This window comes from Nicotiana tabacum, chromosome 12 (assembly GCF_000715075.1).
Source record: "Nicotiana tabacum cultivar K326 chromosome 12, ASM71507v2, whole genome shotgun sequence".
NCBI classification, from domain to species: domain Eukaryota; kingdom Viridiplantae; phylum Streptophyta; class Magnoliopsida; order Solanales; family Solanaceae; genus Nicotiana; species Nicotiana tabacum.
The window spans coordinates 118,018,353-118,090,441 of NC_134091.1; the positions used below are offsets into that span (position 1 = coordinate 118,018,353).

Genomic DNA, 72,089 nt, shown 5'->3' on the forward strand with positions numbered 1-72,089 from the left:
TAAAGTGAGGCCTAGAGATTGGCTAAAAGCTAGAGAAAAAGGAATAGAAGAGTCGCATAGGCGCACATACAAGGACAAAGTCGTACAGGCTGCATAATAGAATGTCGTAATAATTACGATATTGGAAGGATTCCGACCACAAGTCGTGGTGTGAGAAAGAGGCCTAAAAGGGGGAATGCCCTGGCATATGGATTTATTCATAGAATAATTGCCTAGATGGAAAGGCCAACAATAAAGTATTTATAAGAGCTATAGGTTATGAGACTGATAAGTGCACCAGTCAACATTCGAGGACGAATGTTCCAAAGGGGGGAATGATGTTACAACCTATGTTTTCGTGCGTACGAGTACGTCGTAAGTCAATTGATGTAAGATCAGAAATGAAATCATATTTGAAAAGTTTACAAAGTAATTTAATCATGTTACCTTTGAGGTTACAAATATTGAAGATCATGAACAACAAGTACAAAGAGAGTTGGAAGTTTCAGAAGCTAAAGAAATTGAAGAAATTAATGTTTCGTCGAAAGTCGACAAGTTGGGACTTGGAAATGTTATAGCATATACTTTTAGGGTGATAACACGGTGTTTAACATGATAAGGAGGTTATGTTATGAGTTATGTTAGTTGCTTGTTATTTTTTGAAGTCAAGCTAGTGGTGGAACAAAAGTCGATGGAAGTCATCACAAGTTACGTTCATAAGATTTATTGAAACTTTAGGTCAAATGTAATTGCCATTTTATCCTAATATACTTAGAGTTATGGGGTATTCTACACATAAAATTAAATATATATGAGTCTATTTTCTAACGCATTAAACCGTTTGTCAATACGATATCGGAGTACAGAGATATGGGCATTTTTGCGATACTGCGCAGACTGTCACCTACTTGCTTAAACGAGAATCCAAAATTGGGCCAGATCAGGTCGTCCAAATAGAAATTTTTAAAGGCCTATCCCCTTCATATATTAAACTGATAATAGGGCAGAATAACCAGACATAATCTCTGCAAAAATCCTCCCAAAAATTGCTCACAAACCCTAATTGATTTTCTCTTCCTTTCAAGTTCTAATTGGAGGTAAAGCCTAGAGTTTGAAGAACCAAGATAGGAGCTGAGTTATCCAACAAATAAGGTAAGTTTACTGCTCATTTTCATCCATTTTTTTCTGCTGTAGATTCATAGTAAGTCGTTCTATATTTGTAAGAACTCACGGGACTGTGATCGGAAGCCGCGAGTTCGAGTTATTCACTTGTAGCGGACTGTTTTGTAAAAAGTTTTGTGGTGCTGTTGGGCTGTGTATTTTACTACTATTTTGTGGAGTTTTGGAGGAGGAATGGTGTGGAGAAACACCACATAAATACAGGGTGGTGGGCTGGTCGTTCGTCGTAACATTTTCAGATTGTTTGACACTACTACGGTGGTCGTTTTGCGTATGAAGAGATTGGGGTGTGTTGGACTGTTTTATAGTATTTTGTGGTGTATATAAGGTTGGAAATCAATGTATACATGTTGATATATTGTATTCTTGTGTTGTTGGTGTTATCTTGAATTTGGAGGAAGTAAGGATTATAGGGGAGATGATGCCCATTTTAATACAAAATAAGCTTGTCGTTCATTGTGCGATAGTTCTACCTTTCGTAACTTAATGATAGTATTATTATCGTTGTTGTAGATTAAGGTACGAAGAGGCGAGTTCAACTTGGTGATTGGAAAGATTGTGATAAGGTATGTTAAGGATAAACCTTTATTCATTTTGGCATGATCCCGTAAGTACATGAGTTTGATAACGAGGCATAAAGAGAAGTTCGTATTCCTCAACTTATGTACATTATTCTAGTCTCATAAGTTACAGTATTCTCCCTTATCGGGACTTCATATTCAGTTTAGTTTTGTCTTCTTTTAGTGAAGAGAATAGATAGTCTATATATATATATATAGTATTACAATATTTTCACCACCATCGAGCTATAATCGGTGGGCAGGCCCCTATTGGGCAACCTCTGATCAGATGGTAAGTTATATACCGAGCCTACTGTGGTTGAGAGCCTATAAGCGAGCCCAGAATGGCCGAGATACAGAGCCTAATATGGTCGAGCGCCTATGAGCGAGCCTACTACGGCAGGGCAGTTACACATACCGAGCATTATAGGGTCGGACAGCTATTTTACATACTATATGGAGAGAGTTGAGTCAGTATCAACATGTAAGCATATCTTCAGATTATGTTTGACTCCCAGTTACATTCAGTTATTATATCATAAGTTCAGTTTCAGCTTTTAATTATTCTGTTACCTTACATACTCAGTACATTATTTTGTACTGACGTCCCTTTGCTGGGGACGCTGCATTTCATGCCTGCAGGTCCTGATAGACAGATGGATAGACCTTCCCAGTAGACAGAGCCAAATATCAGCTTGGTTGGTAAGCTCCACTTCCCCGAAGTTACCAGGTCTAGACCTTGGAGTCTGTTTTATATATACAGGTTTGATGGGTAGGTCGAGGCCCTGTCCCGACCATGATACAATTCAACTATCTCTAGAGGCTTGTAGACAAGTCCTGTATAGTTTGTATATCAGTAGATGTTCATGGCGGCCTCGTCAGCCTGCACATTTATATATATTTAAGTGTATAATTTATATATAGATATATATTTAAATATATATGAGTTTTTGGGTATGTTTACCCCTCAGATGAGAGAGACGATATTTTTAGATGATTCAGAATATGGCCTCATCGGCCTAGGTTGAGGGTTACTCCTCTAGAGCTCACAGTTACAGAGTGGTACGCTTGGGCCGAGTATGGTGTCGGGTGCCGGTACCTCCTCTTCAGGTTTCGGGCGTTACAACAGTCAAAGTTGGTCCCGATGGCCAGGTTGATCGACTTAAGGCTTGTCTTGTTGCCAAAGGATATACTCAGATATTTGAGCTCGATTACAGTGATACCTTCTCTCCCATGGCTAAAGTTGTATCAGTCCGCCTTTTTCTATCCATGGTTGTGGTTCGTCATTGGCCTCTCTATCAACTGGACATTAAGAATGCCTTTCCTCACGGTGATCTTGATGATGCGGTTTATATGGAGCAACCACCTGGTTTTGTTGCTCAGGAGGAGTCTCGTGACTTTGTATGTCGCTTGCGTCAGTCACGTTATGACCTAAAGCAGTCTCCTCAAGCCTAGTTTGGTAAGTTCAGAACAGTTATTCAGGAGTTTGGCATGACTCGTAGTGAAGCTGATCACTCTGTGTTTTATCGGCACTCTGCTTCAAGTCTTTGTATTTATTTAGTAGTCTATGTTGATGCAATTGTTATTACTGTCAATGATCAGGATGGTATTACCAATCTGAAGCAGCATCTTATCCAGCACTTCCAGACTAAGGATCTAGGCAGATTGAAGTACTTTCTAGGTATTGAGGTTGCTCAGTCTAGCTCAGGTATTGTTATTTCTCAAAGAAAATATGCTTTAGACATTCTTGAGGAGACAAGGATGATACGTTGCAGACCAGTTGACACTCCGATGGATCCGAATTCTAAACTTTTGCCAGGACAGGGAGAGTCGCTTAGCGATCCTACAAGCTATAGGCGGCTAGTTGGTAAATTAAATTATCTCACAGTGACTAGACCCGACATTTCTTATCATGTGAGTGTTGATAGTCATTGGGATATAGTTGTCCACATTATTCGATATATAAAATCGGCTCCAGGCAAAGGGTTACTATTTGAGGATCGAGGTCATGACCAAATCGTTGGATACTCATATGCTGATTGGGCAGGATCACCTTCTGATAGACGTTTTATGTCTGGATATTGTGTTTTAGTTAGAGGAAATTTGGTATCTTGGAAGAGCAAGAAATAGAATGTAGTTGCTCGGTCTAGTGCAGAAGCGGAATATCGATCAATGGCTATGACAACATGTGAGCTAGTCTGGACCAAACAATTGCTCAAGGAGTTGAAATTTGATGAAATCAGTCGGATGGAACTTGTGTGCGATAATCAAGCTGCCCTTCATATTGCATCAAATCCGGTGTTCCATGAGAGAACTAAACACATTGAGATTGATTGTCACTTCGTCAGAGAAAAGATACTTTCAGGAGAGATTGCTGCAAAGTTTGTGAGGTCGAATGATCAGCTTGCAGATATTTTTACCAAGTCCCTCATTGGTCCATGTATAGGTTATATATGTAACAAGCTCGGTACATATAATTTGTATGCAACGACTTGAGGGAGAGTGTTAGTTTATAAATATATACATAATGTAGTCTTGTCCCACATTGAAATAGTAATAACATGTCCTTGTAGAGTATATCTATAAATAAGGATCTCTTGTATTATATTGAGTATATAATATCAATAATATATTTTTTCTCGTGCTTTCTCACAATATCCTTTATGAATTTTACTGTACCCTAAAAACACACAGAGTTTAGATCGAGGTGAAAATTTGTCCTTCGTGTAAGGACGAAGCCAGGGGAAACATAGGTAACCAAAAATACGCAATAGAGAATAGTCGAGATCCTTTTGAAAAGGTACGTAAAATGGTGATCGATTTTTCAACCGTGGTGTGGGTAATCTATTAATAGTATATACTACAGTCTCAAATGCATTTGTCCAAAAATGAGAAGGGATATTGGCATAATGTAATAATGCTCTACCAGTTTCGACAATATGCGTATGTTTACGTTCTGCACAACCATTTTGTTCAAGAGTGTAAGGTCAAGAAACGCGCCGTATAATTCCATTATCACGTAAATAATTGGTCAATACTCGAAACCCCCCCCCCCCTCCAGCTTGAAAACATTTAATTGGGCGACCAAAGTATTTTTCAACAAGAGTGCGAAACTGAATAAAAACTGAAAGAACTTCAGATTTAAAGCGAATAAAATAAATCCAAGTGTATTTACTGAAATGATAAGAAAAATATCACATAATAATGATAACCATCTTAGAAACAACTGGGGCAGGGCCCCAAACATCGGGACAAATTAATTCAAGAGGGCCAGATGCTTGAAAACTAGACTCACTAAAAGAAATCTTATGACTTTTGCTAACAACACAACTAGTGCATAAATTGAGAGGTTTACTAGACTGAAAAATAGTAGATGGTAATGCTTGACGAACTGTAGGATAAGATGCATGAGCCAGATGAGCATGCCAAACACCAAGAGAAGCTGCAAAGGAAGCTGAAGATGGTAGTATTGTCATAGGAAGCGAATATTATCCTCTACTATTCCGCGCTGTGTGCAGTGGTGTCCTCGTTGCCAAATCCTTAATAAAAATGGTTAAGAAAGAATCCAACGAAAACAGTATTAGATTTAGTAAAGGAACTAATATAAATCAAATTTTGAGTAGCAGTAGGGACATGAAGAATATCTTCAAGATTGAATTTTTTGTCAGAAGCAATAATAGAACTTGCATCTATATGTGAGATTGGCAATTTAGAGACATTACCTAGAGTTACTTCCTCGGGACCTTGATATTTAGAGTGAATGTCAAGGTTATCCAGATCATATGTCAGATGATGCGTGGTGCCTCCATAGACCAATTTTGGGTAGTAAGATTTTGGGTGTTTGCTAGGTTAGAGATAGGTCGTCCAGAAACACGAGTGCCTTTAGATGTCCTGGGTGATGGGAAAAATCGTGCGATATGGCCTTTTCCTGCAAAATTGTGACAAATAGTTATTGACATATCTGAGGTTGAAGACAAAATATTGGAGGATTAAGTGGTGTCCTGGAAACCACGTTGTTGGTCATCGAAAGAAAACCATAATTTTGAGAGCGTCCACAACCTTTATTACCTCTACCTCTACCACGATCACGAGTGGGGGCAACAAAACTTTGAGTAAATTGTGATTTGGGTGCTATGACATTAAGAGTCTCATCTCTCTTTAATTGTCGTTCTTCATTCAACAATAATTCATATAAAGCATCAAACGAGATATCCTCTTGACGCGATTCAAGCGATCTTGTAAAGGGACGATTGGCTGATCCCAGTCTAGCAAGAACAAATTTGACTAAGTTATCATTAGGAACTTGATGCTGCAATGCAGCTAACTTGTCCGCAATTTCTTTTGCCTTTTGCACATAAGAATCAATGCTAGAATTGTCTCTTTGCAATGTGTGTGGTTGTGTTTTGAACTCACGAATCTGGGGATTCGAACCTGAGGCATAGGCAGTAACCAGTTTGTTCCAAGCTGTTTGGGCCGTCTCAGCACCAACCAGTTGGGGCAGTATTTATTCCGACACAAAATCAACAATCCAACTTAACACAAGTTGATCTTCTCTTACACAAATATGATTATCTGGGTTAGGTTGATTACCAGTCAGAAACTAATCTGGAATCACCTTACTACCATCAATATGGTGACCAAGTCCACAACCTCGAACCATCGGAAGAAACTGTGTATTACACAGCAAAAAACTTTACGATGTAAGTTTAACCGGTAACTGATGTGCAAGATTAAGAGATGGTAGAGTGGCGAACATGAAGGTCTATGTTCCAGCAGCTGTTCCGGAGGAACCGGATGAGATGTTGTCATCCACCATTGAAGTTGTTTCGAAGCTTATGTGATTTTTATTTGGGTTGCTTTAACCTCTTAAGTCTCTTGATACCATGAAAGATTTTTTAATATATTGTATTGAAAATACTTTGCCATATTTATACCTACAGATCACGTAAGAGTCCTAGAATAAGTCATGTACATAGGATAGTTATCCTACGCAAACTAGGACACAAGTAGACAAAACCAATTGATAATATTCTACAACTGAACGTTATCCTTCTTCAATACATATATTATACATCTACCTTGTAGATTACGTATAAGCGGTTGAGTGAGCAGCTATTTAGGTTAATTCTTCTATGAAGTTTCTAGCATATTTAAATAGTGGGCATTTCCCCCTAAAATTAATGACAAAATTACGTAAAAGTTTTGTGTAAAGCACTGTAATTGTTCAATATATTATGTTGCTACTACATGCTAAGAATTCAACAAAAAAGTTATGCAGCTTACTAAAAGATGTCGTATTTAAATCATAATAAGATGTCAGTACTGGATATGGATGACATGATAGGTGAAATTTCAGTTACCATGGCTGAGGTAACTAATTTTCAGCAATGTGTAATTTTGTATGGACTGATAGAGCTTCCCCAAAAGGAAGTAGATACACATGAAGTGATAGACAATGAAGCAACGTGGTATATTAAAGATTGATTGGTTTTTTTTTTTATCAATAATGACTGGTTGGATGTGTTGTGCTATTTGATTCTGTTATCTTATTTTTTTGCCATTGTTACTATTTGCTTATTGTGTCCTTTTCACTATTCTTGAGTCGAGGGTCTATCGAAAATAACCTATCTTCCTTCATAAGATAGGGATAAGATCTGCGTACAAATTACTCTCCCCAGACCCCATGCGTCGGATTGCACTGAGTTTGTTGTTGTTGTTGACTGGTTGAATGCCATGCCTGACTTAATAGTTATCTTCCAACATGAGGGAATCAATGACCAATACCTAATGAAGATAGAACATGTTCATGTAACAAAGAAACCAATCAGACCTTTTAAGTATTACAATGTATGGTCATGCCATCCAAAAATTGTGTCTAGAGTTGAAACAGTTTGGCAAACACCTGTTGAGGGATGCCTTATGCTACAAGTAGTGAAGAAATTAAAACTCCTAAAACAAACACTGAAGGAGTTAAACAGGAAACATTTCGGAAATATAATAACTGAAGTTGCAGAGGATAAAGGTGAGTTAACAAAGGCTCAACTAGCATTGCAAATGGATCCAATGGACCAGGCATTACAAGAGAAGGAAAAAGCTAAATTTCAAAAGTTTAGGAGATCCTTATATCTAGCAGAAGTGTTTCTTCAATAAAGAAGTAAAGCAACTTGAATACAATTGGGTGATGACAATACAAAATACTTCTATGTTGTCATTAAGCATAAGAAGCTTCAACAAGCAATAGTACAAATGAAGGATAATGAAGGAGTAGTGCAGACTGATCCTGAGGCTTTCAATAGTTATTGGGAAGGAAAGAAATTCACAGACTAAAAGCTTTTAATTTTTTCCTAAAGAATGGGCATACCCTCATAGTGGATCAACAACTAAAACTAGTAAGAGATTACACTGGGGGAGATGTGAAAAAAGCCATGTTTAGTATTGATGTAAACAAGAGCTAAGGTCCAGATGGTTATGGAAGTGGTTTTGTAAGAAAAGCTTGGAATATTGTGGGGGAGGAGGTGACCAATGTTGTGTTGCAGTTTCTCATAAATGGAAAGCTACTTAGTCACATAAACTCAACTCTTATTGCTTTGATTTCTAAAGTACCAACATCTCATACTGCAAGTCAGTCCAGGCCAATTTCTTGCTGCAATGTATTGTATAAATGTATCTCAAAGTTGTTATGTATTAGGCTGAAGAAATCACTTAAGCATTTGATCACAGACACACAAGCTGTTTTATGGAGGGAATATCACTGGTCCATAATGAACTGATTTGCCAAGACTTACTGAGACACTATAAACGATATGGTTAGTTGGGACTTCATAAAAGAAGCCTTAGTTGGTGAATGTAATGATTCAATCGATCGTTTTGCCTTCTAGAATCCCGTTTCCTTAAATAAGACTCCCCATATATACTTTTACTATTTTATGACTTGCGGGGGTGGTTAGTTCAGGATTTTGAAGGGTTCAGGTCAAAATCGGAACACTTGGCCCCTTAGTTTGGCTTTAAAAGGGTAAGTTTGACTTTTGTCAATGTTTTGAGTAAACGACCCCGGAATCGGGATTTGACAGTTCCAATAGGTCCATATGATGATTTTGGACTTGGACGTATATTCGAATCGGTTTTTGGACAACCCGAGAGCGTTTCGGCGCTTAACAGTGAGAGCTCACTATTTGAAGGTTTTAAAGTTATTTAAATTTGGTTTGGAGTATGTTTTGGAGTAATTGAGGTCCATTCAGAATTTCGGGCCTGAGAATAGTTCGTATGGTGATTCAATACTTGCACGCAAAATTTGGTGTCATTCCGAGTAGTTTAAGTATGTTTTGGCGCGTTCAGAGTAAGTTTGAAGAATTTGAAATTTCTAAGTCGAACAGATTTGGTTTGGGGTATGATTCTTCATTTTGATGTTGTTTTATGCGTTCCGAGAGTTCGAGCGAGCCCGTTTTATGATTTTAAACTTGTTGGTATATTTGGACGGCCCCCCGGAGACCTCGGGAGTTAATCGGACGAGGGTCGGACCAAGTTTGGACTTAGGAGCAGCAATTGAAGCTTCCAGCTTCTGCTGCAATCGCATCTGCGCTTGGCCAGCCACATGTGCGAGCTCGCATAAGCGGCCAAAAGGGGGCTGCTAGACCGTAGAATAAGCGTGGTGTGCGCATAAGCAACCACGCTTCTGCGATGAAGAGCCGCAAAAGCGAGACCGCAAAGGCGAAAAAACGCCCGCAGAAGCGGCCAGCGCTGGCCCTGTGCATCACCGCAGATGTGGCCCTCCGCCCGCAGAAGTGGAACCGCAGGTGCGGCCCTCTGCTCGCAGATGCGAAAATTGCAGAAGGCAAAACCTTCATTTAAGTCGGGGTTTGAGTATTTTTGACTCATTTTCTCTATTTTTGGGCGATTTTTGGAGCTTCTTGAGAGGGGTATTCACCTAGCAAATTGGAGGTAAGTTAATTCTACCTACTGTGAGTTAAATACATAGATTATGGATAGATTATAACATGTAAATTGTGAAAATCAAGGGTTTAGATGAAAAACCTAGGTTTTGATAAAAATGAGATTTTTAACCACGAAAATAGTTATGGAATGAGATGAAAATTGTATATTTGAGTTCTTGAGGTCATGGGTGATGATTTCCTCCAAAAATTTTCGGAATCCCGGCATGTGAGCCCGGGGTAAATTTTAAGAATTTTACCAATTTGGGTTGGGTAATTACTCTAATAGATAAATTATGAAATTTTGAGTATTTATTGATTAAACTTTGTATAACATTTGGCTAGTTTCGTATTTTCGGCACCAATTGAGGCTTTAACGCGAAATTGTGATCGGGAAGTGAACTTTGAGACGAGGTAAGCCTCTTGTCTAACCTTGTAAGGGGGAATTTACCTCATAGGTTTTATAAATAAATATTTGTTTCAAATTGTGGGGGGCTACGTACGTACGAGGTAACGAGAGTTTGTGCGTAGCTACTATTATGCTATTGTTCGGGTAGTTTTAGGACCCAATTCATGAACTATTTGGAATTTTGCACTATACTTGTTAAATTAAAATGCCTAAATTATATTAGAACTTGTTAGAGAAATTTTGAGAGGTAGTTAATGAAATTTGCATTATCTTGGATATAAATTATTAATAATGTTTAAGTCAAATGCTTATAAAATATCCTTCTCTTCTTGTGGAGCGGGCCGAATGCCTCGGCAGTAGATAAATGCATCTGGATCGTGCCGCACGTCCCTCGGCAATGTACACGTTACTCTGGATCGGGTCGTACGACCTCGGCATAAATCATGCCTAATAATAACAATCACACAATGCTTTGACATTTTATTGCAGCTTGTGAACATAAATGATTTATTGGAAATTATTAAATTATGAGAGAATTATTTATTTCTGCTTGTTAAGGAAATTATTATTATTCACATAAAATCGTGTTTATTTAAAAATCTTTATCTTAATATTATCGACCCATAGTGAGTGTCAAAGTCGACCTCTCGTCACTACTTCTTCGAGATTAGACTTGATACTTACTGGGTATACGTTGTTTACGTACTCATACCACTCTTGCTGCACTTTTGTGCAGGATCTGAGACAGGTGCATCGGGCGGTCCTACCGATGCGCATCCCCGTTATCCCGGGGCCTAGTGGTGAGCTGCCTTCCTTGAGCTGTTTTGTAACACCTAGTGTCTCTCCTTGTATTTGTATTCTATCTATTATGTTCAGACAATACTTGAAATTTTGTATAATCTACTAGATGCTCATACACTTGTGACACTAGGTCTTTACACATACACTAGTAGAATTGTGGTCTTGAAATTAATATTTTGGTTTTTATTTATTTAGACTTTCTATTTTTCTTAAATATTGCAAGTAAGGAAAGTTTAATTACTCGAAAATTTATTAAAATAGGAAATATATGTTTAATTCACTAGTTGGCTTGCCTAGCGGCGATGTTGGGCGCCATCACGACCTATAGGTGAATTTGGGTCGTGATAGTTATGGTTTCCCAAGCTCATTTGTTAATATGATTATGGCTTGTATTACCTCTACTAAATTCTCAATAAGTATGAATAGGGAAAGCTATAAGTACTTTGAAGGAGGAGAGGGCTTAGACAAGAGGACTCAATATCACCATTATTATTTGTTTTAGTGTTGGAGTATCTATCCAGAACCTTGAAGAGAATGGGTGAACTGCCATATTTTAAGTTCCATCCAATGTGCAAGAGTCTGAAGCTTACTCATTTGATCTTTGCAGATGTTCTCATGATCTTTTGTAAGAGTGACAAGAAGTCAATACAGAGAGTAATGGAAGTATTAGGGAATTTTAACATAGTCACAGGATTGGTGGCAAATATTGAAAAGTCAAACATTCAGAGATCACAAAAGAAGAACATGGAGAGATAATTGCTATGATAGAATTTATCCAGGATACTTTACCCATGAGATATCTTGGTCTACCCCTCTCATCCAAGAAATGGAGCAAAATGGAATGCAACCAGCTGCTAGACACGATAAGACATAAGATTACCAAAGCATACTCAAAACAATTATCCTATGCAGGAAGATTGTAGATTCTTAATGTTGGGGGCTATTTTTATACTCCCCTAGAGTATTTTTAAGGAGGTGGATAAGATATGTAGGGATTACTTCTGGGGCACCTCTGAAGAACAAAAGAAAGTCTCATTGGTTGCATGGGAGAAAATGTGCAGGCCTAATAAATATGGGGGTCTAAATATAAAAGGGTGTAGGAGCTGGAATGTGGCTTTAGTTAGGAAGTTATTATGGCAGCTAAATGAGAAAAAAGATCTCTTATAGGTGATATGGGTGCATGGAGTATATATAAAGCAAGATGGAAATATATGGGATCATAACCCTCCAATTGATAGTAGTTGGTATTGGAGGAAACTAAATGCCCTTAAGAGTGGGATGGTGCAATGGTACCAGAACAATAGATATTAACTTACAACTAATGGTGAGTACACAGTGGCTAATAGTTACAATGCAATGCTAACATGGTTAGAGAGATTAAAGGAGGCTAACTTAATATGGACCAAAGCATTGTAGCAAAGCACATGTTCTTCGTTTGGTGAGCCAATCAGAAAAAGTTTCTCATAAAAGAGAGGCTCCAGATATAAGTGGAAGACACCACATATTGTCTGTGTAATGAAGGAAAACAGAAACTCCACAACACCTATTTGCAGAGAGTGCATGGATAACTAAAGTTAGGTATGGTCTTAGTAATTGGTCTGGAATAATATAGCTAATAGGGGAGTCACACATCAGTTGCAGTGGATGAAGAATAGGAGATGAAAGCATATGAAAAAAGAAGTGGCGGCAGCCATATCGGGAGCAATGGGATACCATACATGGCAAGTAAGGAATTAGAGGATTTTTAGAGGCACCAATGTGAATACACAATTTGCAATTGCATATATACATAAAGAAAACAAAATTAGATAGAAAAGTATACAAACATCAAGGAAAGCACAGAGTTGTCAAAGTCTGTTCCAACAGTTATGTAATTAGCTAATTATGATTTCTTTGTTATTGTTTCTATTTGCTTGATTAAAATAGGAGGATGGGCAAGGACATCGTGAAAAGTTAATTAATTATTTTATTTTTAGTTGATTGGAGACTTGTAGCACGCACCAGGTCTGATTTGAAATTCAAAAATGAGTAGAGCGAGGGGCTTTAGAGGGAGGGGGCTTTTAGTTGAAGTAGGGGCGGAGCTCCTCTCCTTATAGTCAAGCGACTTTCACTCCTCATAAAGAGTTAGAAAGTGCCAGTTCTCATACCAAGGCTTAGGCCGACGGGGTAGGCCCCTCCCCCTCCTTGTTGATGGAGGTTGCAAACCTAGGCGCTCATGAGTTGTACAAAAGTTGGTTGTTAGTAGTAATATTTTCACATTTATTACTAATTTTTTTTCCACAAAATAATTTAAAACTCTGAATAGTATAGAACAAATCGTCTAATAATGGTCAATCTACTCCTCTTTATTATTATACGAAATTAAGTTGAGTTGCTTTTCAAATGCGATTCCATCATAATTCAAGGTATTAGAAATAAAGAAAATACTCATCTATGCTTTAAGGAACCGAGTCTCGCCAATTTGACATTCTTGAGTGATATCCTCAAGGGCTGATTGGACTACTCAAATGGTTGTTAAGCTCCTCATTCGAGTTATTGAATTCTATGACAACTCATTAGCCTTTGGTACTGGATGCTCAAAAATGTCGAACACTTGACATAAGTGATGATTATACTCCATATATTTGGGAAGGATAAAAACCTCTTTACCAACTGAATAGTTGAGTTGCCTCTCCTCACTTGACATAAGTGATGATTATACTCCATATATTTGGGAAGGATAAAAACCTCTTTACCAACTGAATAGTTGAGTTGCCTCTCCTCACTTGACATAAGTGATGATTATACTCCATATATTTGGGAAGGATAAAAACCTCTTTACCAACTGAATAGTTGAGTTGCCTCTCCTTGAGCTTCATGTGTTGACTTGTGAGCACAACATGGTTCACTTGCAAGCAAGATCGTTGGCATAAACATATAATAATGGGACGACACTACACTTTGGGGACATAATTATGTTTGTGAGAAAAATATTTGCAAATGCCACAAAATGCTTGCGCACACTTTACGGATGCACGTGACATAAGCCAAGGAATAGGAGTTGCCTTAATCGAGCAAGGCAATGCCGCATTTGTCATGGGTAGGCACACAACAAGTATTACAATGAGAATTGGATTGTACACCAACGAGTGATGTTCAGTGCCCAGGTGAGGGACAAGCATGTCGCCAACCTCGAGTGTGCACTTAGACGAGACACAACATATGAGAAGCGCACCATGAGTAAGATATCTAATTAAGTTTTAAGTTCCAACATATAAGAGGTGGCACAATTGAAAGCCAAGCCTTTGTGTCACTTGGAATAAGAAAAGGCTCGTTTTTTATTGAGCAAGAGCGAGAGAAGTTGACCATCGACATTCATTACTCACGTTACAAAGAGTGTAACATAAAATTAATAATTCTATAATGACATAAATACATTCTTTTATTTCTCATTTTATGTGTATTTGTCATCAATTTCTATACTCCTTTTAGTTGAAAGAAAATTTATAGAATAAATTCTAAAATTAAATTTATATTCTTACTAATTTAATCTAACATCCACAATTCAAGTGTATCCTATAAGAAAAAGAAAAACCTTGTATTAGTAAAAAAAATTAAAAACATATATCCCAAAATAATTCCAAAAAAGTTACTACAACAAATTACACACACACGAGTCTTCCAAACAGCATCTCTTCCCCATTCCCCTGTCTCTGTATATCGTTTCGCGAACTTTCAATTTCTCTTTCTCGCCAATCTCTCACCGCCGATCACCGCCGTATATCTCCACTACCCACCCTATCGGTCTCACAAGGTTCGACGTTAACTCTTGCTTCAATCTCCCCAAAAAAGAAAAACCTGTTATTTCACTTCGATTCTTCTTCGCCACCGGCAATTTCTATAAATTCGTGGGATTTCAGTCATATTTTTTCAGAAATTTTGAAATTCAAAATGTAATTGGAATGTTTTATGTAGGTATTTGAATTCAGCTTTCTTCAATTTCTCCAATGAAAATGATTTTTTCCTTCCTATGTTTAAAAAATTAGGGCTTTATATGCTCTCATTGAATTCGGTAGGAAAGCTATGTTTTTTGGTGTGTTTGTTAGTTTATGTATAAAGTTTTGTTAATTTTTTTTCATTTTATATTTGGTTAACATAGTTGTGATTAGTTGAGCTTTTTTCCCTCTTTCTATTTTGGTTAAAATAGTTGGTGTCTGCTATATGAATCTTTGTATATCATTTTTGCTCTATAAAGCCATGATCAGAGTATTGATCATAGACTATTCTATCGGGTACCTGCGACCTCCTAGTAATACAAGTACCAGGTAACTCTCCCCCGGCTTAGGTAGATGAGAAGAAATCACATAGTGTTCTTTGCCTCTATTGCTGCTAACTTACTACAATGTTCCTTGTTTACCTGGGTTTGGGAACTGCTGTACATTGTGAAGCTCACATAGGTTGAGTCAGTGAAATTAGTTGAGCAGTTGTTTTCAGCCTGAGTTTTGAGCTGATATTGGGGCTTGATCATGCACCAATTTTTTTGGCTTTATTGAAGTTCAGCTAATAAAGTTCAGCTTTAGAGAGCGTTCCCTCAGAGTCTCTTGCTTGATTGTACACATGGCTGATATAAGTGATTATACCATTTTATGTCTTGGATATGGTGAACGTAAATGTTGATCAAATATGGTAAATTTAATGCTGTTTAAACATGATATCAGTGCCTTAGACTGTGATTTTAACAGCAAACTAACATACTCTGTTTTTTTGTAAGTGGAATTTCATTAACAAAACACAAAGTTGGTGTCGAAAATTATGTATATTTGTGTCTATGACTCAATCTTGTCCTACACATTCTTCTGAATTTACTTTTGGTTATATGGCTTGTGTATCACTTTTTCTTGATTGTCATATGACTTGTGTATCTCCTTTGCCTCGAAATTGTCAACATGAGCACTCACTGTTTTTTATTCGGAGTCAAGTATTGTATTAGTTAGTGGTCTTTTTTTTAAAATTTTTATACAATGCTGTTGTTCTTTTGAATATGAATCATGTGTAGAGTCTGTTGTTTAGCGAGGAAGCTAGTTGGAGTCCCCATCACTGGGAATGTATTGCTGTTCCTGTGCTTGTCCTGTTGTTCATATACATGAGAATCGTTATTTGATTTTTTCTCTTTTCTTTTTTAATGACATCATGTTGTAGCTACTGTTTTTTGCTATTTCCCTCTTTCAAATTGCAATTTCTCTTGTATTCTTTTAGATTACGTGATAAATTAGACACCCAACCTTTTATTTATCTTTGGTTATTATTTCAACTGCAGGTTTCACAATATTCCCAAAATTGATTAAGCAGCTAATGAAGTATGGGATTCTCACCCATTTGATGGGGTGCTGATAGTTCACTTTATGAAGTATACCTTATTTAGAAGGATACAAGAAAGAGATGAATTTCCAGCATATGTCAGGGCAGATTTCAGGGCAGGTTCCAAATCAAAGTGGCACTTCTTTGTCTGGGCTAGCCCAGCAGAATGGAAGTCCTTTTCCTATGCAGATGCAAAATCCAGGTGTCCATCGTACTATGCCCAACATGGAGTCTGAGTTCTTGAAAGCTCGCAAACATATTTCACGGAAGATGTAAGATATTATATTTCTTGTCTTTTTTTATTTGATTTAAAAATCAACAAAGGAAGATATTATATTTCTTTTTAAAATATGAAGGAAGATACATTATACATCCAGGCATCCATTAGTATTTTCCTAAGGCAATTTCTTTCTTTCTTAGTCCTTATAGAGAAGGATGTGGAGTTGGATTGTGTAGACAGACTGAGGTGAAGTGCTACTAATGACCAACTTATTAACATTAGTTAAACACATTTTCTTTGATAACTAAGTTTTCTTCAATGCTGAAAGAATTTTCTTGCTGCAGCACTTTGGTGGTCATATTTGATAACTAGAGGTTGGATACACATATTTTGTTCTTCTAGTTATTCCAGTATGAACTTATTTGAAAAGCTTTTTAAGGAGGCAAAACTTATTTGTTCTGGTCATCTTGTCAGACTCTGCTATTTGTTCATCTGCTGGGCTCCTTACCATTCTTTTGCTCCTAAAGCACTGACTCTCTCGAAAGTTGTTTTAACAAGCTATTGTTCTGTTTTAGTGATGAATTTTTATAGAAGTATTATTAATTAGGATTCTAGAAAGCACCTCAACTTCGAAATGCTAGAGTATTCCGTTGACATTTAAAGACAACAATAGAAGATGATGAAAGAGAGTATTTGAGGTGTTGTTTAGCTTCTACAAAAACTTGTGGAGGGCTTTGTTATCTACCCTTCGGTACGAACTCTGATGCGTTGATTTGATGACTTTTGGGAGGTAAACACTATAAATACTCGGGGCAATGGTGTGTGAACATAAAGAGGTGCTTGAGTGCTTTTCAAAACTTCAATTACATTGTTTAAAATGAGCCTAGTGTCTCATTATTTTAAGATTCTCCGTAACGTACTCTCTCTTCAAAAGGATGCTCTTGTTTTTGCATTGTTCGTGATTCTTCTTCCAAAATTTCCAGTTATTTGCTAAATCTCTTTTGTATGGAATTGATTCCTCTGCATTGCTGCTGAGTTATCTGATGATAGCTGATGTGAAGTTGACAACCTTTTTATTCTCCAGCTATGAGTATCTCATGCGGCGGCAGCAGCAAGCCCAGGAGATGCAACCACAGAGGGTTGTAGATCTAGTTAAACGCCTGGAGGAGAGCTTGTTTAAGACTGCTTCGTCGAAGGTTTATTGTTGTTTCAGTTTTGCTTATTATAATATTGTTATGTTGTACAAGATGGTGCTATCATGAAAGGTCATTTCTATTCATTTTGCAAATGAAGCTTCTTCTTTTTTCATGTTTTTAGGAGGAGTATCTGGATCTATCGACTCTGGAAAACCGATTACTTGCCCTGATTAAACGCCTTCCTATGAATAATCATAACCAACAATTTTCCCAGATTAATTCGTCAACCTCCATAGGTACAATGATACCAACTCCAGGCATGTCTCGAAGTGTGAATTCGTCCCTTATTGGGACATCATCTGTCGACAGTTCCGTGACTGGTGGAAGTACTATTCCATCCTCTGCAGTTAACTCTGGAAGCTTCGTGCCGACAACCGATTTGCCCTCTGGCAGTATACATGGTGTTTCATTTATTTATGCTGATAGTAACTTTAAGCATTACTGTTTTCCAAATTCATAAGGTATTTACTTCACTCTGGTGTAACAGAACTCATCCTTGCAGGCCCCTTGGCAAATGGATATCAACAGTCTACATCCAATTTCTCGATCAATTCTAGTGGGAACAACCTGGTACCATCCATGGGTGGACAAAGAATAACAAGCCAAATGATTCCCACTCCTGGGTTTAGTAATAGTAATAAATCCAATAGTAATACCAGTGTACCGTCTTACATCAATTTGGAATCATCTAATAGTGGTGCTGCCTTTTCTGGCGTTGATTCCACAACCGTGTCACAGCCACTACAACAAAAGCAGCATATTTCTGGTCAAAACAGCCGTATACTGCATACACTTGGCAGCCATATGGGTGGTGGAATCAGGTCAGGATTGCAGAATAGATCCTATGGACAGTCAACTGCGCCTCTGAATGGGGGGCTTGGAATGATTGGGAATAATTTGCAGCATTTGAATGGTCCTGGAGCCTCCGAGGGCTATACATCAGCGACCGTGTATGGGAACTCTCCAAAGTCGCTATCTCAACATTTTGATCAACATCAGCGACCAGTAATGCAAGGTAACTCCTCAGCACCACACATACCGTTAAGCTAATTCCGGCAATATACTACTTTCCATGTTTTGAGTATTGTGAGCTATTTCATTGTTTTGATAACAGGTGATAGATATGGTATTAGCGACTGTGAAACTTCAGTGTCTGGAAACTTGTATGCTCCTGTGTCTTCTGCAGGGACGGTCATTGGCAATCAGAGCTCGAGTGCTGTAGCCTTACAGTCCATGTCCAAAGTAAACTCAACTCTGATGAGCAATCAGTCGAACTTGACTGCCTCTCAGCAGATGCCAAATCTAAAGGTTCAATCTGTCGATCAATCGGAGAAGATGAACTTTCAGTCCCAGCATTATCTGGGAGATGACCATTTATCTTCTCGTCAGCATCAACAATATCAGCAGCAGCCTCAACAATTCCATCATCAACATCGATTTGCTCAGCATTTAACCCAACAGAAGCTACAAAGTCAGCACCAACTTTTGTTAAGGAGCAATGTTTTTGGTCAAGCTCAGCTGCCATCTAATCCTGGTACTCAAGTCAAATCTGAACTTGAAAATCATGATGATGCCCAGCGCTCACAGATCTCTGCTGAGCAATTTCAGTTTTCTGATATGCAAAATCAATTTCAACAGAATACTGTTGGAGACCAATCTAAAGGTAATCAGTTGCTTCTCCTTTATTTAGTCAGCAGGATATCTGTTCATCACTTTCTCAATCTTCAGATCCAACACAACAACGTTGCATCCAAACCAGCTTATTGCTTCTTGGTTTAAGTTGTCGCTCTGATAGAGTTTATTCTGATGCAGCATTGCAGGGTCAATGGTATCCCAAGTCTCATGATGGGTCTCAGATACCAGGTAGCTTCTTTGAACCGAATGCACAAGAGGAATTGCGTCAGAGAACTTCCACACAAGAGGAAGCCCAGCCCAATACAGAGGGGTCTTTGGCCAGTCAATCTGTTGCTAATAGAGCAGTTGAAACCAATAATTCGAGCAGTACGATATGCAGATCTGGTAACGTTCCTCGTGAACGACAGTATCTTAATCAGAAGAGGTGGCTGTTGTTTTTGATCCATGCACGTCGATGTTCTGCTCCTGAAGGAAAATGTCCTGAAAACAATTGCATACATGCACAAAAACTATTGAGGCATATGGAAAGATGCATTAAATTTGATTGCCCATATCCTCGGTGCCCTGAAACAAAGGTTTTAATTAACCATCATAAGCATTGCAAGAATGAAAACTGTCCCGTTTGCATTCCTGTTAAGAAATTTCTGCAGGCGCATCAAAAAGTGTGTGCTCGTCCTGGCTATATGTCTGATATGGCAAATTCTCTCAATGGTACTTGTAGAACCTATGATGCTGTTGAAACTGCTTCTAAGTTCACTGCCAAGACGAGTCCAGTGGCAGTTAAAACTCCAGAAGATTTGCAGCCTTCTCTTAAACGCATGAAAATAGAGCCATCTTCTCAACCTCTTGTCTTGGAAACTGAAAATCTTGTGCCAGTTTCGGCCGGTGAGTCTAATGTTTTACAAAATGCTCAGCTTGTCGAACAGAATGATGCTGTGGCAATGAAGACTGCAGACACTGAAGTAAAGAGCGAAACTCTTGCAAATGCTGTGCAAGTTAACCCTGGTAGTACCAATATAGCAAATGATAATTTGGAGGATACATACACTCAAAGGCCTGCTGGTGATTCTGTTGCATCAAGTACTCCAGCTTGTCTTGTGAAGCAGGAAAATGTTAATGCTGACAAGGACATAGATCAGCCTAAACAGGAAAATACATCAGCGCCTTCTGAAAGTACGAGTGGATCCAAATCTGGGAAGCCTAAAATAAAGGGTGTCTCAATGATGGAACTTTTCACCCCCGAGCAAGTCCGGGAACACATTAAAGGTCTGAGACAGTGGATAGGCCAGGTCTGTCAAATATGGTTTTCCTAACTTGGGATTGTTTTGCTCACGCTTTGTTGTCCGACATACTTATTTACATTTGGAATTTTGCAGTTGATTGCTAAAGAACATGCCATTTAAGTATGAGTTGATTTACTTTTTCTTTTCCTTTTCTAGATAAGAACTCGATAACCAGTTAGTTAAAAAAAAATACGGATGCTCCGTAACCTGAAGAAGTGGCCAGAGTTGCTTAAAGGATTAAATAGAGGGCATGTTTTGAGAAATTCCTTAAGATTTAGCAGTTCTACACCTTGACCAAGTATGCTAAAGTTATAAGGGCATACTTTGAATTGAGTTTGTATTGCATTGGGCTGAAATGATTTTTCCAATGTCAAGAGCGTGCATTTTCTGTTTTAACTGTTGGTTGGGTCATATATATTTGTTGTCCTGGTCTCAATTGTGTTACCTGGGGTCATTGAAGCTGGAATGAACCATGTTTCAAATACTAGCAGAAGCAAAAAACGGTTCCTTTCTGTATGTCTAAGGCCTTGGGGACAAAGTTATGTGGTACTTGTGCTGGTGGGAGATAGCAAGTACCCGGTGAATTAGTCTTGAGATGCAATGCAAGAACTTCTTGTACTCAAGCTGAAGTTGAAATCAAGAACAATGGGTAATTTGGGAGTTATATTATGTATCTTAATTTTCCATATAGTCAGTGAGTGGCTAATCAAATCTGTTAGACATAATTCGTTGTCAAGGAAGGTTTAACTCTGAGTTGTTGATGATAATGAAGTGCTATGCTATTTACAGGAATTGTACTATTCTAACTTCTTTCATGTATGCCTTCTACCATGTTATGTTGACTTTATAAAACTGTTAATACTCGTTTTTTTCCTATTAGTCTTCAATGTGTGTGGTTCGACAAGTAGCTGATTTGTTGCCCTCTACGGTCTTTATTCCAGTGACATGTTTGGTTTCATTTCTAATCTGCATGAGTAAACTCTTTCCATGGATGAAATTCTGTTCTATTTGTTTGACAGAGCAAAGCAAAAGCAGAAAAAAATCAAGCAATGGAGCATTCTATGAGTGAAAATTCTTGTCAGTTATGTGCAGTTGAGAAGCTAACTTTTGAACCTCCACCCATATATTGTACTCCATGTGGTGCTCGTCTTAAACGTAATGCGATGTATTATACCATTGGAGCTGGTGATACGCGGCACTACTTCTGCATTCCATGCTATAATGAGGCCCGTGGAGACACCATTGTTGATGGAACCACCATTCCAAAGGCGAAGATGGAGAAAAAGAGAAATGATGAGGAAACTGAAGAATGGGTATCTACTCTATGCATTTTATTTGACAAATATAGTATCTCTTTTGCTGTTGAAATGGGGCGTGGAAACTTGTATGGTCCATGCTTTGTGTCAATAACATGTTTTGTTTCTTCTAATTTTAAATTTTATTGGTCTTAATTGCCAAAAACAATAAATTTTATTGGTCTGATCAAATCAGAGGTTACTGCTTTGTGCAGTGGGTGCAATGTGACAAGTGTGAAGCTTGGCAACATCAGATTTGTGCTTTATTTAATGGTAGAAGGAATGATGGTGGGCAAGCTGAGTATACCTGTCCCAATTGCTACGTAGCAGAAGTTGAAAGAGGTGAGCGCACACCCTTACCACAAAGTGCTGTTCTTGGAGCAAAAGATCTGCCTCGAACAATTCTCAGTGATCATATTGAGCAACGATTAGCTAGCCGTTTGGAGTGGGAAAGGCAAGAAAGAGCAATGCGTGAAGGAAGAGGTTATGATGAGGTAATTTATCAGGCCAATTTAAGTGATTAATGCATTGAGACTTGATTTCTCTGATAAGTAAACAACAAGAACTACCATTTCGCCTCAGTCCTAAACAAGGTTATATGAATCCTCACTGACAATCTTTGTCTATTTAATTAATCTCAACCCAACATCATGCAAAATAAAAATAAAAAGTATTAGAATTTCTCTATATTTTATAATGGCATAAAATCTGTGATGGGGCTAAAAGACTTTTAGAAAGCATGCCCAAAGATTCAGTAAAATCTTATTACTTTAAAAATTGAGTCTTAGAGAGCATAAGATCTAAAATAAACGCACTAACATGGCTAAAACACATTTCCAACTAGTTGGTATCGCTTGTGTTGATCTTTTCTTCCATTATACTCTATCTTTCGCCAGGTTTGATTGGATTCCAAGAGATGTAGGTCCTTAGACGACTTTTCTGTGTGGTTTTAGGTCTAGCTCGTCCTCTTATACACCTTCACTCATCACGGTTCACACTTACAAATCAACACATTTGGAGGTCGATGTAGGACATGACCAAATCATCCTAAGATTGTCTCAGTTCATGCTTTTTAAGTGCTTCTTGCACTTTCTGGCGGATGTGTCATGTTTAGTCTTATCTAATCTTGTATATACATTCATCTTAGTATTTGCATCTGGCATCTTGGGAACACTGATACTGTGGATGTGTGGCCTTTAACACCTTTACATTCACTCCCATATAAATTACTTGGCGTATAACTGTTTATAGAATTTACCTTCCACTTTGATAGGCATCCTTATCATATAACACTCTGGTAGCACTTATCCATTTCAATCATTTGATTTTGATTCCGTGTGTAACATCCTCATCTATCCTTCCATTCTCCGGGAACTAAGAGCCTAAATATCTAAATTGTTTGCATTTAATTACCACAACCCCGTCTAATCTCACTTCAGTCTTCTTATGAAGACTAAACTCGCAGTGCACATATTCAATTTTACTTTTACTTATCCTAAAACCATTGCTCTCTTGAGTGCTTCTCCTTAGTTTAAGCTTTTGGTTGACACCGTCGCGGTTATTGTCAAGTAGCAGTATCATCAAACAGCATGCACCACAGGACCTGCTGGTTAGCTCATGTTCCTGGTGTAAACCCACGATTATGGGTAACTCCTTTGTATTTGCTGCTACTATGGCATTTACATATTTGACTTGGAATTAAAAAATAACTTAAGTAGTGTTGTATACAGGGGTGGTAAAGATGCTCTCAGGCACTTACCCCGAGGCATTTTTCTTCATGAATCCTAGGATTATACCACCACCATCCAAGAGACAAACCTATCGCGACCAAAACCCAGCTAGAATCTCCGGTGTACGACCACCCACGCGCCTTCACGCGCGGCGTAGCTCTGATGACTCCTTTTCCACGCGCCGGCGCGTGAGCCATTTCCAGGCCAGATCTCACTTCTTCTTCAGACAGCCCCATCGCGAGGCTGTTCTGAGCCCTCCAGTCCAAGAATATCCTAATTCCGACGTCTTTTACTATTTTTCGGTGTACCTTCTCATCGGAATCCTCTTTTTCTTTCTTAAAAACCAGTGTCCACCCACTGTAAAGTCCTCTGCTCATCCATACAAATACTGCAATGAGAGAGGATAACATCATCTATTTTGCAGTGGGCTTAAAGTCATATGACATTGTTAGATGCTTATCCAATGCTGAAGAATGGTATGAATGGACAGAACGAGGTCGGAATCTCATTCGAAGATCTACTTTCAGCAGGAAGACGATGGTGTGGTTGTGTGAAAAATTAAAGGAAGCATCGAAGATGAAGGGAAACTATGTGAAAAGATGGAAAACCAAGGAGCATTACTCAGAAATCTTCTGTGCGAGGAACTACAACAAACATGGTCGTTATACAACCATCATTAGGGTCCAAGGCAGGGGGAGGTCAGTAATTATTGTTCCAGAAGTAGCATTCAATTCGGGTTGGTTAGATATTGCAGCAAAAATCGAAAGATTCATTAATAGCGGGGTACGGAGGAATGTCATTAATGCTCCCAAAATCATTGAGGAAGGTTTTACTCAAACACAGTCAGAAATCATAAATGGGCAAGCAGAGAAATGAATGAAGCGGCGGTCCAACCAGAAGGAGACATTATTCACATCTCTGGTGATCTAACACACAACGATGTGCTAGGCAGGTGCTTGGTGGGGTTCATTACAGAAGAAAATTCCGAAATTGCAACTCTATCGGAAATTCGTAGATGGGCATCTAGTTCTTGGAAACAAGCACATGGAACCAATATTTATGAGATGGGTCAGAATCGGTTTCTCTTCGAATTTTCTTCGAAATTAATTGCTGACCATGTTTTGAGTAGCGACTGGTACGGGAAGAAACACAAAGTTAAGCTTCAGTGGTGGACTCCGACGGTGGGATCCGTTCCAAGCAATAAGACGATGAACCATGCATGGATTAGGCTAGTAGGGCTTCTGTTACATCTATGGTCCCAAAAAGTCTTCAAAGAAGTTGGGGAGTTTTACGGTGGCTGGATTCAAACTGAGGAGGAGACGGAGCTAAAAAATCACTTGAAATGGGCAAGAATAAAGGTTGGAGGAGATGGATCCGCAGTACCAAAAGCAGTGAAGGTAGAATTTGAAGGGGTAGTCTTCGAAATCCAGATCTGGTGTGAAGCTCCGGTGAGAACGTTCAACGGTGCAAATGGTGAAGAAATTCGCTCGAACCAGCGGGTAATAGAGGACAAGCAGAGACCAGGGGGAGAGACTCAATGTTATACAGTTCTGACGGGGCACGTGGGGAGTTCGAAAGAAGTACAACCTATTCCTAAAAACTCACGTGACCAGTCACGTGAATCTTTAGTCACAACTAAAAAGGCTGCCCAACAATGTAATTTAAAGGAATTGGGCCCAGATTTTTGGCCGAATTTATATCTGAAGAAAAGGCTTTTAAATTGCCCAATACAAAGCCGAGGCCAGATCCTTTTAATGAAGAGGTTACAGCTCTACACTTTGAACCTTATGTGGGAAATCAAATAACCATTTGCGTAGTGGATCCCAGTGACAACAAAATCAACTACAATACAGAAGAAGATGAAGAAAAGAGGGACGATGATGGAGAAAAGGAGAATCAACAAGAATCTATCCATGGGGAACATGCTATGTCGATCATTACTGAGCACGAAGGGAAGGGAGACGTTTCAGAAGATTACAATAACATGCACATGCAATTAAAAGAATCTGATATGTTTGTGGACTGGGTAATTGAAGAAGCAGTGCCTCTAAACCATCAAAGCTTAGAAGGCATCGATTTGGGTGCATCAGAAGGCATCGACAAGGGGATCCCCTTTCCCCTTTCCTATTCATTATCGCCATAGAAGGATTGAATGATATGCTGAAAAGAGCTCAGACAAATAATTGGATAAAGGGCTTCAATGTGAATTGTAGGGCTGATAGCAACATGATGATTTCCCACTTGCAGTATGCTGATGACACCTTGGTGTTTTGTGAAGCTGATAGAGAACAACTGAAAGTATTAAGGGTGATCTTCATTCATTTTGAAGCCATTTCTGGGCTACACATAAATTGGCACAAAAGCTACATTTATCCAGTCAATGAGGTAATGGAGCTACAAAGTCTTGCTGATATTCTTGGTGGGAATGTAGGTGAATTACCTGCTGTATATTTGGGGATGCCATTGGGAGCCAAGAGCAAATCAAAAGAAATTTGGAATGGTGTGCTAGAGAAATGTGAAAAGAAGCTAGCAAATTGGAAGAATCAATATCTATCTAGGGGGGTAGACTAACCTTGATTAACTCCGTACTTGATGCCATGCCTACTTATATGATGTCTCTATTCCCAATTCCAGCCAATGTAGTGAAAAGAATTGATGCATTAAGAAGAAATTTCTTATGGGAAGGCAACAGTGAGAAAAAGAAGATTCATCTAGTTAAATGAAATTTTTTTACTACTAGCAAGAAGACAGGGGGATTGGGAATAAAAAACCTGAGAGCCCAGAATCATAGTTTGATGATGAAGTGGCTATGGAAATTTGCGGCAGATGAGCAATCACTGTGGAGAGAGGTCGTTAGGGAGAAGTATGGAATGAAAGGAAAATGGACAACCAAACCAGTGAGAAGTCCATATTCAAAGTATTAGGAATTTGTGGCCAAAGGTGATTAAGAAATGGACAACCAAGTTTGTGGAAGTCAATTAGGAATTTGTGGCCAAAGGTGATTAAGAAATCCAGATTCAAAGTAGGAAATGGTATGAAGATTTCCTTGTGGGATGACAATTGGCTAGGCCAAGGTTCGTTGAAGCTACTTTTTCCAGACATATATACTTTGAATCAACAACAACAAGCAATGCTAGATGAGGCATGGACTAGTCAAGGTTGGAATCTTACCTTCAGAAGACTTCCAAATGATTGAGAGATTGATAGAGTAATAGAGTTTTACAATACTTTGGAGCTATTCAATGGAATCAACTTTAATTAAGATCTCATCATATGGCAAGGGAATAGGCAGGGGAAGTTTTCTGTTAAGTCTGCTTATAAGGAATTCAACCTGTCTAATAACCAGGTTGGATGTTAGCCATGGAAGATGATATGGAAAGTAAAAATCCCTTACAAGGTTGCTTGCTTTACATGATTACTAGCAAAAGAAGCGGTTCCAACACAAGATAATCTAATTAAGAGAGGTTTTCACTTGTGCTCTAGATGTTACTTATGTGGAGAGGAGGCGGAGACAATCAGTCATCTCTTTTTGCATTGCAAATTCACTGTTCAAATATGGAGGATTTTTATCAGTTTTACGGGAATTTTATGGGCAATGCCGGGAAGAATTCTTGATGTTCTAGCTTGCTGGAATAAAGAGGGCTGCCTTTCTAGTTATAAAGAGAGATGGAGAATTGTCCCGGCGTGCATATGGTGGACAATTTGGGAAGAGAGAAATCAGAGATGTTTTGAAGACAAATCCAGAAACATCCAGAAGACGAAGATGAAATGTCTAGCTCTCTTCTATTTTTGGTGTAAAGGATAGTTTTTGGAGGATCATGAATCCATTTTTGATGTGATAGATTCCTTGTGAGAAGAACAAGGATTATAAGTGTTTTAATTTCCTTTTTGGGCACTCATTTTGTAATTATGGGTGACTTCACAAATTTAGTGAAGTCTATATATTAATATACAAATATGTTTCCATCTCAAAAAAATATTTGACTTGGAATTTCTTTCTTCTCCAACATCCACCGAAGTACCTTTTTTGGTACTCTATCACATACTTTCTAGAGGTCAATGAACACCATGCTTAGATCTTTCTGCTCCTCACGGTAAATTTCCATCAATCTTCTTAGCAAGAATGTAGCCTCTACTGTAGATCTAAAGGGAAAAAATCCAAATTGATTCTCCGTCACTCTTGTAGTGTCCTAATAGATGAAGATTAGGTGTGTACACTATTCCATTGGAGAAAACGATACCTAACTGTTGAGTTCAGTTTAAATGGTTTGGTTTATTGGTTTTTTCTGTTTTTTCCTGTAATTTCGAATTTATTATTTGATCAACTGGTTTGCTTTTTGATATTTTGTACTGGAAATTGACCGAACTAAGTGACTCTTAAAAAATTAAAAAAAGAATTTTCATAAAAAGGGACGACTTTGATTAAAAAATAGAAGAGGAATATATATGTGTGTGTGAGTATATTTTTTTTGATAAGGTAAATTGTATTAATCAAAAGGGAGAAAAAACTCCCGCATACAAGAAGTATACAAAAAGTAGAGAATTTACATCAGTACATGATTCCCTACAAATGACGCCCAATCTTCTACACAAGTAGGGGCTACATGTGTGCACCAAAAAGCGATCAGAGATAAAAGACTATTCTTAAGATGTGAAAACGAAGACTCAATCCCCTCAAAAACTCTCCTATTTCTCTCTCCCCAGACTAACCACATGAGAGCTAACGGGGCGAACTTCCACGCCTTTTGCTTGCTTCTTCTACGGAAACCGGCCCAGCTATATAGCATTTCCTTTACAGTGTTTGGCATCACCCATTGAACACCAAAGAGATTCAGGATTGCCCTCCATAGACCCCAGGACACAGGGCAATGCAACATAAGATGATCAACTTCTTCCCCTGAGCTTTTACACATGTAGCACCAACTAACATGTGTAATTCCTCTCTTTCGCAGATTTTCAGATGTCAAGATCACTCCCCTCGCTGCTAGCCACGCGAAGAAACACACCTTCGTGGGCGCCTTGGGAATCCAGATCGATGAGTATGGGAAAGTAGCCTCCTGTCTCACCAACATACTCTGGTAGAAGGACTTTACGGTGAATAAGCCATCATCACGCAACCCCCATCTCCAAGAGTCATAAGATGGATGGGGCATATCTTGCCCGTATAGCAGTGCCAATAAATTTTGGAGCTCCGCAATCTCCCAATCTTGCATGTTCCTTCTAAAAGAGAGGTCCCATACTATCTCCCCTTCATGCTCCTTGCGTATTTGTTGGACCATCAATTCCTTCTGGTTTGAAGCTCTGTAGACGTTTGGGAAAGAGACCCTCAGAGTAGCCTCTCCACACTACTTGTGATTCCAAAAGCTGATTCTCCTTCCATCTCCCACCCTGTAAGTGATGCTGCTATAGAAAGCTTCCCAGTTCTTCATGATGTTCCTCCACATGCCACACCCGAACGGTGTTGTGATTGCCTTGGTCCTCCAACCCCCTCCCGTGGAATCATACTTTTCTGCTATGACCTCCCTCCATAGAGCATGCTCTTCTACCCCGAATCTCCACAGCCACTTCCCCAGCAAAGCTCTGTTGAATACCCTGAGATCTTTTACTCCAAGTCCACCCCACTTCTTTGGGGAAGTGACTGTCTGCCAATTCACTAGATGAAACTTTCTAGTTCCATCTGCCGCATCCCAGAGAAAATTCCTTTGAAGTCGCTCCAGTTTTTCTGTGATGCTCATAGGTGCTTGCAACAGGGATAAGTAATAGGTAGGGATACTTGACAAAGTGCTTTTAATAAGCACTTCCTTACCGCCTTTTGACAAATACCGTTTCTGCCAGCCTGCTAATCGTTTTTCAACCCTTTCAATGACTGGATTCCAAACAGTAGTATCCTTTTTCAAAGCACCCAACGGTAGACCCAGGTAAGTAGTGGGGAGAGAGCCCATCTTGCATCCGAGAACATGCGACAAAGCATCAATGTTAGCAACCTCACCCACCGGGAAAATCTCACACTTGCCGAGGTTGATTTTGAGTCCTGATATTATCTGAAACCACTGCAGTACCTGCTTCAGGTAGGTCAATTGATCCATATCGGCATCACAGAAAACTAGGGTGTCATCCGCAAAAAGCAAATGAGAGACTCTTCGGGCACTGAGCACCCCGATCGGAGCTGAGAAACCTCTCAAGAAGCTTCCACTCGCCGCACGATCCATCATTTTACTCAGAGCATCCATCACTAAAATGAATAGCATGGGGGATAGGGAAAGAAACCACACGGGCTACCATTAACCAGGACAGAGAATCTGACTGTTGAAATGCAAAACTTGATCCATCCCCTCCATCTTTTCCCAAACCCCATCTGTTTCATAATGAAGTCCAGGAACTCCCAATTGACATGATCGAAAGCCTTCTCAAGGTCCAACTTGCACAGTAATCCGGATTCTCTATTTTTCCTTCTGGAGTCTACAAGTTCATTTGCCACAAGAGCAGCATCCAGGATCTGCCTACCTTCCACAAACGCATTCTGGGAGGACGAAACGGACACGTCAAGAACCTTCTTTAGTCTGTTGGAAAGCATTTTAGAAATAATCTTGTAAATGCTCCCCACTAGACTGATAGGCCTATAGTCTCTGATACAAGATGCGTCTTCTTTCTTAGGCACAATGGTAATAAAAGAAGCATTGATGCTTCTCTCGAAAGCACCATTCACGTGGAAGTATTCGATGGCTTCCATCAACTTCCCCTTAACAGTGTCCCAACAGAGCTGGAAGAAAGCCAAGGAGAAACCATCAGGCCCAGGGGCCTTATCACCAGCACAACTCGATACAGCATCGTGCACCTCCTCCTCCTCGAAAGCTCTTTCTAGCCACTCATTGTCTCCCTCCCCTATGTGGTTGAACTCTATTCCCCCCAAAGTAGGCCTCCAGCTAACTTCCTCTTTGTATAAGTTCTCATAAAACCCCACTATCGCCCCTTTTACCTCTTCCTCTCCCTCGATCCTTACCCCATCTACAACTAAGGACTCTATGAAGTTTTTCCTTCGATTTGCAATCGCAACCCTGTGGAAAAACTTAGTATTCGAATCCCCCTCCTTTAACCAGAGCGCCCTTGATTTTTGTCGCCAACTAGTCTCCTGAGCTATTGCTAGCTCGACTATTTCACTTTTAACCTCCCCCAATCTCACTTTCTCAGTTTCATCTAGCTCCCTCGCCCCTTCCCCTCTCTCTAATTCCCCCAATTCATGCATAAGCTCCCTCATTTTGACCTCCACCCTCCCGAAGACCTCCTTGTTCCATCTAATAATATCTCCCTTGAGCAATTTGAGTTTCTTCGACAGACGGAATGAGGGTGACCCTGATATCCCGTAATTGGTCCACCATTCTTTCACTTTGTCACAAAATCCTGGCCCTTTCAACCACATGTTCTCGAACCGGAAGGGAGCACAGACCCCCCTCCCTCTGCATCCATCTAGCAAGATAGGCAAGTGATCCGAAGTCAGCCTAGGTAAAGGGATCTGCAACACATTCGGCACCAGCTCATCCCAAGAGGACGATATTAGAAATCTATCGAGTCTGGACTTTGAGTTTGAATCCTCCGCCCTGGCCCAAGTAAACCTTTCCCCTGACAGAGGAAGATCAATGAGAAAGTGATCATTGATGAAGTCAGAAAACTCCTCCATGGCCCTCGAAATCACATTGCACCCTAATCTCTCCTCCGGGAATCTAATTGTGTTAAAGTCTCCACCTATAACCCATGGAATGTCCCATTCCCCCATAATATTAGCAAGTTCCTCCCAGAAAGACACTTTGGACCCTTCCCCTACCGGCCCATACACTCCCCCAAATCCCACTCCATTCCACTCACTCTATCTTTGACGAGAGCTGCCAAAGAGAAAGCTCCCTTCCTAATCTCCTTTACCTCCAAACTTCTATCATCCCACATAAGTAGAATACCCCCGGCACTTCCCGCTGCAGGGACCCAGTCATATTTCACCCAACTACCTCCCCAGAGACTTCTCACGATCGCATCCGACAAAACTTCCATTTTGGTCTCCTGAAAACAAACTAGGTTGGCACCCCACTCCCTAACTCCCACTTTGATGATGGCCCTTTTGTTCGGGTCATTCATCCCCCTGACATTCCATGAAAGGATCTTAACTTCCATAAGCAACAATAGCCCCCATTTCCCCACCCCCCCTAGACGAGGTCCCTTTCTCCGTGTCACCCACTCGACCCCTTCTCTGATACACCACTACATCCCCTGTTTTATTTTGATTAACACATTTACCCAACTCCCTCCCTGCGCCTTCGTAACAGGGTTGTTGCTCAATCTCCCTCAACAGTTCCAGCACCCTATCTTCCTTCCCTTCAAAAGAAACACCTAAGAACTTCCCAAAGTTTAATAGTTTATCCTCCATCCATAAGGACATGTCCACTTCTCTGATCCGTGACGAAATTGTACATGCGTCTTCTGTAATTACCTTTTCCTTGCCCCTACCGGAGGAATGCAAGACCATAGCATTGCTAGTAGTAGGAACTCTGGGTGCCTGGTGGATCACGTCGTTTCGTTGAGAGGCACCAACCTCAGGAAATAATGCCTCTCTCGGAGGAGATTGTATTGCAGCCTCAGCACATCTAAGCACAGTGGGAGATTAAGGGGCGATGGAGCTGGGTCCATCACAGGCGGGGGGCCGCGGAATAACACCGCCAGCTTTTGCCGGTGCTGCCCCTGGAACAGTGGCTGAAGAGGAGCACAAGCCCCTAGTGTTTGGTACAGCACTGTTTGAGGCATCATTGGCAGAAGGAGGAGGAGTGACTGCTCCCATATGATTAGGAGCCTTATCGGACGCCGCTTGATATAATTTGGGCCCCTTTGGATCGATTCTAATAGAATTGGGAAAGGTTGCTGGGCCCATGTGTAGAGGCCCAGACATATGCTTGCTGAAATCTTGCCCGACCCTATGATAGTTAAAAGAGGACCGACTCATTCTACCTTTCCAGCCCGCATCACTAACCCATTCACGTTTTGTACTCCTGTTAGGATTTTGTCTTCTTCTCCCAAGTTTAAACCTCCCGTCACTTCTCGATCTACCGTCTGATTCCAGCTTAGTCCACTGGTCCGGTGAGCCCTCCCCTCCTCTCAGAAACTGGTTTCCCCTTCCCTCCCTTCTATTTGACTTTTCCTTTTCTTACGCCAAAATCGCAGGCATAAAGACAGGGCGAAATTCAGGGCTCAACCAAACCCTGTAGCTCAGGTAGCCATCTTCCACAACAGTGGAGACAGGGATTCGGCCCCCTTTCCTCACCACAATCCTTACTCGCGAGAGATCGTGCAAGCTGCAAGTGACATCAATGAAACCCCCACAGATTTCCCCAACCTTCTTGAATAGGTCAAGACACCAGAGATGCACCGGGAGACCCACCATGTTGACCACCAATGTTTCGGCAGGGAAACGAGGGTCGAGACACCCATCGTGCTCCACCCATCTGTCTAACTTCAAGAAATTCCCATCAAACCACCTGTTTCCTCTTACGAGAATTTCTGAAGCTTGAGACTCGGTGACAAATCGAAAGAGATATTGCGTGTCACCCAGTTTCGATATTTTCAGCCCGTCCTTGACGTTCCATGCCTCTGCTGCCCAGTTCCTAACAGCTTCTGGGGAACCAACCCATTTGGAGAAAGAGCCAATCAAACAAGAGTCCAAGAAACCTTTACGCCTGAAAGTGTGCTCCTCGGACAGCGAGAAGTGTGGCTCCTGCCCTACGTCAAGCTTTCGCTGGCATCTTCCCCCAAGTTCGAGGGCTGGCCAAGATGCAGCTTTGCTAAAAGACATGCTTTCTAATTTTCTAGATTCTAGGGAGAAGTAGGAGCTTCTCTCTGTAGAGTCCGTCATAGCTAAACCAAGAGCCTCGCAAGGTGACTGACTGAAGAAGGGAAAGTGAGAGGGAGTGAAATCTGGCCGGAAAAAGACACCTCTGTCGCTGGAAAATAGCAAAAGTGGTCGGAAGTTGGAGGTTGATGGATGGGTGAGGTCGGAATAGCCTCTCGAAGAGGCTGTCCGAAGGAAAAAAGTTGGGATCTTGCCTGAAAAGGCGTCACGCGCCGGCGCGTGGGCTAGGGGATCGTCGGAGGTCTGCCGCGCGTGACGGCGCGTGGGGTGTCAGATCCCGGCGATTCTTTCTGGGGTAGAGTCGCGGCAGGGTTGGCTCTCGGATGGTGGTGGTGGAATCCTAGGATTCATGGTTCATGGTGGTGGTGAAGGGGTGGGTTAGTATGTCTGTGTGCTACAGTGCTTCCTTTCAGGGGAAAATTTCATATATCTATTAGTATGTTATTTATCTTCTGTGATTTTAAGACTGAGGGTTTCGTGCTACCTTTTTGTTTTAGACAATTGTACTTTGGATTTAGCTTATGTCCGTCTTCACTCTCTCACTCATCTTCCCAGCTCCTTTTACTCTCGCCCGTGCTTGACAACATAGCTAAATGTAGCTTTAAGCACCCTCTTCCAACGGGCTCCTTAGTGATCTCCAGTTATGCTTCTCTATCTTGTGTTCTACATGTTTCTAGATGTGCTTGGTTTTGAAATTTGTGACGGATCTTTACTTTGCTATTGATATCTTTATAATATCTTTAAATTTCAAAACCCCATGGCAGTGATCCCACAAAAAAGAGAAGATTAAAATCCCTAGTAGACTATGACTTGCGCAGTGGAAAGGGCTTAAGGCCTTTGCTTTGGAGCTTAACTCCTTTAATTTATCATTTGGTTTCTCTCTCTCTCTCTCTCTCTCTCTCTCTCTCTCTCCTCCTCCTCTCTGTTTCCTTTTCCTTTTCCCCTGTTGAGTTACAGAGTTGTCTGAACATGGGCTGTGTTGTGTAAGGGCTTCCTAAGGGGTTTATACTTTATAAAGGTTTTGGGCTACTCCATCCATTCCCTAAGATTTTGTAGTGGAAGCACATTCTTTCTCATGGTATTAGGCTGCCTTAGGTAAGCTCATTCTCGCTCTGGTAAGTCGCATTAAAATTCACATGTGAACCCAAAATTGGGTTACATGTTTTTTGAAAATGAAAAAAAAAGAACATGTAAGGTTTTGAATTTTGGATGCTCAGATTTTATCATACTCCCCTTCAAGTTGCTGATCTTTCTTCTGCTATGTTTTTTTGCTTGCTTGTAATCTTGGCCGTCTTTCCCTGTCAACTTGTTTCATTTGTACTCCTTCATCGGTATGAGGTCATTTCAGTCATTCGATTACTGGGAGAGAGGTGCTATTCAAATCTTAAGAATTTCAGATTAAAAGCAAACATAAGATTGTGTTGGAAAATCTCAAGAAAGAAGAAAAGTTGAAATGGACAAGAAAAAGAGCTTAAGAAAAAATAATTTGGCCCATTCAAATTGTTCCAACTGAATTTGTAACTGAGCGGTAGTCGAATTCGGTTGGCCTCACCTTTTGAAATTATAAACCGAAGTTCAGACACTAAAACAAATAACATTTCAAAACTGATATAACTGAATGAACAGCCACTCTTGAGTCCAAAGTATATACAAGGAGGGCAGTTGGAACGTATAAGAACTAATAGGTCCCAGTGTTGTTAAAGGCACGCTTAAAGTGCGGTTAAGCCCTGAAGCGAGGCTCAAAACATGTTGAGCGCTTCGCCTCGCTTTGTGGGTGCTTCAGTGTTGTATCAAGGCTCTAAACCATACTTTTCCTTGCCAATGAGTGTAATCCTAGAAAGACGACACTAAATAATTGATACTTCACTTTATCATAATTTTTTTCCAATTTCTTTGTCCATATATTTGTTATTCATGCTTATAATTATTGGTGTTAGACTACATATACATATTTTTACTCTTTCTCTAGTTGCGCCTTTTTTCATTGAAGCTCACGCTTTATTTGCGCTTATAGCCCCAACGGACCTTGGAGCTTTTTTTGCGCTTTTCGCCTTTGATAACACTGATAGGTCCAGACATCCACAAATCAAGGTCTGCTCTGTTTTATGGATGCTGCATTTGTTACTTTCAACCGATATTGTTGTTATAGTCCAGAATATTGATTAGATCCAGCCTTCTAGAGGAAAAGACTAGAAATTAAAGTTCTAGGATCCTGATCTGCGGTTATAAGTGTTTGGAGATGTTTAGAAGTGAATTTGCATTTGTCTGTAGCTTATGGGTTTTAGCTAATTAGTGAACAGGTCACTGTCATCTGCCTTTTTCCTTCAATGCTCCTTTCTGGCTTTCTTCTTGGGAAAAATATCATCTTTAATTTTTGTAACTTCTGTCTCTGCATTTAGTGATTCGTAGTGGTGTTAGCAAGTTCACTTGTGCCTTCCTACCTTAGCTCCTGCTTATACTGGTTTCCAGGTTCCTGGAGTGGAAGGACTTGTTGTAAGAATTGTGTCATCAGTGGACAAAAAGTTAGAAGTGAAACCACGATTTCTTGAGATATTTCAGGAAGAGAACTATCCGCTGGAGTTTCCATATAAATCAAAGGTATCTTCATGCAGAATCATTTAACGTCAAATTTGGGTTTAATGATTTGAATGAATGTCACGTTGTTAGTTTTTTTTTTCCATCTAAAAAAAAAGAACGTTTTTTATGTTAGAACTAGATCTTTATCTCGCACTATTTTACTGAGAATTAATTGCAGGAGGATCTGAATAATTTATTTTTTTGTAAAGGTAAGGTGATTTATAGATAAAAACAAACACAAAGGATGTGCTGTTGCAGGTGTTCACTATTTAAAGAAGCCAAAACAGCAAAGCATGCCCGTTTTAGTCTAATCTCCTAGTCTTTTAGGGCCTCTAACATCTTAAAACTGTTTCAACTTTCAACATCATTTACACGTTTTGATCTACACCATGAGAAAAACAGAAGTATACATTTAGACTTTATGTTAACGGCAGAATCAGTGAAGTCATCAAAACAGCTACTGTTTCTTTCTGTCCAAATAGTCCACCAAATATATGCAGGTCTCCTGTTCCACCACCTATGCTTGTTCTTTCGTCGTCTAATTCTGTTTCAGCATCTCAGCAACTCAGTTGTTGAATAGGCATGACCCAATGCAGACCAGTGCCTAAGAGCATAAGGGGTTTGCTAGAATGCTGGCAGGGGCAGGAAATTCAGAAAGACCTGAAACAGGTCTGGATCATTGTCCCTCTGGGCATCCTTTGGACACTATGGCTGGAGAGGAATAAAGCTTGTTTTGAAGGACAAAAAAGCGATATTTCTAGAATTAAGAATAAGTGTTTGCATACTTTCTTTCTCGTGTAAGAGGAGACATATTGGAAGTATGGATCAGTATATGGATTTCTTAGAATTGTTATGAGGAAGTAAGTAGTTGCATATTTGTCGTAGTATAGTATCTTCTGCTCTTTCTCGAGTCCTGTACCTTTCTGTGCCATGATACCTTCTAATAATACCTTTACCATTTCAAAAGATGACCAAATGCGGACCAGTAATATTCAGGAAAAGCTGCCACAGTTGTGCAGTAACTTGGCAGTGCAAAAACAAATGAGAATGGCTTTTTGTTTGTTTCCCATGTAGGAGGCATTTACTTCATAGAACCAGCCGTCTTTCTTGTAGATTCTCTGAATATAAGCTTTAGTAGAACTCCAAAATGTCCTCCTTGATCTCCTCTGTTTCGTCCTTCAAGACTCCATTGACTTCCAATCTCCCAATGTAATTGTATTCTTTATTAACATTGGTCACCCTGTGAAAGAACTTGGTATTCTATCCCTTGCGTCAACCATAAGTTCTCGACTTTGTCTTCAAGCAATCTCTTCGTATTTGGCAATTTCCTCTACTTCCATCTGTAAATTAGCCCGGACCAACAATTCTTACTCCTGAATATTATCATTTCCGGTGCACTATCCAACTGTGCAACTTGTGCAAGAAGTTCGTTTTTTTATATTTTCCAGACTTCCATAGTTGCTTTTGTTCCATTTCCTCAGCCTTCCTTTCAGAAGTTGTAATTTTTTTGACGGTACATGATCTGGTGTTCCAGTTATCCCAAAGGAATTCCACCAAACATTAACCTTTTCTACATATCCCTCAACGTCCAACAACCATTTTTCAAACTTGATATAGGATCAGCTCCTTTCCCAGTCACTGCATAGAAGTCGTATAGGAGCATGATCCTCGTTCCGTTGGGTAATAAAAAGAAAAAAGTTTTAGATATATATAGATAAGGGCTGGTGTGCCATTAGAAAAAGCTTTTCACGCGCAAAAGGTGATGGCATCATGGTCCTGTCTATATCATATTCATTTGTTTCATCTTCCATGACCCGAAATATTGTCTCAAATGTTTCCTCCAGATCTTGAATAACCTTCAACTTTACTTTCTTTAATCTCCTCCGTTGTCCCCTGCAAAGAAGGCGTTCTTTGGAGGACGTTTGACATCCATAAAAGTTTTGATCATACTATGATTGTGGGAGGCCAAGTTTCAAAGGGTTGTTTCTGAAATACGATTGTTTACTGATTAATGAAATGCCAGATAATGTTCAGACATTGTTATGTCTCAATATGTTTAACTCTGGCATTATCCTCAGATAGGAGTCTGTCTTTTCCATTTCACTTGCAATTTGGCGATAATTGGACTGAAAAGTTGCATTCTCCAGGTGTTATTGTTATTTCAGAGAATTGAAGGTGTAGAAGTGTGCCTCTTTGGCATGTATGTTCAGGAATTTGGATCTGAATGCCTACAGCCAAATCATCGCCGTGTTTATCTCTCGTATCTAGATTCTGTTAAATATTTCAGGCCAGAGATCAGAGCAGTGACTGGAGAGGCTCTCCGCACATTTGTGTACCATGAAATTTTGGTAATCTTTCTTCACATCAATTCCAATGTTGATTCTAGATGTTTGTTGTATATTAATATATTTGATTCCACTCAGATTGGATATCTAGAATATTGCAAAAAGCGTGGTTTCACGAGTTGTTATATTTGGGCGTGTCCTCCATTGAAGGGTGAAGATTATATATTATATTGCCACCCCGAAATTCAGAAGACCCCAAAATCTGACAAACTCAGAGAGTGGTGAGCTTAATAATTTTTTTCCATATAGATTACATATTGCTGTAATATGAATTTTTTTTCTCATTCTTGTTACATTGATTAAACTAGTGTTTCTCATATTTCAGGTATTTATCAATGCTAAGAAAAGCTAAGAAGGAAAATATAGTTGTTGATCTCACTAATTTATACGACCATTTCTTTATATCCACGGGAGAATGTAAGGCTAAAGTTACTGCAGCTCGTCTGCCTTATTTTGATGGGGACTATTGGCCTGGTGCTGCAGAGGATATGATTTATCAACTTCAGCAAGAAGAGGATGGGAGAAAGCAGCATAAGAAGGGAACTATAAAGAAGACCATAACAAAAAGAGCTCTAAAAGCATCTGGTCAATCTGACTTGTCTGGGAATGTATCTAAGGATCTGCTTCTAATGCACAAAGTAATTCTAATTGCTAAACATCTTCGTTTACTCATTTGCCTTCTACTTTCTATATTTTAATATTATGGGAGTTGTGGCTTGCAACTCCCGAGCAATTAAACTATGATTAAGTATTACGCTTTAGAGTGAATTTTGCACTCGTTTCTGCATCCAAAGGTGTGCCTAATGGTTAATGAAGTAGGTGAAATTCATGGGATACCAGGATTCAGAACCCAGCAGGGATAGAAAGCTAGGTGATCTTTTCCTATCTGCCTCTTAAGCTTTGATGGACAGGAGTTACTCGGTGCCTGTGACAGTGAGAGGTAGCAGGCACCCGGTGGAATAATCGAGTGTGCACACATGGTGGTCTGGATACCCCCTTATATCAGGAAAAAAAAATTGCACTTATTTTTCATCTTAATGTGATGTTTTGTCTCTGTTTCGCTTTATTTTTTATTCTTTGTTATGAAAGCTGATGGTACTGCCAGTCTCCATTGATTCTGCACTTTTAACTCTGTCCATTTTTTTACTTGCCACAGCTCGGTGAGACAATTTCTCCAATGAAGGAGGATTTTATTATGGTTCATTTACAGCACGCATGTACCCATTGCTGCATACTAATGGTATCTGGAAATCGTTGGGAGTGCAAGCAATGCAAGAACTTTCAGCTCTGTGACAAGTATGGATCTCATCTCTCTATATGCTTAGAGTTGTAAAAGTTCTCTGGTTGTTTATGCTCGTTGCAACCTTGAATGTGGATTGGTTAAAAGTTTACTCAGTTGTAGATCATGTACTGTTTTGTTTTTCCTCCACACACACACCGAATGAATTTAAGTCTTAGTTTAATGCCAACTGCATCCTTGATTTGGTGAAAGGGATCTGCAATTACCAAGTGTTTCTTTATTAGTTTAAGTATTTTATGCAATCTCAGAGCCAACCAGAGAGATCATGTGAAGAAAGGTATTACGTCTATACGAGGCTAGAAAAGACACTGTATAACGTTCAAAGCAGGAATCAAAACATAAAGGAAGGCAGAGGCCTTAAATTTTTTAAAGCAACTAGCTTTTTCTGTCATTCCTCTGTTACTCCAGAAATGGAGTTGTGTGCTGCACGTTTTTCAATTTTAAGTTTGAACCCCGAGCACAAATTTTCTGGAAATGTAGCTGTGCACTGCGCATTCCCAGATTCTCTATGTCTTCTCATTTACGAGGCTTGAACTTCTACTGTCTGCAGTACAACTCATTGAATGACACACCTCCACTTTGTCATCACTGGTGTGTTTCACCAGTACAGGTGAGTTGGGAAATGTAGTGTCATTTGGTGGTGGTTGTGCCATTTTGCCTCTTTGTGAGCATGAATTAGATAGATCTCCTTCTCAACTATCCATCTTGCTGGCAGAGAAACAAAGAACCCCCTGGCGGGGTTGCTGTCTAGGTGGGAGATCTTTATGGAGCAATTTTTGGTTCCGGTGGGGAGACCTTATCTCTCCCCCTCCCCCCCAAAACCCCCTTTATTTTCCCTTTGTGGTGACTGGTGAAAACTAGGTATATTTAATATATTATTGATTGAAGTGTCTAAAAATTTTTATGCTGTGAAGGTCGAGGTTATAGAATAAAGTCTGTTCAATAAGAGCATCTTTAAAGACCCAAATAATGTGAAAAGTATATGATGTGAAGAAGCTCAGTTTTTTGCTGCACCCTTCCCTGGGTAGGTTTAGCTCAAATGGGTCCCTAGTTTTTTCATTATTTTTTTTATAGCTGACAAAGAGATGACATATTGATAAATAAATTAATCTTAGGAATTTCTAGGAATGTAAAAAAAAAAAACAAAAAAAAAAAAAGAAAGGTTGCAGTTACATTTTGTTTTGCCAAGTTCTTTTTGGTGTATGAAAATTTTCACAAAAGAAAATTTTGTTTTGCCAAGTTCTTTTTGGTGTATGAAAATTTTCACAAAAGAAACCATTTGAGGATATGATAGTTTCATATTCCTAATGTTTTCCTTTGTAACATTTGGTCTGTATTGGTACTGTTTCAGGTGCTATGAAACTGAGCAAAGACTTGAAGATAGAGAAAGACATCCTATTAATCAAAAGGACAAGCACACACTTTATCCAGTAAGTACTTCTCCCCCCCCCCCCCCCAAAAACCCCGGAATAGGTATTGGGTTCCATGATTGAGAAATACAATGAAAATTTTCCAGTGTGAAATCAAGGAGGTACCTCATGACACCAAGGATGAAGATGAAATTCTTGAGAGTGAGTTTTTTGATACAAGGCAGGCATTTTTGAGCCTTTGTCAAGGAAATCATTACCAGTATGATACCCTGAGGCGTGCTAAACATTCCTCAATGATGGTCCTTTACCACCTTCATAATCCCACTGCACCAGCATTTGTGACAACTTGCACCATTTGTCACCTTGATATAGAAACTGGTCAAGGTTGGCGGTGTGAAGTTTGCCCAGATTATGATGTTTGCAATGCCTGTTATAAAAAAGATGGTGGAATTGATCATCCTCATAAGTTGACTAATCATCCATCCCTGGCCGAACGTGATGCACAGAATAAAGAAGCTAGGCAACTACGAGTTTTGCAGGTGCATTCTTCTTGGCCCTTATTTAATTTGTTGTTTTCGTGCTGCTTCCTATGTTTAGTCTATGAAGTTGTAAAAAGCTAGGCAACTACGAGTTTTGCAGGTGCATTCTTCTTGGCCCTTATTTAATTTGTTGTTTCGTGCTGCTTCCTATGTTTAGTCTATGAAGTCCTCTGTTACAACTTTTGGGTCAGTTCTAGATCCCTGGCACCTACCTCTGCTTTGTTCTTTCGGAGCACTTTCATCCTCTTTGAATAACTATATGTTAGTCCTAGTTCACTGCAGCTTCTATGTGGTTCTCTCCTTGTGTTTGATTCACTTTAGGTTACTCGATATTCTTTTTTTTCTTTTTTGAGACGGTAACATTGTGTATTAATATATAACAGTACGTAGGTTGTACTGAAACCATATTTACAAGAGAACAAAAGGGAAGAATAACTGATCTACGATCCTAGCAGTATTGTAAGACTTCTAGGATTGATACAGTATCTTCTGGACACTTCTGTTTACACCAAAAAATAAAAAAGTAGAACACAATTCAGTTTGATCTTTGCTACTGTCTTCAAAACACCTAGAGTTTCTCTCCTTCCAGATTGTCCACCATATACATGCAGGGACAGTCCTCCATCTATCTGTCTCTAGCTGCAGTTCCAGCTTCATCCTAACTAGTAAGCACTTCAGTATTCTTACAAGGCATTGTCCATGAGATACCTCTGAGATTAATAAAGATCTTCCATAGTTGATCTGCTATCCTGCTGTGTAAAAATAGATGGCTAACTGTCTCAGCTGTTTCCCCACATAGAAAGCACCTTGAGCACAGTAGAATTCCTCTCTTTATGAGATTATCCTGGGTCAGAACTGCCCCCTTTGCTAGTAACCAAGTGAAACAAGATACCTTGTAGGGTATCTTGACTTTCCAGATATGCTTCCATGGCCAAGTAGTAATCTGTAGATTAGTGTGATTCAGAATCTTGTATGCAACATTCACCTTATAGATGCCTCTGTTGTGGCCCTTCCACCATAGTGAATCCATCCCATTTTCAAGTCCTTTGAAGACTTACCAGTTGCTTGTACAGCTCAGTTCCCAATCATTCAGCATTCTTCTAAGTATCAGATCCCAACCTTGAGGAGTCCGCATTCTTCTAAGTTCTAGGTTACTCGTTATTCTACTACCCACTTTCCTATGAAATAAGCTATTGTATAGCTACATGTTAGTGTATCACACCTTAAGTCTGAAGTTTGCACTAGATGGGTACTACTTGCTCAAAATTCCTGCGACCATTCTCCGGAACAATTGTTTTTTTGGACAAATAAATATTCTTTCATTAATAACACGCCAAGATGGCGTCAAAAGTATGTACAATTTAGCGATGTTGCTCAATGACAATCACCAATCAAAATTATCCCAATTATCTCTTCTTTGAGTAGTAGTGATGATTGCTTTTCACCAATCAAAATTATCCCAATTATCTCTTCTTTGAGTAGTAGTGATGATTGCTTTTCACCAATCAAAATTATCCCAATTATCTCTTCTTTGAATAGTAGTGATGATTGCTTCATTCATTTTCCTTATGTGAATACAAGGTCTTATTTGTGATGTGAATTTGCAAATTTGCACAACAGGTCTGTCTTTTGAAAAACTTTTTTTACTTTGAAGATTAGAGCTATCCAAGACTGTTATCTTTCTGCAAAAACTTTTTCTTTTTCAATTTTTTTTACAAATGTTATCCAAACAACTCCTTAAGAACTTCTTGATTGAACATCTGGAAATTCATTTGAAAGAGAAAAGTATTAGATGCTTTAGCAGTTCTCCATCCTAATTGAAAAGATAAGAGGACAATGATTAAGCGATACCTTACGGTTTAAGTATCATTCTATGATATCGATGGCTCTAAACAACTCCTTAAGAACTTCTTGATTGAACATCTGGAAATTCATTTGAAAGAGAAAAGTATTAGATGCTTTAGCAGTTCTCCATCCTAATTGAAAAGATAAGAGGACAATGATTAAGCGATACCTTACGGTTTAAGTATCATTCTATGATATCGATGGCTCTGTTCACATATAAATGAAATTATTTTAGCCAGATTATATTTTCTTCCATTTTATTGAAAATATATATACTAGACATTTGAGATCTGACATGATTTCTCCCTTTTAACTCTGCAGCTTAGGAAGATGCTTGGCCTTCTGGTGCATGCTTCTCAGTGCCGCTTTCTACATTGTGAATATCCAAACTGTCGCAAAGTTAAGGGGCTTTTCCGCCACGGTATACAGTGCAAAATACGAGTTTCAGGAGGTTGTTTACTCTGTAAGAAGATGTGGTATCTCCTTCAACTGCATGCTCGTGCATGCAAAGAATTTGAATGTCGTGTTCCACGTTGCAGGTTTGTTGGCTAATGCTTCTTTACATTTTTGTAATCAATCAATTGTCAGTTGTCATAGTTTGATAATGTCATAATAATTAATTAAATGATGATTAGCCAATGCTACTGTTTCCTGCTATTAACAGCAGTAGCTACTACGAGTAGTAATCAATCAGAATCAAACAACTATGATTCAGCCCAAATTGATTGGGGTTGGCTACATGAATCCTCTATACCCCATTTCGGTCTATTCTTCCGAGTATTAATCATAGTTATTGAATATTCTTTATGCTTTGCAATCAACCTGCGGCAACCCTCTTTTATCTTACTGGGGATTGGTTAAGCTTTGCATAGGTCATATAGGTGGATTTTAGTGATTGATAGATTAGCAAAAGATTTTCATAAAACGCAATCACTTTATCTCCCTCTCCGCCTCTCCTTTTTGGCAGTTCTCACTTTTGAATTTCAGCTTAAATTAAATTTGCTATATTTCTACCCTTTATACAGAGATTTGAAAGAACATCTGCGGAGGATGCAGCAGCAATCTGATTCTCGGCGGAGGGCTGCTGTCATGGAGATGATGAGACAGCGTGCCGCAGAGGTTGCAAGCGGTTCTGGGTGAAGATATTGTACATACTGAAATAGGCGTCGTTCTTTAGTCTTATTGGAGGTAGGAGTACAGAAGTAAGGAAGCGTTGGACAAACCTGCTTCGAGCAAACAGGGTGTGTTCATCCCTAGGAAGATCCTCTCCCATGACAAAAGAAACTGGACGTGTCTGGTTGACTAATGATTCTTCCTTCTATGGCACATCTTTGGATTACCTCTATTATGATGGTTATAGATCCAAGCTGCTCTTGACAACGGTTCCCTGGAGTATAGCATACCAACGAGCTCATATGCCCGTGGCTCATAGGTGATTCTTTGATTTCATTCTCTTTGCATTCTACCAAAAGCAGCCATCATTTGATGGCAGATGTAACATAGCGTTCCTTATTTAACTTGAGCTTGCACTACAAAGGGGGGCAAATCAGTTTTTCTTTAGTGAAATTGTTTTGTTTTGTTCCGTTCCGTTCCAGTTCATGGGTTCTCAAACTTGTCTTCCGTTCTATGGATGTTTCCCTTATTTAAAGATGCAAGAGTTACAATTAGCAACTTGCAATTGATTCAGTTTTCCAAGCCAAAATGTACACAGTATGAGTGTAATTATTTCCTCATGTTTTCCATTTCAATTAAACAACCTTACTTCCTTCCTCAGCTTGACCGACAATAAATTGGATTTTGATTAATGTTATCTCCAAAGCTTTTAAAAGATTTTGTAGTTAGGCATGAATGGCATTTTGAAATTTGTTTAGCAAGCAAGGTTACATGTTAAGAAGTACAAAAACAGCTCTTGTTCCTTTCTAAGTATTAATTACAGAATACATTTGACCACACAAGATCAGTAAAGAGGATAGTTTATAATATTCGCCAACGAATTGTGTAAACCTCTTATACTACAATCAAATAATTACTCCTCCATCCAACATACATAGCGCTAGCGGGTAGTAATGATAGGATGTCCAAATACTCTACCAATACGTAATGTGCAACATTGACAGTATCGTCATATAATAATACAGTTTCCCTTCTCTTACCACTTTAACAATGAAGAAAAAGAAAGGTTAGGTTAGGTTGAAGGGGACACCAGTTTATGACAACTATTTTCACTAGTCTCAACGGCATAATAGAGAAAGAAAAATGCTCATTTCATTCACGACAAGGACAATTACAACGGAAACACTGCTATATAGAAGGAAAATAACAGAAACAGCTAATATCCTAACAAACCGACACATGGGACGACATGTGTTTATATTCTAGAACCTCCTAAAGGACTGATTGATGTAAAGACCAAGCTGGACTCAATATGGACTATGTCACACCTGCTTTTTCCCGATAGGGGTAGTGGTAAATTTTTTCAATTAAAGCGACATTAATTAAAATACGATTATTTTATTTATTCGGAGTCGTCACTTGAAATAATTTATGGTGTCCCAAGTCACCGATTTATTTTAGAATCCCAAATCGAGGAAAATTGACTCTTATTTATGGTATGCGAACACAGAAGATCGGGTAGGAATTCTGTTAACCCGAGAAAAGGTGTGAGGCACTCCCGAGTTCCGTGGTTTTAGCACGGTCGCTCAACTATTAATAATTGGCCTAGTTATCTAATTTAATACATGCTTTAAACCTATATGTGCATTTTTATTCCTTTTACCGCTTTTATTACATTACTGCATTTTAAACTTTTATGGAATTAATATGAGACGAGTTACGTTATCGTACACTCGTTTATACACATCGCTAATCGCGTCACGTGAAACGCACCCGCAATCTACATCGTGTTTAATTTTATTTATTATTGTTTGAAGTTGTGGTCAAGTCGCGTAAAACGCACACTCGAATTGGGATTTACGTATCGTGACCATGCCACGGGAACCGTACACATTGCCACGATAATTTATTAATCGCGCCTAAAGTAAGCTACGAAATTTATGAATTATTTGTCTTAAACTAATTTGAGATTTGTAAAGCCATAAGAGTATGTCATTGTAGAAAAGCATGAAATAAATTAAATTAATTATTCAAGAACTACAAAAATGGGTCATTGTATGGGATTTATGGACCTAGCAGATTTCAAGTTTTGGCCCAAAAATAAAATAACTTTCTCCATTAGCTTATAGTAACCTCACAACTCCACTTCCTTCAACAACCCATGTGTCTAGGCCCAAACATTGGATCTTCACCAGTGACATAATTCTAGTTAAACTTGTTTAACAACTTAACTCGATACTTTAGACAATTGACATCTTAATTTAAAACAAAGATGGAACTACTAAAGCTCATTTATTAACACATGAAGGACTAAATAACCAAATAGAGACATAACATTGCTTGAGCTTCCATTTCAATAAGAAATTATTTTTTTTATGAACAATCACAACTCACTTATCAATTAGCGAATTTCATTAAATCATTCATGGATGAACCCTTTTTCAAGAGAACATGCTAATAAACTAAAATAAATATACAAAGAGGAAGCTCAAAAATTGGTATGTTTAACAGAGAATAATTTCATTCATTCAAGATATAAATGAACACCAAAGAACACCAAAAGACAACTCATATCATTAATCAAAACAAGATAAGAAGTGGACCTCAAAAGTTGAATCTAAAACTTTACGGTTTTACAGCTTTGAATCTTAAACTCATTCAGACCGCACGCAAGACCTCAAACGGAGCATCGAAACTCGCCGACGACCTCAACTAGAAACCTCACTAAATTTATTTTCTTCTCTCCCTCCCCTTTTTGCCCCCACATTTCTCTTCCATTTATAGAAAAAAAATTCAGAATTTTCAGTTTTTTTTTAATTAAAAGGAATTCCCACTTCTCATTTTTAAAAAATAAAATAAAATAAATAATTCCCCACTTTTCTTTACTTTTATTTTTTAATTTCTCACTTTTTTTACTCTTAATATATTAAAAATCCCACTTTTTTTTACTTTTCTTTTTTTATTTCCCACTTTTTTACTTTTCTTTTTTTATTTTTCACTTATTTTACTCTTTTTTTAAAATTTTCACTTACTTTTACTTTTATTCTTTTATTAAAAAAAATCAGATACCCTTACTTTATTTTTTAATTCCAACTTTATTTTACTTTTCATTTTTTTAAATTTTCACATTCTTTTACTTTTATTTTTTTAATTTTCCACTTTCTTTTACTTTTTTTTATTAAACAATTTCTACCTACTTTTACTTTTACTTTTAAATTTTATATTTTTACTTTTACTATTTTTTTAATTCCCATCCGCAATTTAAAAAAAAAAATAATAACAATTAATTTTTATTTATTTTCGATTTTTTTAATTTATTTTATTTAAAAATAAAGATAAAAAAAATACTAATATTAATAATTGACCCTTTTAAATTATTATTAATTTTTACCCTATATAAAAAAAAGTAACAAAGCTAAAAAAATATATATTAAATTTCTGAAAATATTTATATAGTAAAAGGTGATAAAAATTTAAATATAATCAAAAATGAGGTGCTGAGACTAAATGCCACTTGGGCCTTATTAAAGAGAACTAACGTGAGTTGATCCCAAAATCCCTTCTCCCCCGCAAGACCCAACTCTTAACATAGCCATGGTTACATGAACCACGCCAAAAATAACTTATCACATTAAAGTCAAAGTTCAATGGCTGAATCCAACTCCGAGAGAGAGAGAGAGAGAGAGGCGAGAGAGAATTTACAGGATGAAACAAATACCTAGAAGAAAGGGATGGCCAAAATTTTCCGCCAACAAGAATATATACCTCATTGTATATATTTGAATATTCTCTTTTACATGTGTTTGGGGATCCTCTTCATTTGCTTTTGGAGGTTGTAGGGGGAGAGAGGGAGAGGGTTTGAGTATTTGATCTTGTTAAAATGTTAGTGTACACATTTGACAGAAAATGGAGGAGTCAGTTGCCCAGCCTGCCAGCAAACGAGAATAAGCAAATTAAGTTAAGAGCTCAGGAATTAAAAAAACACAACTTAAGATAACAATAGTAAACCGAGTTATGTTTTCATGAAAATAACTATCATGAATGAATATTTTTTTCCTAGTGTTAAAATCCCTATTTTCCTAGAAAAGTTCCTCGTGGATATGAATCTGTGATATGCAAATAGCACCATTCAGGGCATCTTTTGTGTTATCCACCAATTGTTAAGTCATACTATATTCTTCAAGGATATAAATAACTATCAAAGTGATAAAATTTTGAAACTGAAACACCAAGAAACAATGGTAAATCTGCTTATTTATACAAGGAAATAAGAAATATGTTGGTATTTTTCAATCTGAAATTAGATCAAACTGTAGGCTGTCAATATTCAAGATTAACTTAGTAATTGGTTGCTAAAGGTATACAGCAAGAGGTAGAGAAATGAATTTTAAGTGACAAATGCATGTGGAATAGTGAGTTAAGGTATAGAATCAGAAGAACAACATACCTCGAATGGAAGAACGACAAAAGGCACGAACTATGATAAGGTTTCCGTACGGGCAATCCCAGAGTGGGGACAACTGTGTGGTCTTGACAGAATCATCCCAGCAGAAGCTCTATATTGTATTCTTTACTAGGTGGTATCAATTTTATTTTGTTTCATATATCAGGGATTGAAAATGCTAGAACCACTGACATTGAGAGCAATTAGAACTGAGATACTTGTGATAACCGCAAGCCAAAACAGGGCCGATTCTGCAAATAAGAGATGTTAAATGAGACAAGTAAGAAATGAGAAGAACTTAAGATTTCCTGGGAGAAAACAAAATTGAAATTTGAACTATCCAGAGCAATTCAATGCACTTTACCTCCGAAATTTTCAGGGGTATCAGAATTTTGCTGTACAGGTTTAGCAGCAGTACGTTGTCTTGATGCTGACACTCTAGTTTTAAAATCATCTACAGTTTTAATATTGCCTGTTTCAGATGCCACGATCCCTTGGAATTCCTCACTGACAATTAACGCTGCTAATAAATCCACAAATGATTCTTTATCTGTTCCACTAGACACAGTCTTTCCACGCTGCTCATATACAGCAGTATCTCGTTCATCAAAGTCGGATAATTCATCATCTGAAGCATCCAAATCCAAGGACCTTGCTTCAATCCTTTCATCTTCCTCATCTTCGACATAAGCTTTATATGTCAGTCGGAGTAAGACCTCTCCTACAGGCCTTGGTCCCAGTAGTCCCCAGCCTCTGATGACCACAATTATGTCTGTCGGTACAGTATCTTCAAGAGATCCCAGATCAACCTAGAAATAGCAGTCATTAGCAGGATACCTTTCAAAAAATTGTAAGTTACCCTCTTTTTTATTCTGTATATCATAAAAACCTCTACACTAATTTTGACCCATTCTCACCTAATATCAGTAAGCACAAAATTATTTCAAAATCTAGCAGTATCCACAAAGTTTTATTAAGTTCCAAGCAGAAGTTTGTAACTTCGCTGATACTTGACTAATATCTGAACTTAGCTAAGAAAAACAAAACAACAGAGAAAGCAAATCCTCATACAATCTAGTAAAGAAGAATTACAACTTCGAAGCATATTTGTTTTATTGCAAGAATCACCTAACATAGCACTAAGCACAAAATTATTTCAAAATCTAGCAGTATCCACAAAGTGTTATTAAGTTCCAAGCAGAAGTTTGTAACTTCTGCTGATACTTGACTCATATCTGAACTTAGCTAAGAAAAACAAAACAACGGAGAACGCAAATCCTCATACAATCTAGTAAAGAAGAATTACAACTTCGAAGCATATTTGTTTTATTGCAAGAATCATCCTTAGCTCTTCACCCCAGAAGTGAAATAAGATGCGTCTTTTTTTCTAATAATTCAAAACAACTTCATCAATAATTGACCAATCAGTATTATTATTTAAGATGGGCTTAAGCCCTGAAGCTAGGTGCAGGGCATGTTGGACGCTTCACCTTGCTTAGGCGACACTTCAATGCAGGTAAGAAAGCATTATGGCATGCACCTCATTGCCCATGTGCTGTCTTGAAGAAGGCAGCACCAAACAATAAATATGAGTGACAATGTGATATGCCAATTGGTAAAGAGAAGACGTAATTAATATGTTAGTAATTATTAGGAAACATAATTTAGTATAAAAAGACTAGTCACTTTATATAAATCAGAATCCTCATCTTGCATCTTTGCACCAGTATATGAAATATGACATGGTTTTCGAATTTGATTAACATAATATTTACTACATATATCTTACTTTATTGTAGTTTCTTTTTAAAATCATTCTCCATATAATTGGTTTGTGTCTACAATTATTTTTTCTTGCATTGTTATATGTTCATTTGAGCCATTCTTCAGTAAAGAACGTGCTTTAGCGCTTTGCACTCAAAGCCCCAGACATTGATGCTCTTCTACAAATTTAACTTAAGAGATAAATGACTTAGCTTTGAGTGTCCAAAAACTATATCCAACTATCTTTATAATTATCTACCATAATCATCACTAATAATTGAAAAAAGAAACGGCAATAGCATCCTTCTTCAAGTTGCCAAAATACAATTAACTAATTTGCATTTTTAGAGGCTGAGCCTTGTCGCTACGGCAACTGTAACCTGTAGGTCACTTGTTCGAGCCATGGAAACAGCCTCTTTGCATAAATGCAAGGGACAAGGATGACTACAGTATATCCAGTCTCCCCCACCCTTGAGTAGTCCGGAGTACTTTGTGCATGGTATAACTGTATAAGTCCTTTATTCATTTGCATTTTCCATTTTGTATAAGACACATCAGAAAACAAGAAATTAGATGGATCACCTTTGAGAAACAAAGACAATAGACGTATGAGTTACAGCAAAAGTAAAATCTGTACAGGATGTTTACCTCTCCTCCCCCAATAGTAAAATCTGTAAATCCAAGGGAATCCTTTGTTTCTATATATAGCTTTTGTTTCCTGGGGTTTGTGACAAACATGTGAAAATCCTGCCAAATGACAAAGAAAAAATGGGCAACAGACTTATGAGTTACAGCAAAAGATTAAGCAACCGGGCCAACAAATAAATCCTACCACTATATCAGGCCAACAGATCTAAATTTAAATCACCTGATTCCATATAGGCTCTCCAGGAGGTCCAATAACAGTAGTTTGACTGTTTCTTTTGCTGCGTATTACTTGATCTCCAAGTCTTAGAATAACATACGGATCAGTTTTGCCTGAATGACAGAGGCCAGGAGAATTTCACAAAGAGAGACATGGAACAATAGAAGAGGAAATTACATCTACAAAAAACATGTAGTATTCATGAAAGAAATGAGGCCTACAAAACCCTTATGTGATAACCTGATCTAAACATCTTATGTGCAAGGCTCTCCATGTGCTAACCTAGCATCTGGAAACAAAAGTTTTTATTTTTATTTTTTTGGTAAGTACCTAGCATCAGAATCCAGGCATGAACATCAATGAAGTCGCTGTTTCTTGGTGGTGGCCAATGTCATCGAATCACATAACGAACATACTTACTGATAAAATTGATACAAAGGTTATATATGTGCACCCAAGCCGTGGTTGGCACTTAAAAGAAAAGACAAAAGGGGAGAGATGAAGGCGACAGTAATTTAATGGAATCACTCATTTCTACCAAACTTTAACTACGAAATTATTTTATATTTGTCGGCGAGCATAGTCAAAAGTCTTCACATTTCCTTCTTCATAATGTGATTTCATTTGGTACTTTTTTCTTAATCAGTGATTTCATCCCGTAATTATTCTATTTGAAATAAGGATGATAAATTATGCTTCCACTGGTTCACTGTGATTACAGCACCAACTATGAGTCCCCAATGGATGGCTTTTATATTCACTTAAAGTAGTTGTTCATGCAATGGAAGTCACGTTGATCTTCGACTGATTTTCAAACAAATACCTTCTTTCTTTTTTCTTTCACCAGATTAGAATATGTACACAACATTTTTTTACTAATAAAAGAATATGAAGAAACGAACTGACAAGCTTTTAGTGTTACAAAGAAGCAAAAATCAGAACTAGGAAAGATTGATGCCACTGATGATAGATGAACAAATTCATACCATAGATGATATAAGAGAGTTTCCTTGCATCAACAAGAGTCACTGATAGTTCTCCAGCAAAGTCCCTGTTTCCTTCTTGCATTTCTCCAGCCTTCACTTCATTTTGACCAGACTTAACATCATTTGGAACAGGGCCAACTGCCTTCCCTTTCTGAAAATCCAAAACAATTTTTTTCGGTCGGACGAAGAGACGAGGTAAATCCTCAGTAAGAAGTTTCTTCAAAAACCTGAAACATCCATAGAAGAAATAAAAACTCACACTCACTGCTGCAGTGGGAAAATGAGATAGTTCCATAGAATATTGTTAATTGAAAACAAGACGGGCAAGAAATCCAGAATGAATATGATGCTAGAACTATCTAGGCCTAGAATTAAATATAAAGAAGATCTGTGCTAAAGCACCAAATGCAACCATTACCGTAGACCATTTCAAATGACCAGAGATTTCCAAAAGAATCAGAGAGGATAAATGGGAAGCACGAGAGAGAGAGAGACAGAAATAATGTGGCAGATTCTCAAGAGAGTCATACATGATTGATGACAATTGAACATGACCCTATAACTTGAAATGCAAATGGTTTTTTTAATTGTAAAACTGAAAGAAGCATATTTGACTGCATAAGGTCGTAGGAGTAAAAGCGGTCGTCGAAAGCATTCTTCAATGAGATGGCTTATCCCCACCAAAAAAAAGGACTCTTCAATGAGCTGGCAATTGGGATAAACAAACTGAAACAGAATACGCATGTGTAATAAAAACACAACAAAAGATAATGGATAAAATACTACTTACATTGATAGAACAGGAATTGCTGGTGTTGCCCAAATACATGCAAGAAAAAAACATAAATATGTGAATATCCTCATACTGGCCACATCAATAAAATCACTCGCCTAGTTTACAATTATTTTAGGTATCGTTATCCCATTTTAGAAACTGTGAAAAGAAAAATAAACAATGGGCAATCAATGATGACAACTCAGTCTCAGTAAGTAATCAACATTTGGTAACTACATACTGGAGATCTCACTTCACAGCAACTCAACAAAAAAGAGCTGGTTTTCACTAATAAAAAAATCAGGTTTTATGGCAGAAGAATGCTAGTTAGGGAGCTGAGTCCATAGAGAAGATTATGCGAGCAAGAAAGAAAACTAGAAAAGAAGAATGCAAATATGTTTCATAATCTTCAAAAGTATACCTAATCGGTGCTAAAGACTCGTATGAAGTTCCTAAAATTACATTACAGTACTCCATACGAATTAACTATATGGAGTTCATCCATATGTCTTAAAGAATATGTTCCAACAACAAAAATTTGAAACCTATGATTAAACCCACAATCTAAACACCTTTTCCACTCCATAAGTCATTGAATGGCTCACTCTTCTCTAAGAATGAGCGCTAACAAAAAGAAAGTCAAAGAGGTTTCACAAGAAACAAATTAAACACAAAAGAATGGTGAAACATTTGTTACACTTAAAAAAAAGAATGGTGAAACTTTTATAGGTAAAATCTTGAATATATCTGCTTTAAAACAGTGTTTAGTATCTAAATCATATGGGCATGCAAGAACAACAACTACGACTCAATCCCAAGCAAGTTAGAGTTAATCATATTCACTGTCCATGTCAAACCATCTAAGTTCATCTTAGTTCAATATTAATAAAATAAAATTAATAGGAAAACACTAGAATATCTCTATATTTTCTTCTGGCATTAAACACCAAGATTCACATTTCGCACATGATTCTCACAGATAATAGCCCTAAAGATTGAAATTCACATACCCATTAGGTTGAACAAACGGAATGGTGACAAGTCAAGCTTTATCTTCGGAAGGGAAACAAAAGCCCAAGAAACCGCTCCAACCCAAGGCTCTGTTTGTATTAATCGTAACTTGACCCAGAGTTCACCATCAATGTCAAAGTTCCGAACACCAACTGGCACAACAATGGGGATAACTCCAAATTTTAGTGACAGCATTAAAAGCATACGAGCACCACCAGTGTATCGGAGACCTATCTGATACCTAGGAAGCATTAAACAATGCACAAATCAGTTGATACATTCAATGAACTTTCACATAACAAAAAAGGTAAGGAGTTGTGTTTTTATCATGTCACTTTGATTGGAGCTAGAGAACTTTGTAGCACAGAGAAAAGTAGAGAAGATCATAGCTATACACATGTTCTAATTTCAAATAATTAACCAAAATTTATGGAGCTGAGTTGAATAATCGATAGTAAAATGAGACAGAGCATATGTGGAGAGCTAAAATTTGGTTGGAGATGTCCCAAAAAAATTACTTCCCTGGTTCAGAAGCAGGATTTTCTGGGTCAAGAGGATGTTTAAGTACATTGATAGCAAACAATGTTCTATGAAGTTTCATAACATTATCCTTCAATTTGTAAATCTATCTGAAACTACCTTGGCACAAAATGGAGGTAACTAATGTATAGCTCCACTACAAACTTTATCGAGAAAAAGAAAGGTCGTAATTATCAGATTCAAATTTCTCAAGGAGCTAATCTAATTTTTTTTTCTTTTTTTGATCACTCTCACCTAGTCTAATTGTTTCTTTAAAAGAGTGAAAACACCACTATATCGAAAGAAAACATTCTCCTCCTAATTAAATGATGTCCCTATATTTTCCTTCTGATTCTAGACGTCAACTGAAACAAGGAACGAAAGCTAAGGAGAAAATATTAACTCGATAGCTTTCAACCAAGATAATTTCACAAGGAAATAGCTTTTCTCTAACTCTTTCCTCCTAATAGAATGTGTATATTTCTCTTTTGAGACTAGACCCCATCTCAATTGAAGAATGCAGACTAAGGAATATATAGCAACTTAAAGGCTGTCAACCAAGGAAATCAAACAAGTAAATAGCTGTTCTAATTTTAACTTCAACTTCTTCTTTTTTACAGTTAGGAGAGCTTTTCTAAATCAAACAAGTAAAGAGCTTTGCAAGAAATGTAACTCACTGCAAATCATTGACTCGACGAGAAGTTCTGCGCTCGACACTCCTAACAGAAAGAGGCTCATCCCCAAGCGAAAATTGCTTAATCTCAACTCTCTCCACATAATCAGGCTTCTTCAAATTATCAATAACAGGCTGAAGCAAACCAATGATCCAATTCTCAATGCCACCTCTATAGACCTTCCACAACTTCCCTAACACCATATTTACCCACTCCACTGACTCTTTCCTTTGCAAATCCTTCTCCAACAACGACGAAAGATTCATTGGGACCCGCGGCCACATCCCCTCGGGGTTCCCTCCATTCCCCCCTCCCTTAGAACTACTTTTTCTTGAAGTCCAAACCTTATCAAAAACAACACCAACAAAGAAAAACAAAGCAAAAAGCCCGAAAACGCCTCGATTTATTGGAGGTGAAGGTAATGGATGCATCACCCCTAATTGAGTCCTTAACTTATCTACAAAAGGGTCTTCTTGAAAACTAGCAAAATTGTTATTACTAGAACGACTAGTAGAAGCTTCTAATTCATCAGAGACACTTGTAGAAGGTTCTAATTCATCAGAAAATCTCTTAATTAGAATATTTCTAGCTCCTCTTGTGGCATTATTTGTAATATGTATATCAAAATTATGGTGGTCTCCACCACCATTCACACAACAAGGCCGAATTGCCCATTTAGTACAAATCCAATTCGAATTCAAATCCAAATTTGAGCCCAATTTCCTCAAACCCCTTCTCTTCCTTGTTGTGAATAGTGAATTGCGAGAGAAATCAGGCGTAATAGCGGAAATTGATTCAAAAACCATTAATTACAAAAGAGCCAGAAGACTTTGGAGCTATAATTAACAGTTGTTGAACTATACAGCGAAGTGCTAGTAAACATGAATCCAAAACTGAGATTGCAAAAGCTAGTACTAGTTTTGCTCAAAGCAAAGGGAATTGAAAACAACATTAGAAGCTATAGAAATTTTAGACTCAGCACACTTAGATGCATCAGAAGTTGAGAAGAAAACTGTGTGTGTGTGTGTGTGTGTGAGAGAGAGAGAGAGAGAGAGAGAGAGAGAGAGAGAGAGAGAGAGAGAGAGAGAGAGAGAGAGAGAGAGAGGAATAAGGAGAAGATAGGAAGATTGAAAAGGCCAAAAAGGAAGAAATAGAAAGTGGACGGTACAAATGTGGTATAGAAAATAAGAATCAGGATTGATCCTGATTCTCATTTGATTACAGGGTATTTTCAAGGCCTCAAAAATTTTGCAATCTGAAACACAAAATACACATTACACAAACCGTCCAAACTCCAAAGTGTGAAAGTACACCCCTTACCCCCCCCACCCCCACAATAATCCAACAGTGAATTTTCATGATGACTGTGTTCCCAATATTTATTTATTTTTACTCTGTATTAAGGCTCAACTAATTTAATTCGCAGCCGGAAATTTTATATCATGGATTAAAACGCTTATTAAAAAAGACTCTTTGATTAGGATTGAAAGAGCGCCGGTAAGACTTTCGGATTAAGATTGAAAGAGTTTTAATCACTCGGCCTCTGCTTGTTGGTGTGTTGTCAATATTTTGTTTGAAAGTGATAATGCATATAGGGGCGGAGCTTTTAATGGAATAGAGGTTCGGTCAAACCTTGTATTGAATGTGAGGCTGCACGTTTAACATTTTTTCGTGGAGTTCAAAGAATATTAATTTAACAAGTATTAATCTCTTCCTATCAAATTTTTTTTTAGGTAATTATGTACGGTCAAAATCGATTCTCGGTCATAAAGACTGACCAAAACGATGACGTCTCGATCAAAGGGTATCCACATAACCAGCTCGGATGAATTTCGAGGTAAGAGCGTCGAGTTTTGAGCTATAAGACCGATCGACGGCAAAACTCGGTATCATTATCGAGCCTGTATCCGAATCGAACTACGAAGCAACTCCGACCGGCACAGGCCCCGAATATCGATGCCCCAAGGCAGAACGGGCTCGAACCAAGACCAGGGGTTCGACCTAACACCAAGCCTGAGCCAGCACCGAGCTCGCCGACAAAAGCCATTATAACCGCACCGAGAGAGAGAATCTTGGCAGGAATCAAGGAAGAGACAAACCACCATGGGTCCTCCACTATATGTATTATTTTATTATGTTGTTATAGATAAAATATAAAAAGGGACATAGATTGCAATAGAATCATCCTCCCATTAAGAGTTCATGTTGCTCATTGAGCCTTCCTATTGATTATTCCCATTCTATAACAAAATACTGGTATTGTCATTTTTTATCATAAGGAATTTACGTATCATTAGAACCCCACCTAAATTCAACGTTTCTCAATTTTCGGATAAACAGTAATAATCTATGAATATTATCATAACAATCAAAAGTTTTACACCCTAATAAGCATGGAGAGTACTAGGAAGTTCCGAGTACACCAAGACCTCAAGAAACATAGCTAAATATACATAAACTAGTTACAAAATATCTGCTAAACAAAACTAACTACACAATTTACTAATCAAAACTTTGCACTTCTTTGCCCTCCTCGTACGCTTGTTAATCTTTTCTTTGAGTTGTTTCTCTATTTGACCAATACAAAATTCTATATTTAAACTAACTTGTCGGAATATTCTTCGGTTCCTAGCTTGCCACGTGTGATAAACCAAAGCATTGTTGCTCTAAACTGCCTCCAATCCTATCAAATTTGTTTGGTCATCATTTCTTGTTAGACTAAACACGTTTCCTTCTAGATATGTGGCATATTATATGCTCCACTAAGTAGTAAGTACAAAACAAATGGTGTACTTTGATACTGTGAAGATACTTTTGATACTTCCATAATTAATTTGGGTCAAAAAGATTCAGCGTTTTGAAATTTATAATGTGCGTTAAAAGTTTTTTCTTTTTTTTTTTCTCAAATGTAATATCCAGTCAAATTATTTCAAAACCAATTGAATAAAGAAAATTATTAATGACAGTGATAGAAATATCATGATGATGAATAAAGTTGGTTTGGTGAAAAAATATATAGTTGTATAAAATAACACTAGAACGTATCAAATTACAATATATGATTTTCATATAATTAAAAATGAGGAAATTATAAAAATCAAATAAGGTTCCCGTGGGCCGGAACCGACACGTTCTGGACTTTCTTACACGGCTCGCCCACCTCCAGCCTACAAGTTAGGTCGTTGACCCATTTGAAAATACTTTTTTGACATTAAAAAAGAAGTATTATTTGGTGTCCTAACTCCTGATATCTTATAAATTAATCAATTATAGTATGAAATTTTAAAATTTATCTCTGTAAACTAAATAAAAATGAAAACTATAGAATAAATTGGAATACCAATTATTAAGAATTTTGGCTTAACAAAGAGCAGAATCTGTCACTTTTAAGTAGCGATTACTTTAAGGGGATCGTTTGATACAATGGTGGGACAAGCAAGGATATCTCATAGAATTGACTATTTTACCTTTAATATGAGATAGCTAATCTTATCATTTTAACGTAAAATTTATCTCGGGATTAGTTAATAATACATATAACCAAACATTAAATAAATAAAATTTCTCCTAATTCATCTCAAGTGGAAAGCACGCTTCCTAAAGCAGTAAGGCTAAAGGCAAAGTGTTTGCCGTGAGTGCTCTATTGTCTAAAAGTCAAACGTAAAAGTAATTTTTTATGGGATACAATTTTTTTGTTACCTCTACTTTTAACTTGAATTATATATATCCAAAAAAGTTTACTAGTATCATTTCCACTTAATCGATCATTCTATAAACTGTTTATATAAAGCAGATATGTAATGTTTTGTAGGAGTCTACTTCCTTAATCTTAATGGAGTCACGATGTACTTATTATCTTGTTTTCAAAATTAAATATTCATCTTAAGCTAATATATTTTCCTGTTTTAGACAAGGTTTAAACAAACCCGAAGCCACGCAATAAAACTTGTATTTTCAATATTAATTAACAGATTTTCCTTGGCTACCTTTTTGGTGATTGTTAAAACTATTTATGTAAAACCCTCTATCTTATTTTATTCCCCCCCCCCCCCTTTTTTTTTTTTTGCCTGTTTATGTGATAAGTGTCACTAGTTCCGTCTTCACAAAGATCAAGATGAAAGAGCTCTATTCATGTACAATGCTTACATATATCGAATAAATATAGTTAAGTGATAAAAAATGTATATAAAACACAAATTTCATGCATTCATTAGTTTGGTATATAACACAAACACCATGTGTGAGGAAGTTTCCCCACTCTGTCATTTGCCCACTTGTTGCAGAAAGCTTAGAGGGAGGAGGAAAGTAACAACTGCTAATAGTAATAACCAAAGGGTAAAAGGAACATGAAACGAAATACTTGCTAAATTGAATTATGTACAGAGAATGTCTTCCATTGTCAGCAGCTCTGTGGTGCTTTACATTTTTAGAAGGATCAACGATGACATTCACATCCAATCGCTTTCCAAACGAACCTGAGGCCCTTTCCAGAAATCTAACCTCACAATCAACTATGCACAATAAAGAATGTAAAATATGAACAACTTTCTTGAAAGAAAACTTTTAAGACCCAGAAATTCATAACATTCCTAGTGTCTTTAGAGAAGAAATCAAACAAGATCTGAAGGATCTAACTCTCTTGTGGGGTTTTCTGAGGGCCTTCTATAAATACCATCAAAAGGAAGGTTGAAGTCTCCAACCGAATCATCCATGAAGAAGGTATTGGCCAACCTATTAGAGTTCTTCAAGTTAACGTGCTCGTGCTCATCTAGACTTCTATCAGAGAAATTATCATAATAATCGTGACGATTGCTATTGAAATTTGGAGGTTCAAGAAAGCTTGTCTGGGGATCTGCAACTTGTAGTCGAGTTCTATCCCACCACTGGCTCCTGATAGATTGCGCCATGCTACTTGAATCATCGTGATGTAGGATGCTCTCCCTTAAAACAGGAGCAGATGTGGTAGCTTCGAGATGACTTTGAGATCGGTCCTCAAATAGGTGCTCCCAGTTGTTATCAACTGTATCCTTGATTTGCACAAAATGAGATGGCATCCAAGGATCTTTAAGGCGTTCATTATCACTATGAGATGGCCTGGATTCAATGCCTCTTGAATCACTACTCGTATTGTGAGGATGCGAGGTATAATACCAATCAATAATGTACCTCTGTCCACCATCTATTAACCACATTGAGCCAAATCCAGCTCCCAAGTTGTTGAGAGGCACTTCCCTGGAGAACAAGTTATTTCTGTCACTTGAACCTCTAAAGTTGGGATTCCAGTGCTGTAACTCTGAAGGTCGATATACAGGTATTATATCCTGCACCTGCAGCTTTTGCTCTCTGAACGTTTTGAGCGTTGATAGGAACTGTTTTCCTTGATCATCAGGTTCCCAGGAAGGGTAGCTATTTAGAAAGCTGCAATTGTTTGACATGTACTGTTTTTCAAAAGCGTCTTAAATCCAAAAATAATCCTAAAACAGGCTGCAAGTAGTCATTAGACCAACCTCAGAAATGATTTCTCCATTTTCCCTTGAGAACTTCTCTGCAAGCGGGCGGAATTATATGGCGCTCCATATTTGCTATTGCCATGATTCTGAAAATCAAACACGCTGAAGCTGCAAAGAAAGACATTATATCAGTGCTTAACAATTGAAATGTGCATGCTCCAACAGTGGGAGCCACCAAAATATGAATGCATAAGAAAGTAAGCTGGTAAAATTACTAACCTGCACACATGGCCAACACCCTCAACATGAACAGTGAAGTCCACAATGAAATGCAAAATGTCATCTACCCTCTGACAAAAACTATCCAACTATTAGGGACCATCATCTCAAGGATTCTCAAGATAGGTAGGTAAGGAAATTATCCTTAAAAAACGAAGATCACCTTTGGCACAACAAATAGCAATAGATATGGCGTAAGAAAAATTGAGGCCATCTCCTCAAGTAACATCATTCCAGTATACTGCACAATAAGTTAATAAGAAGTCAGTAACAATCTCACACAGTAAAAAGTACTAAACAATCTATCCGTCGACAGTCAAACTCTTGCATAACCTGGTTATACATCAATGAAATTCTCTAAATGATACAAAAGGTACATTCTGGAGAAGAATATGACTTCAAATAAAGGAATCAAAAGCCTACCACTGGAGCTACTTAACTTCTTTTTTTTGTTGTTGATAAATTACAATAATTTAAAAAGGTTAAAATATAGAAGGCTACACAGAAGAGTCAAACTTCGAATCTAATATATATAAACCAAACCCACCCTCAAGCCTGGAACATGAAAAGGACTAAAAGGGTAAATCACCAAAAAGTGAAATTATGAAAGATCATGATAATGGTCTGTCTAGTCTGAATTTACAGTGTATGATTAAGTTCTATTGAAGCAACATTTAGTTATTAACTCTAAAAAGGATTGTTTAAAGAGCCAATGTGGTAATGATTTGCTTTATTTCATAAAAAATAAATGATTTTCTTGAAAAAACTAATAATACGCTCTTAATGAAATCATTAAATCTAGACATTGAGTTACTACAATGAAGTGTCCCTTCTCACATTTATCTGCTTATAAGTATCCGTAGGGCAAAAGCACCTGAAATAAAGTTTCAAACTCAATTCGTGCAGCCTCAGTATTTTCTTTCCCTCGCCATCTCTTTGGCATATAGTGTGTATGTTGGACAACAAGTGACATCGCTCCCTGTGGGTCAAGGACAAGAAGCTCATCTGTTATTGCAGCCCTGCTTATAGCTGTTATAGTTCCAAATACAGCAGCATACCAGAATAAGTTGCGACCAAATATCTGCAACATTTGAAGCAAAAGAAAATGCAGCATCAGATAGTGCGAATAGCATAAATGAGCAACTCTGCAAATAAATATTTGTTGGTTGTGGAAGTTTAAGTATTTTACATGGCCTTCCAGCAGAGATTCTTCTAGAAAAGCAATGATAATAAGAACAGCAGCAAATCCACCGGAAACAAAAGAAATGAACTTTGCGACGATAGATATAATAGGCGATGGGAATTGCTTTAGATAATCAGAAGCATGTATGACACTGCTGGTGATGCGATGCTTAAACAAATGATCAACCTGAAAACAAAGAAGACGTGCACAAGTATAAAAGTAAAAGCCATAACAGAATTCAAGTATGCGGATGGAAAGTACCAAACAATTTGTGGAGCAAAAGAGCTAATAAAAACCATAGCTCACATTCTCACTAGAATGTTAGCTCACAATATAGACACACGCACAAAACCAATCAATTGCACCTCAAACCCAAACTAGTTGGGGTTGGATGCATGAATCTGTTGTAGTCATTCCACTTAACCCATTTCATTTGGCTCAGTCTGTCTGTTACATAAATATGTTACAGAAAGTCTATCGTGCAATAGAGGGACTATGGAAAATATAGAAGTAATATACAGCTGAAAGGCGATAAGCTTGACGAGTTATAGTGACATTACCCTATACCCATACAAGTAACCTGAAAGCAAGAGAGTAAACGCAGTATGCTAAACGCATTTGCCCTTCCCAAGTCCCCATTCCCACCCCTCACCCCCCAAAAACAATAATACTCCTCTGTATATGTGGCACATTTTCCTTTTTACTTTGTCCCATCCTTTGCCCTTCCCAAGTCCCATTCCCACCCCTCACCTCCAAAAAGAAATAATACTCCTCTGTCCCATTTATGTGGCACATTTTCCTTTTTTACTTTGTCCCAAAAAAAATGATCCTTTCCTATATTTAGAAACAACTCCACTTTAAACTTCCTATTTTACCTTAATGAAATGATTTATAGCCCCACAAATGACTGTGATTTGTTTTAGGCCACAAGTTTCAAAAGTCTTTCTTTCTTTCTTAAAACTCCGTGCCCGGTCAAACACCGTCACATAAAATGGAGTAATAACCAAAGAAATGGGACCAAAAGAGAGATCCAAAATGACAAGTTCCATGTTTCTCAACCTATCAAGCTCATACCAGAGAAATGATACCTCGTTGAATTCCCTAAACATCCACTTGGCAAGATTTGACCATCTGCGAGACGATGCCGTACTTGGATGGTTGTAAAACTGTTCAGCATGCCTCAAGAAGAGATACACCAGCATGAATATGACGAGAAACGGAGATAGGAGAAGCATTAAAACTCCAACAATCATAAGCCTTTTCTTTAATGTTTTAGGATCAGAAATGAATTCCCTCCTTATACAAAAGTTTCTGCAGGAAAAAAAAACCCAGTTAAATTGTAGGAGTGGAGAACAAATTAGTAAGGGCATATGGAAGAAAACAAACTTCATTTACTTAAATTAGAAAGCACTACATGGCAATTTGACCGCAAGGTAGGGCATACTGTCAAATACCTGTCAAACATGCTCTGCAGTATGCACCAATTTAAGGTCCATTCAAGGGTTTTTGTCAGTATTAGACGACTACGCACTCCATTGGGGCCACATTTGATAGTTGGACCAGCGCCAGGTACCCAGTGAGAAATAGGAAAAGCAAGGAGCCCTTTGTTAAGCATTCCTATCAAATAATTTTCCTTCCGCATTAATCGCATAACCACATCATGAATAGAAAGATTCTTGACTACACAGAGTTGTTGCAATTCTTGTAACTGAACAACCCTTTCAAGAATAGATGCCCATGGAATGGTTTGTATCTCATTGTCTGTCACATGAAGACTGCACAAAAGCATAACACCATTGTGATTAGCTAGAGGAATGAAAGACTCCAAGACTCTCATAGTGATGAAAGAAGTATTGGCAGGCAATGATAACATGCAATATAAAAATTAAAAAAAAACAATCAGTACATCTTGAGTTTCCATTAATTATAACTAAAGCAAGAAAAAGAAATGAATGATATGTCAGAATATTTGACTTCCAGAAAATCTTTTAATATATTTCAGCGCACCTTCTGTAATAGAACTGACGGATTGCCAGGGTTTCTTTTAGCTGTGCAAAAAACCTCAAGAAGCAAAATATCCAGTAGACAGAAAATATCCCCAGGTAACCTAAAACAATGGCTTTGAAGAGCGTAAGAGGCTTCAATGGGTGCAGATGAAGAGCTTCATTGGCCAGATTACATTGCTTGATTCCAGATTCCACAGCATCCATTCCACATTTTGCGTTGCGGAGCCCATTCCAATCAACATACAACAGAAAAAACCCAGAAAAGCATATGGTGAAAGCTAGGCTCAGAAGTTCAAATATCCACTTTATAATAATGCACCATAATCCTTTCTCACAATAATAGTTGTAGAGCCTCTCAAAGAACAGGTCCAGATCAGCAATTGGCTCAACATTCAAGCTCTCACCATTAAGAAGCCCAGATGGGCTTTCACTACCAGGACTTGGTGCTATGCGATAGTCCGACAGTTCGATTTCAGGAGGCACATCATCAAGCAACCCTGTTCTCAACGATGATTCGCCATGCCATTTCCATTTGAATATGTTAAGGCCACTAGCGCCTTTTTGTCCACTGAACATCATTCATGTACGCTGACCATATGCAAACACAGCCTGACCATTCCCCATGCACCAATTAATTAAAATACTGCACTGAAAAGTAAAGAAAAAAGAAAAAGAAAAAAAAAGTCATTCTTCAGCTGGTCTTCAAAGTATGAACAAGTATGCTCCTACCTCAATGGGGTTCTTCATTGGTTGTTAAATGGTTTTAGGAAGAAGGATAATGAACATGTAGAATCATGCTTTAGCATCCCATAAATGATAAAATCAATCACGGAAGCATAAAATCATCAATGATTGTTTTATCTAAAGTTTTTCCTTTTCTATATATTAGTTAATAATATGTGAGAGTCCGACAGAGCTCCAGTTCTGCTATTAAGTACCGAAGCAAAATGACTACTTAAGCCTTGAGTAGAATGTCTTTTGGTCCTAGTTCTGCAAGACTCAGTTACCAGACAAACTCAAAGCATGTACCAAAGAAGACATGAAAACAAAGGTCACAACTCATAAGATCAGCAGATTCAAAGTTTTGCTAAAAGTTAGTTAAGGAAATTCACTTGCTTGTCACACTTCCAGTTGTAAGCCGCTGGACGTTTTACACTTACCAGTACTCAAGCAGATTTTAGTAATTTTGACAATTTCAAAAAGTTTTCTGCAGATCGGAGCTGGTTCATGGGTCTATGATCCTTTACATATTGAGTTGCATGTCTCCACTCAATGATAGGACAGGAGTAGGTCTTACAGTTCCTTTCCTCCTAGTATTTCAAGGGGAAAATCAATGGTGTTTGACATGCTAAGCGTGTGTTTGGGGTTTGAAGGGGAGGCATTGAATTTTTTGATGATTAAAAGGGAGCGAACCAAGGAGGAAGCATTAAAACTGCAGGACAGGACAAAAATACTAGGAAAAGGAGGAGGGCGGAGTTGAAGAAACATGACTAGTAAGGAGGGCAGACTTTTTCAAATTTCACTAATTGGCTAATTAACTTACAAGTATCAGGAGCAAAGTTTACATGAACCAATAGAATGTGTGCTTCCCGCATTCACAATTTGCAAATATATGCTGAATAGAAACTGAGGCTGATATATTACAACAAACATGTTGTTGCAGGTATCTGATCATGAGCTGATAATGCTCGATTGCAAGGAAACATGTAGAGGTCAATATATTTTAAATTTGATTACATAACTACAGATGCCGAAGAAAGCATAGTGGGACAATTATCATGTTCTTAAAGACCAATTACAAATGGCCACACAAATTGAAATAGTAAAGAAATGAACTTTGCGCCTAACACAACCCCAAAACTAGCTCATGAGGGGAAAACCGGAAGATTGTCGAAGACCGTATAAGGAGACCAAAAACCCCATCCACAATCGATGCAGTACTCTAACACACACCCTCCCCCCTCCCCCAACCGCACACATCTAGAGCGAGGACGATATAACATGGGGGCTCAACATCAAGTAAACCAAGAACTGAGATGCATTTGGCTATGATACCATGTAGAGAAATGAACTTTTGATCTAACTCAATCCCAAAAGCTAGCTCATGAGGGGAGGCTAACCCAAGACCTCATATAATGAGACAAAAGACCCCATCCAAACCCAATGTGAGACCCTAATAGAAGCAAATAAAGGAGGATTTGAGGAGTTGAATTAAGAAGTTTCATAAGAGTGGGAAAAAAAATCGCAAAGATGCTTGATAACTTACATGAATTGGAGTCACCTATCAAAAAGAAAAAAATAAGCTTACATGACTCGGAGAAAAACAAGCTAGCACGGATATTGTTGGAGGAGGACAAGCTACACAAAGAGTAATGAAAAGGACAAGTTGGAGATCTTAGTAGTACAGAAGGTTAGCTGGAGACAAAATCGAGGACAACGTGGTTAAGGAAGAGAAAGGCAATACTAAGATTTATCTACAGAATGGCAAATGTTCATGGAGATAAAACTCTACCGCAGAAGATTGAAAGTCGCGAACTTAAGGGGCAGTAGCAAATCCATGAGGGAGGAGTACAATTTTGTCCACAATTATACACTGAAACACAAGGAAGGAAGCCGGTTTTAATGGAGTGCGATGCGGAGCATCAATTATCCTGCTTTCTCTTTGGTTAATTTTATTGTGTATCATCTACTGCCATAGTTGAACAAGGTTTTCCAAATTAGATAATGTAGCCAGTCAAATACAATAGCCAATGTAGTAGTCAACTGGTCTAAAAAGAAAATTGATGATTCATATAATCAATCCCAACTAATTTCGAATTAAGGCCGTCGTCCATTTATTGATATCTCAATGGTTGACAATATTCCAAAGGCTACAACTTTCTAACTACAAGCTCTGATTATCTCGTATTCATATATCATACATTGTCAATCATGATACACTACAAAATACCCACTAATCCAATTTCAAGAGTCACATATCATATTCACAGTAGATAATTTTACCCATAAAATTGCAAACTATATGACACTACACATGCATTGTCCTGAATCCTACAATAACATCAATAACAAAGCCCAGTTCCAAACAAGTTGGGGTCGGCAATATGAATCCTCTTTGACCATGTTACTTCATATCTTGAATCCTAACCAAAAAAAAAAATCACAATACAAGATAGGTAATACAAGAGAACAAAGCAATTTACCTACAACTAGATTCACTGTCTCCACCAATACCCAGCTGAAATCCTCAATATACCATAAAGTAAACAACTAGGTGAAGCAATTCTAAGCAATTCCCAAAAAAAAAAAAAACGGTGTTCGGACCAGCTTGCCCACTATGTTCCCAAATAAAGGGATTCTAAACAACTAAAAAAATCCCAATTGGGAAAGTGGTTTTTTTTTGTGTGTGTGTGATGATTGTACGAACAAGCTTGCCCGTATCCACGGCTAAAATATATGGGCTCACACTGAGGGTATAGGGGATTTTAAACCCCAAAATATTTAGGTTTTTCCCAAAATAAAGTGAAATAAAAACTATAAATTTCCCAAACAACCTCAAAAAGGGTGAGGCAAAAAGATTAGATGCTTAACAGGCGGTGGTGGATGAAGAAGAAGAAAGACGGCCGCCGCCGGTCGCCGCCGATAGAGAGTTTGGGTTGCGTGGAGAATGAAGGGGAGAATTACGTAGCGGGGTTCCGTTTAGTTTTCGTGTGCTATTGTAGATTGTTCTTCTTCTTCTTCTCCAAGTCCAATGCGTTAAAATGAAAAGTTTGCTATTCTCTTTTGATTAAGAGTTTCCTTTGTTTAATTATTAAGGAGACGTGACGATGGCTACTTTGCTTTCTCCTCATCTATTTAGTACTCTCTAAAGGTCTTCTTTTTTCTTTTTCTTTTTAACCTTTGGGCTCAATTGGTACAAGGAATAAAATATAATTAATTTCGAAATAAATTTGAAATCATTTTATCTCACGTTTAGTTAGGATAAAATTGAGGTATTATAATATTATTTTTATTCCTATGGGAGGTGGGACAACAATCCGGAATAACTAATTCGGGGATATTTAATCATGATATAACTTATTTTTCAACCAAACGACCCCTTAATATTCTTTTGGGCGAGTTTGTGTACTTATATGGCCTTTTTTATAATTGAGGTATTCGAGCTAATTTGCATGCAAATTAGTTATACATGTATCGAGTAACTATGTCTACCAAGACTTTGACAAATAAAAATATATTGTTAACATCACATAAGTACATGCCTCGAGCATGTACATCAAATTTATATTTTGTATAACTATTCAATTTTCGATGCCTGCTAATTTGACTAATTCAAATTTACATCGATTAAAATCTATTAGAGTAGAAACGCGCCCTATTAATAAGGTTTAAGAGTGTTCATTCCCAAAACTAGAACCTTAAACATCTCATTAACGATGTAGGGATAAGCTCGTATGGAATGTTGCAGTTAAAATGTGACTAAATGGTTTATGATGTCTTAGTAACTAAGGTTGTTAGTACTAACTAGTTTTCCGAATGTTATTCTGAAAATAATTACCATTTTGTTAAAGTTATTTGAGGAATAGAACATACTTAACTAGATAGCATAAGGTCTTTGGATATGAATTCAAATTTGTTGGGTTATTGGACTCTAGTTGACCTAAAAACAACACATAATACTATTTGTGAAATATTATTTTTAACTTTCATCACAAAATGCTTAAAGATAAATTAATATGTTATAGTTTTAACTAGAGGTGTTAATGGTTCGGTTCGTCCGGTTATTTTATAAAATTTGTACTATACAATTTTTCGTTATTCTATTATGTATAATCAAAATTAAACTTTTCAAAATCGTCCTAATCATATCAGTTTCTCTTCAGTATTAGCATGGTTCGGTTAATTTTCGGTAATTTTTTTAAAATATCATGTAAAAGTCACTAGTAGAAGTAGAAAGCAATAACATAAGTACTTATAAACTATGTTGATATTTCTATCTCTTAAAAGGGAGTTTTTTTTTTGTCCATGTAGATATGGAGCCTCATCGCGGGCTTGTAATTGTTTTTCATGTCCATCTCCTATATGGGCCTAGATACTAATGGGCTAATTTCTTGGAAAAAATGACACTGAATAGGCGTTCTCAAAATAATAGGCGAAAAATCTATATTTTTATATTTATTTTTTTTGTGTGTGTATATATATATATGTTATATGCAAAAATTCTATAAATTTTATACAATATTTAGACTAGCGAATATAAATAGTTTCTAGCACGGGCTAAAAGTGAAAAAATACTAATTTCTTTGATCACTTTCGATTTTATAAGAAATAGGATCATTACACAAATAGCCGCTTGGATTTGCTGTTTTCTTTAGTGTACATAAATAAAATATGCTTAAACACATACTAGTCTCTAGACATGTGCGTTGCACGTGTATAAATAAAATATGCTTAAACACAACTTTGGTCGGTCAAAAAACCGACCAAAGTTGGTCGGTTTTTCAAAATATATATATATATATATATATATATATATTTTTATTTTATTTTTTTTATTTTTTTTTTGAAACCGACCAAAGTTGGCGCAAAAATGCGGGAAACTATTTTTGAGTCCCGCAAATTTTATGTTTCAAGAAACCGACCAACTTTGGTCGGTTTTTCAATTAAAATAAATAAAAATTAATATTAAAAAAACCGACCAAAATTGGTCGGTAATTCGGCGGATCATTTACAAAAATTAACCAACTTTGGCCGGTTATTTTCGTGCGAAAATATAATTAAAGAGTATAAATCAAATAAAAGACAATCTTAAAACAAAATGTACCAATGGTCTAGTGGTAGAATAGTATCCTGCCACAGTACAGACTAAGGGTGGCAAGTGGGCCGGACCCGGTTCTAAGTGGGCTTCACGGGCCCGGTCCTAAGTGGGTTGGTCCTATGCGGTCCGGTCCTAAACGGTCCCGGGCTTCGCAGGCTATTGCTGGAACCGACTCGGGACCGGGACCACGAACTAACGGTCTCGGGTTAAGTGGGCCGGTCCCAGGCCCAAACGGGCCCAAACAGGCCCAACAGAAACTTTGTATTTTAATTTTTTTTATATATAGAAGTTAGAGAAAAAAATAGTAATAAAGATATATAAGCTATATTCGATTTATATACTATATATACATCTTAATATATATATATATATATATATATATATATATATATATATATATATAGTATAGTATAGTAGATCTTAAGATATATATACATCTTAAGATATATAAGCTATATATATATATATAGTAAGATGTATATATAGTATATCTTAAGATGTATACTATCGAATATGACTTATAAACTATGTATATATATTATAGTATATATATAGTATATTATAGTATATATATACATCTTAAGATATATATAGATATACTCGATATACATATATATATATATAAGCTTATATATATATACTATACTATACTATATATACATCTTAAGATATATAAGCTATATTCAATTTATATACTATATAAACATGATATATATATATACACACACACTATACTATATATACATAGTATATAAGTCATATTCGATAGTATACATCTTAAGATATATATAATATATATAGTATATTAAGATGTATATATAGTATAGTATATATAGTATATCTTAAGATGTATATATAATATATCGAATATAGTTTATATATCTTAAGTTGTATATATAGTATATATATATATATATTATACTATAGTATATAAGTCATATTCTATAGTATACATCTTCAGTATATATATATATATATATATATATATATATATATATATATATGTATGTATGTATGTATATGTATGTATGTATGTATGTATAGTAAGATGTATATATATTATAGTATAGTATAGTATAGTATATACTATATATACAACTTAAGATATATAAGCTATATTCGATATATTTCGATATACATATATATATATAAGCTTATATATATACTATACTATACTATAATATATATACATCTTACTATATATAAGCTATATTCGATTTATATACTATATATACATCTTAAGATATACTATATATACATGTATATCTACTATATATATCTAGTATACTATGTATATATAGTATATCTTAAGATGTATATGTAGTATACTATGTATATATAGTATATCTTAAGATGTATACTATCGAATATGACTTATATACTATGTATATATAGTATAGTGTGTGTATATATATATATATCTTAAGATGTATATATAGTATATAAATCGAATATAGCTTATATATCTTAAGATGTATATATAGTATAGTATAGTATAGTATATCGAATATACTATGTATATATAGTATAGTGTGTATATAAGATGTATATATATACTATAATATACTATATATATACTATAATATATATACATAGTTTATAAGTCATATTCGATAGTATACATCTTAAGATATACTATATATACATCTTACTATATATATATATATATATAGAGAGAGAGAGAGAGCTTATAGTATATATAGTATATCGAATATAGTTTATATATCTTAAGTTGTATATATATACTATACTATACTATACTATAGTATATAAGCCGTATTCGATAGT

General features: G+C 37.5%; 3 protein-coding genes across 11 annotated transcripts; 1 reads left to right on the forward strand and 2 right to left on the reverse strand.

Moving 5' to 3' along the window:
• The first annotated feature begins 14,486 nt into the window (after positions 1-14,486).
• On the forward strand, positions 14,487-45,125 carry LOC107821457 (histone acetyltransferase HAC1-like). Of its 4 annotated transcripts, none has more exons than XM_075226893.1 (18): positions 14,487-14,649; positions 16,153-16,465; positions 17,498-17,609; positions 17,731-18,010; positions 18,112-18,624; positions 18,724-19,272; positions 19,422-20,533; positions 21,547-21,840; positions 22,038-22,316; positions 35,908-36,036; positions 38,163-38,363; positions 38,439-38,581; positions 38,686-38,998; positions 39,517-39,656; positions 41,012-41,090; positions 41,177-41,569; positions 43,736-43,953; positions 44,440-45,125. In XM_075226893.1, the coding sequence occupies exons 2-18, from the start codon at positions 16,275-16,277 to the stop codon at positions 44,552-44,554; spliced, it is 5,061 nt and encodes a 1,686-aa protein (XP_075082994.1). In that variant the 5' UTR covers positions 14,487-14,649; positions 16,153-16,274; the 3' UTR covers positions 44,555-45,125. The 4 variants fall into 4 exon arrangements, with proteins under 4 accessions (XP_075082994.1, XP_075082997.1, XP_075082995.1 ...); XM_075226894.1 differs by lacking the exon at positions 14,487-14,649 and adding an exon at positions 14,673-14,810; XM_075226895.1 differs by lacking the exon at positions 14,487-14,649 and adding an exon at positions 14,678-14,806.
• A 3,143-nt stretch (positions 45,126-48,268) lies between these two features.
• LOC107804902 (tricalbin-1) lies at positions 48,269-56,839 on the reverse strand. The gene is made up of 9 exons (XM_016628853.2): positions 55,569-56,839; positions 54,372-54,613; positions 53,377-53,395; positions 52,587-52,813; positions 51,604-51,713; positions 51,384-51,482; positions 49,336-49,780; positions 48,975-49,222; positions 48,269-48,455 (listed from the first exon to the last, which is right to left on the reverse strand). The coding sequence occupies exons 1-8, from the start codon at positions 56,369-56,371 to the stop codon at positions 49,134-49,136; spliced, it is 2,034 nt and encodes a 677-aa protein (XP_016484339.2). The 5' UTR covers positions 56,372-56,839; the 3' UTR covers positions 48,269-48,455; positions 48,975-49,133.
• Positions 56,840-59,901: 3,062 nt separating this feature from the next.
• On the reverse strand, positions 59,902-68,312 carry LOC107804901 (autophagy-related protein 9-like). 6 transcript variants are annotated; one of them, XM_016628852.2, is made up of 11 exons: positions 67,687-68,312; positions 64,485-65,131; positions 63,932-64,252; positions 63,566-63,788; positions 62,484-62,663; positions 62,353-62,375; positions 62,132-62,273; positions 61,458-61,535; positions 61,295-61,365; positions 61,073-61,183; positions 59,902-60,983 (listed from the first exon to the last, which is right to left on the reverse strand). In XM_016628852.2, exons 2-11 carry the CDS (start codon positions 65,060-65,062, stop codon positions 60,176-60,178), a joined length of 2,535 nt encoding a protein of 844 aa, XP_016484338.2. In that variant the 5' UTR covers positions 65,063-65,131; positions 67,687-68,312; the 3' UTR covers positions 59,902-60,175.
• Positions 68,313-72,089: the final 3,777 nt, after the last annotated feature.

Bases quoted from the DNA above. Each gene is read 5' to 3' on its own strand.
- LOC107804901 (XM_016628848.2), bottom strand. From the start codon at position 65,062: ATGATGTTCAGTGGACAAAAAGGCGCTAGTGGCCTTAACATATTCAAA. The intron at 64,253-64,484 runs GTGCGCTGAAAT...GCTTTTGTGCAG, and splicing joins CGTCAGTTCTATTACAGAAG to TCTTCATGTGACAGACAATG. The intron at 61,366-61,457 runs GTGATCTTCGTT...AGTTTTTGTCAG, and splicing joins TGCTATTTGTTGTGCCAAAG to AGGGTAGATGACATTTTGCA.
- LOC107821457 (XM_075226893.1), top strand. From the start codon at position 16,275: ATGAATTTCCAGCATATGTCAGGGCAGATTTCAGGGCAGGTTCCAAAT. The intron at 17,610-17,730 runs GTTTATTGTTGT...TCATGTTTTTAG, and splicing joins TTAAGACTGCTTCGTCGAAG to GAGGAGTATCTGGATCTATC. The intron at 38,364-38,438 runs GTAATCTTTCTT...GATTCCACTCAG, and splicing joins TTGTGTACCATGAAATTTTG to ATTGGATATCTAGAATATTG.
- LOC107804902 (XM_016628853.2), bottom strand. From the start codon at position 56,371: ATGGTTTTTGAATCAATTTCCGCTATTACGCCTGATTTCTCTCGCAAT. The intron at 54,614-55,568 runs GTGAGTTACATT...AATGCTTCCTAG, and splicing joins CGTCGAGTCAATGATTTGCA to GTATCAGATAGGTCTCCGAT. The intron at 51,714-52,586 runs GTATGAATTTGT...TCTGTCATTCAG, and splicing joins ACTCTCTTATATCATCTATG to GCAAAACTGATCCGTATGTT.